This window comes from Nomascus leucogenys, chromosome 18 (assembly GCF_006542625.1).
Source record: "Nomascus leucogenys isolate Asia chromosome 18, Asia_NLE_v1, whole genome shotgun sequence".
NCBI classification, from domain to species: Eukaryota; Metazoa; Chordata; class Mammalia; order Primates; family Hylobatidae; genus Nomascus; species Nomascus leucogenys.
The window spans coordinates 21,358,260-21,428,960 of NC_044398.1; the positions used below are offsets into that span (position 1 = coordinate 21,358,260).

Below are 70,701 nucleotides of genomic sequence, written 5' to 3' on the forward strand. Positions count from 1 at the left end.
TTTCCTGTTCCTTCCCTGATCCCCCACAGCCTCAAACATTCCCTGGGAAGCTGTGTGCCCAACAGTACCTAACTCATCTTGTCCCCAAGCTAGACATTACCACCGCCATCCGCCTAGATCCTGGAGGAGAAGACAAGCCCACATTGGCTGGGAAGCAGCCCCACGGATGCATTAGCAACCTGTTTCCTCCCACAGCTTTCTGCTTTCATGATGGAGGCCATCCCCAGAGCCCCTTCCTGAACTCAGCCCTAGCAACCAACAAATCCCCAAGTGGCTGGCGCCTCCTCCATTTGAGAAAGATCCCAGCCTCAGAGCTCTGGAAGAGGGCTCCTGGCACCTCTGATTCTCTAAGCAGCTGTCCTGAAACTGTCTCACTCGCTCACATACATGCACATTCTCCAAAGATAAAGATAACAATGACTCCTGTTCAGAGTCCTGAACAAACAACTCAGGACTCTGCATGAAGTAAAAGCAATCAAGTGACAAAGCACCGGAGCTTCACAGACATGGGGCATGGTCCCGGGGCTGGACCAGAAATAGCCCTGATCTGCTGCCCTCACTGGATCCTACAGCTTTGTCCCTCATGCTGTCCTGGCTCCCCTCAGCCTCACCTGCCTGCTTGTAACCGGGCATGACAAAAAGAGCCTTGGCTCTGGGTTCTGCCACTCCATCACTGCTAGCTGTGTGCCCTGGGAAGCCACTTTACCTCTTTGAGCCTAGCTTTCCTCATCTGTAAAATGGGGACAACAGTCCCATTTCACTGGGTACTGGGGTGGGGGGGGGATCAAATGAGAGACTGTTCATGAAAATGCTCTGTATATTAGAGGATTTTTTTTCCAATGTAAAGAAGGCTAAAAATAAGGCCTGATGACTAAACTAGCATATAAACTATCACATTTTGAGGGTGGGGAGTGTCTTCCTTGGAAGTGATGGGAATTTGCATTGAGTGCCTGGCATGGATCACCTGACTTAATTCTCCGGATAGTCCTAAGCCGACCCTGGGTTTCAGAGAGGTTTAGTAATTTTACCATTATCCCTCAGCTCGTAAGCCTGGAGCTAAGCCCCTTCCTCTCCTGGGCTGGGGGGCTTTCTGACAAGTTAGAGTGCTAGTCTTCAAACTCGCCTGCTGGTGGAGCTTGTTAAACAGATCCATTCTGAATCCCCAGTCTGCACCCCCTGAATGATGGGTTGTATTAATCCAGGTATTTATTGAACACAAATTATGTGCCCACTATGAGGGAAGAGCAAACAAAGCAGATACAGCACCACACTCAGGGAGTGGGGAGTGGCAGCAACCCTCCTGGGGAGAGGTCCCCAGAATCTGGATGTGTACCCAGAGACTTTTATGATCAGGCCAGTGTTTGGGGAATGGTGGTTATAAAATGAGAGGCTGGGGCAGGGAGTGGGGATGCTCTGAGAACCTGTCCACACACTGACAGCTTCGATGGGCTATGTGGCACCCCTGAGCCCTGGGGTAGCAACTGCAAGAAATTACTATCCATGGTCACAGATCTTCAGGCCCTGTGAAGCGTCCAGATCCCTGCTCTGAATTGGCCAACTGGGCCAGGACTGGGAGTCAGGAAGGTTTCCGCCTTTTTTTTTTTTTTTTTTTTTGAGATGGAGTCTTGCTCTGTCGCCCAGGCTCCAGGCTGGAGTGCAGTGGCACCAACTCGGTTCACTGAAATCTCCACCTCCCGGGTTCAAGAGACTCTCCTCCCTCAGCCTCCCACATAGCTGGGATCACAGGCGAGCGCCACCACGCCCAGCTAATTTTTGTAATTTTAGTAGAGATGGAGTTTCGCCATGTTAACCAGGCTAATCTCGAACTCCTGGCTTCAAGCGATCCACCTGCCTCAGCTTCCCAAAGCGTTAGGATTACAGGCGTGAGCCACCGTGCCTGGCCTGGTTCCCCTGGTTCCCGCTTTCTTTTCTTTTTTTCCTTTTTTTTTTTTGAGACGGAGTTTCGCTCTTGTTGCCCAGGCTGGAGTGCAATGGGGCGATCTCGGCTCCCCGCAACCTCTGCCTCCCGGGTTCCAGCGATTATTCTGCCTTAGGCTCCCGAATAGCTCGGATCACAGGCACGCACCACCATGCCCGGCTAATTTTGTATTTTTAGTAGAGACGGGGTTTCGCCATGTTGGCCAGGCTGGTCTGAAACTCCCGACCTCAGGTGATCCGCCTGCTTCGGCCTCCCAAAGTGCTGAGATTACAGGCGTGAGCCACCGCGCCCAGCCCCCGCTTTCTTAAAGAACACGCAGCAGCTGTGTGTTACACGCTGCGGCTGAGGTCAAGTGTGAGGGCTAGAATTGCTGACTGCCAAGTTCTGGGTCTACTGAAAATAGCTGCCTGGCCTGGGAGGCCCAGATCAGTCCGGGTGTGGGTCTCGCTTCACCTTCAGAGCAGGGGCAGCCGGGAAGGGTAGAAACGGCTTTCGGAGAGGGGTCTCTGCAGCGGTCTGGGGGCAAGATGAGGGATCCTTTGAGTCCTGGGGTGCAGGCTATGGTAGCTAAAGGGGAGGTCTGAGACAGTGGCGTCTGGCTGCAAGGTAAAGAAGGAGCAGCAACCAGGAGGCCTGATGCGCCGCGCACCCATCGCAAGCATGGGCAGTGCGTTTAAGACTGGGCGACTCACTTTTTCTCCTGTAAAACGGGTGCAGGCTGGCCCCAGCCCAGCGCCAGGAGTGGGGTGGGGGGGGGGCGCGCCGTGAGAAGACAAAGGAAAAAGGCGTGTTTGCAAACGGGGAAGCGGCGGCGTGGTGCCGCGAGGGGCGGGGCGGGGCGGGGCCGGGGGAGGAGCCCGCCTGCCGCCTGCCAAGCCCAGTGGTCCTGGCCGTGCGCCGGAGGCAACGGCGGCGCGGCGCAGCGGCGACAGTAAGTGCGGGCCGGCTCGGGCTCTTCCGGCTCCGGTCCCGGCCGCCCCCAGACTCGCGCTCAGTGACCTCCCTCCTGGGCCCTGGGGGCGGCTGCGGGCTGCCAGGGGAGCCGCAGGACCCTGCCCCATCCGTGGTCCCTTCCCCACCGTCCGTCGTCTCCCTCCTTGCTCTCTGCCACCCCTCTTTCTGGGTTTCTATCTTCTTTTCCCCAAATCCTCTCCCCTCCTCCTCCCTGAGACTGGACCTCACCGCCTGTATGGTGGGGGCCTGAAATGGACCCGTCGGCCCGAAGTATCCAGACGGTGGCTGATTCTCTCGGTCCCAGCTGCGGGGCCTGAGGCTGGGGCTGTTTACACCGCAAAGCCGGTTCTGCCGCGGCCAGTGGGCGGTGCCCTGCGCTTCCCAGTGCCCTCCCACAGGTTAGCCCTACCAGCTCCCCACCCCGGTTCACAGCCCAGGAAATCGAGGCACAGAGGGGAAAGCCACCTAGCCAGAGTCAGGAACCTCCTTGGAACCAGCACCCAGGCTTCCCGCCCAGATGAGGTTTTGCCGCGGCCCCAGCAGTGCCTGTCTCCTTGTGCGGGGCTGCCCCTCTGTGCATGGCCGGGCACTTGCAGGTGACCCAGGAGCACGTTCCAGGCCATAGCCAGCCTGTTTTGGGGAAGGCTGGGCACTTCCTTGCCTGCCTTTCTCTTTCTTTTTTAATCCAGAAGCCAGCAGCTAGTTTTTATAAAAACTAATAAGACTCCAGTGCCCTGGCCTGTGACCCTGGTTAGAGAAAATTCCTGGCTCCTTCAGAAGCTCAGTCAAGGCTGAATGGTCCTTGGCAAATAGACGCCAGGAACTGAGAAGGGGGCCCTAGCCAGGTGTGGTCCTGAGTGACAGGGCTGGTGGTCCTTCTAGCCGCCCCCACAGGTAGCTGGAGCCTCTGGAAAGAACCACTTGCCGGTTCTCTCTTGTTCTATGTGGGTGGATCATGATTATTTTTTACATTTTAAACACTAATTTTTAAAATGTAACTAGTGAGCTTGTTACATTTGTACCGTTTTGTGCCAGACAGAATACCATAGACTGGGTGGCTTAAACAAAATTTGTTTCTCATGGATCTGGAGGCTGGGAAGGGCAAGATCAAGGTGCTGGTTGATTTGGTTTCTGATGAGGGCTCACTTCCTGGCTTGCAGACAGCCTCCTTCTTACTGTGCCTTCACATGGCTTTTCCACTATGAGTGGGTGCATGTGGAAAAAGAGATTTTCCACACAGTGAGCTTCCAGACAGTGAGCTTGTTAATGCTGGCCTCCATGCGAATCCAGGCTGGGGAGGGGCTCTGCTAACCAGGGGAGTTTAAAATAGACCTGCTGGCTGGATGCATTGCACTTGGGCATCCAGTGGCCTCCCACCTGCTGGCTCCAGGGTACGTGCTACTCCAGCAGGGGAGAATGTCCTGGTCATGCAGAGTCCGTTCATTCAGCAAACATTGACAAGGGTGCCTGCAGTGTGCCTGGGCCCCTCCCGACTCAACTGGCTTCAAGGCTTGCAGGAAGGATGCCTGTACTTGGAACCAGTAGACACAGATTCCCATTCCCAGCCAGCCCTCCCCCGTGTGCTGAGGAGTCCGGCATGGGCCCCAGTCTGCTTGGCTGTGTAACTTCACTCTTGTCATCTGCTAGTTATGTGACCCTGGGCAAGTTACTCAACCTTTCTGAGCTTCAGACCCCTCATCTGTGAAATGGGTCTTAGAGTAGTACCTAATATATTAGGCTGTTGTCAGCCTCAAGTGTGACCTCTGTTAGGCACAGACCTTGGCATTTGTGATTACTGGACTTAAGTTTAGCTATTGGGAGTTCTTTCTATTTGTGGGACATAGCAAGTGCCCTCCAGACCTCAGTTTATCCATCTGAAAAAAGGGCGCAATGTTTTCTGCCCTGCCTAATTCCAAGGGATGCTCTGAGGTTCTCCTGAAATAGTGGATAAGGTTCTGCACCCATGTGAGGAGGTGTTCCCATCCCACCAAGGAATAAAGGCCCCAGTCTTCTTGGTACGATGCTTTGAGTTAGGCTTAGCCTTCCATAGAAACCAAGATGCATTTATTTATTAGTTTATTGGGTAGGGAAGAGGCTACTGCAGAAGGGACTCTGAAGTGTCCCATCTTCAGCATTTTGGGAGACATTTCTCATTTATCAAGCTGCTGCCACATCCTAGGTGCTATGTAGAGCAAAGAAGCAGGCATGCTACCTTACAGCCAAATTCAGCAGCCAGCCAGCCATGCGACAGGCCCAGGATGCCAGGGAGATGCTGACATTTGTTCAACAGCTGCTTACAGGCCAGGCATTGCCAGCCAGTTGCAGTTGCATAACTATCATAAAAACGGCTTCCTTGGGTTTACATTTGGGGAAATTGAGGCACAGGAATGTGGTAACCTGCCCAAGGCCATGTAAGCAATAGTTGCTGGCAGCTTAGGCTCTTCCATTTGTCTTAGGCGCTACCATAGATTGAAAGTGGCTGGCTCCTTGTAGGGTGTGATGAGCAGAGGTGGGACCCAGGCAGGTGCTGCAAACCCAGGCTTGGCCATTTACCTAGCCTATGGCCTTCAGTTCTTTGGACCTCTCTTTCCTCACAAATGAAATGGGAATGGACTATCAGAGGCCACACACCAGCTTCTGGAGGCAGGCCTGGACACTACCGGTTTTTAAGTAATTATTACTTAATTTGAATGTTTTTATTTTTATTTACACTTTTAATTTTGTTTTTGAACCGGTAATAAACTAGTCAGTTCAAAATTCAAGAGACACAAATAAGAATGCAGGGAAGTCCCCCTCCCCGCCCCCCACCATCCCCGTCTCCCTCCTTAGAGACAGCCACTGTTAGAAACTTCTTAGGTAGCCTTCCAGAGATATTCTGTGCATATACAAATACATATGTGTATGTATATTTTCTCTCCCCACTTTTTTTACACACATAGTAGCATATTCTACACACTATTCTGCTCCTTATTTCTTTCACATAAAATCGAAAAGGGTTTAGAGATCATTCTTTGCCCATTAAGGGTCCTAATTCTTTTTTATGACTGCACAGAACTGTGAATGCCCTTAGACCAGGTTTGCCTTTCTGGGTACATTGCCACAGTCCCCACTATCATGCAGTGTTTTACAAAACCCAGCCTATTCCACAGTTATGTGCTACTGCTACCTCTGTTGCCCTTGAGGACACTTACAGTTCTGACATCCTGCCCTTCTCCAGGTCTGATTTTTGTCTTTCTCCCTGATCCTTAAAATGAAGCTTTCCAACCAGGCTTTGGTGACTTTACAGAGCCCAGGGTGAGGGGGCATGGTCATTTTGTAGGCTGGGTGGGTCCCCAGCTGTCCCCCAGCCTCAGTTTCTACTCACCTACCCTGTCTCTGTTGCCCTCCTTGCTCCAATAGTGGCTGTTGTCTCAGAGGACGACTTTCAGCACTGTTCAAACTCCACCTACAGAACCACAAACAGCAGTCTCCGAGCTGACCAGGAGGCACTGCTTGAGAAGCTGCTGGACCGCCCGCCCCCTGGCCTGCAGAGGCCCGAGGACCGCTTCTGTGGCACATACATCATCTTCTTCAGCCTGGGCATTGGCAGTCTACTGCCATGGAACTTCTTTGTCACTGCCAAGGAGTACTGGATGTTCAAACTCGGCAACTCCTCCAGCCCAGCCACGGGGGAGGTCCCTGAGGGCTCAGACATCCTGGTAAGGGCATGTTTCTCCTGCAGGGCTGGTGGGAGCATACAGAGGCCTCATGCCTCACATGCAGGGGAAGATGGAGATTTCAGACACGTTTCCAGCCTTTAGATCACTTACTGTTTAGCTTGGGAAGAAGATGCAAATTATGGTTCCATGTGGTATGTATGGTAAACCCATAAATCTAGAGTCCATGCCTCCAGGGGTGTGAAGGTGTGGACTGAATAGCGTTATGTTCAGCTGTGAGTTACAGAAAATTCCAAAAGACTAGTAACTAAAATGAGACGGAAGGTCATTTTTCTCCCACGTTCAATTCTGGTGGGAACAGCCCAAGGCTGGTATGATGTTCTATGGTGTTAGGAACCCAGTTGCTTCACCTCTGTGCAGCTTTCATGGCCAAGGCCACCTCATAGTGCAAGACAGCTGTTGTAGGTCCAGCCATTACATCAGTAGGAAGAAGCGAGAGGAGAAGGAGGAAATGCCTGTTGCCTGTAAGAACACTTCCTGGAAGTAACACACATTGCTCTTCTTACATTGCATTTGTCAAAACTTAGGCATGTGACCACATCAGCTTGCAGAGCAGGCTGGGAAATGTAGGCTTTCAGTGTAGCTTTATCTCAGAACCATGTGCCTGCTAAAATGGGAGGTTCTGTTATGGAAGATAGGGAAAATGAATCCGAAGGGATAATTAGTCTGATCACCATGGGAGAGATTGCTGTGACTTGGGAGTTGGTGGGTTTCAAGAAAGGGGAGGAAACGATCCAGGTAGAAGAAAAAGGCTGAGCAACGGCAGAATGGGAGGAAAGTTCAGGTGTGTATGACAAACTATGAAGCTGTGTTTGGGGCACAAGTAAGAGCAAGAGGTCTTGAGATCATTGCCCAGGGCCTTGAATGTCCAGGTGAGGAGTCAGTTTTGTTTAGTTGACAGGGCTGCTCACTTTGCTGGGTGACTTTTCCAGAGAGGTGGGGGCAGTAGGGGAAGAGGATTAAGGAAAAAAATTATACTGACACTTGTTAAAACAGTAAGGAAAGCTTTATTTAAGACTGTTGTAGTAGGGGAGATAAATGGAGCTTAACTCTGAAAAGGAGACGGGGATTTATAGTCAAGGAGCAGCGTGAGGGGCTAGAGGATGGCACATTTCTAAGAGGAGACGTCAAGGCAAGGCCTCTGCTTGCTGAAAGCAGGCCCAGGACTTACATAGTCGACCCTTGAACAACAAGGGTTCACTTTAAATGCAGATTTTTGTTTCAACCAAACGTGGAAAATATTTGTGAGTTGTGAAACCTGCATATACAGAGGGCCGACGTTTCCTGTTCCTGGTTCTGCAAGACCGACTGAGTATGCTTGGGTTTTGGTATATGGGGGGATCCTGGAACCAATCCCTTGAGTATACTGAGTGGGGTGAGGAGCTTGATCAGATGTGAGATAAGGGAATATTCTGGCTCAACTGGCCCAACAGAATTCTTGTTGAAAGCAGGCCTAGGACTTACACAGTCTACTCTTAAACAATATGGGTTTGAATTGCAGGGGTTCATTTATATGTGAAGTTTTTCAAACAAATGCTGATGGAAAATGTACTATTAGTGGAGTTCAAAACCTGATTACAGGGAGAGCCGGGTTCCACAAGGCTGACTGGGGACCTGAGTATGTGTGGATTTGGGTATAGGTGGGAGTCCTGGACCAATGCCCTGAGTACGTGGAGGGACAGCTATACATCAGAGGTGGGGAATGAGGAATTGATCAGATCTCAAAGGTGGGGGGATGCTGGCTAATCTGACTTCGAGGGATTCTTGGCTAAGACTGAGTTGGGCAGGCAGAAGTCAGGAATGGGGAGTGGGGCCAAGGTCAAGGATGGGGCTTGGAGGAGCCTGACGAAAGTTAGGTCAAGGAGAGTCTTGGTCAGGAGCCTCCATTTCCATGGGTGACCCTGTCTGGTGTCTGCTCTCACTTGAGAGCTTGGGGAGGCAAGGGCTCCTCCGATAAATGCCAAGATGAGATGTTGCCAGCTGCCCAGCTGTGCCCATCTTCTCCAGGGGAGCATCAGAAACAAGAAGGGGGTATGCTAGCAGACCCCAGCTGCACCTTCCAGTGGCCCAGGAGGTGGCTCATCACTGCTTCCCAGAAGGAAATCCTTGGCCTCGTCCCGAGGAGCTATCCTCAGTTTTATAGGCATGAATCTGCCATAGCGAGGGAGGCATCCCTGTTGTCCATCTCAAGGACTCACTGCAGCTACACATGTGGGTCACCCAGGCAGCTTCTTAAACAATACCAGTCCAGGGTCCTTTTGTAGTTCATGAGTGTGATGACTGGGTTTCCACGCACATGTGTGAGATGGGCCTCCCTCAAACCTTGTTATGTCATCAGCACATTACCCATCCGATGAAAAGGAATAAAAATACCAATGCGGGCCACGCCCAGGGATTCTGATTGGATTAGCCTGAGCTGGGGTGTGGACATTGATATGTTTACAACTTCACACTTCCACACTCCTGTACTCCACCCCTCAACTCCCACCACGATCTGACACCTTCGAGGGCCTTTTCTGTTAACTGAGGAATTCATGGATGCCTCCCGGGGCCAGAGCAATGGGATATAAACCGTTTCTACAGCTGAGGAAGTGCCACAGGAATGCAGCAGAGTAGTTTACAGCCTCTCCACTCAAGGTGTGGTCCTCGGACCAGCGGCCCCACCTGGGAGCTTGTTAGTAATGCAGTCTCCCACCCACTCGAGGCCAGTTTAGACAGGGCCTGCGAGCTACCAAGCCCCTCGGGTGACTGAAGGGCACAGTAGAGTTTGTGGTGCACTGGACAGGGCTTGGCTCTGTGACCTCTCTGTGCTGCCTCGTATTTCTGGACTATATTAGTACTTTTTTTTTTTTTTTTTGAGACAGGGTCTTGCACTGTCACCCAGGCTGGAGTGCAGTGGTGCGGTCAAGGCTCACTGCAGCCTCGACCTCCCTGGGCTCAAGTGATGCTCTTGCCTCAGCCTCCTGAGGAGCTGAGACTACAGGCGCACGCCACCATGCCTGACCAATTTTTTTGTATTTTTGATAGAGACAGGGTCTCACTATGTTGCCCAGGCTGGTCTCAAACTCCTGGGCTCAAGAGTTCCGCCTGCCTCCGCCTCCCAAAGTGCTGTGGTTACAGGCATGATCCACCACACCCAGCCATCTTTCTGGTATGTTAAAGGAAGATATTATAATACCGCCACCAACTTCTTAGGGCTGTTGTGAGGATTAAGTAAATTAATATGTGTTAAAAAGCACTTAGGACAGGGCCTGGCACCCCATCCGAAGTGCTTCATAAACACTATTATTGTGATGATCATTTGGGGATGGGGCCCATGCTTCTAAGCTGCCTGCAGCCCTGGTGCATTTCCACAGGCACAGGCTTAGCCCGGGTGCTTTGCAATCTGCTTTTATTTACCAGTGACTCCAACGTCCCAGCTTTCTGCCAGCCCCAGTAAATCACCTGGCCTACTGGGCTTCCTCCAGAAGGTCCCTGCCTGTCTCGGCCGGCACAGAGCTAGATTGTGTGTGCACCTGCCCTGCCCCTCCTCTGTCCACTGCCAGGCACCTGGGATCAAGCAGCCTCTGGAGGGAGGGGTGTCCAGGCCTGGCTCTGGGAGCAGCCCTCGCCCCGTGTACTGCTTTCACCGCAAGGCGATCCCTTCCCAGCTGCAGGCACTTGGCATTCTGAGCCCTGCTACGATGCTTTATGGCCTCTCTCCAACTGCTGGCAGGTGCAGATGTAGTACCTTCGGCTGCCCAGAGCTCCTGGCTCTTGGCATTGGAGATGAGAGACCTGTCACCCCTCGATTCATGGGCCGGGATTGGGAAGTGAGCATGCTGGGGCGTTTCTGCATTTTGCGGGCCATTTTTCTTTGCCTCATTCCTCATCCCAGCCACCCACCTCCCCAGCTCTTTCCTCCTCTCTTCCTGATTTCCCTGCGAGAGGCTGCCCGTCTGCCCTGTCACCTGAGGGCCACTTCAGGGGAAGGAGGGGGAGAGTCAAATGGGCCTGTCTCTAGCCACCACCTGCAACTCAATTAGCTGTGGGTCTAGATGTTTATTCTTTCCTGTACTTTCCTTTGAACATTTTCTGGGGATGGATGCCATTTGATGGGGAGCTTGACCCAGGAGGAAGGTTTACCCAGACACCCCCTCCCCCAAATTATGTCACTTTCAAGGTCAGTGGGCTCATTTCCTTCTGCCTGGACAAATGTGGGAATGGCTTAGAAAGTATCCTGCCCACTCTGCCCTCGTGTCTCTATTCTGTGGAATAAGAACCTCCAATAAATCTACCACAGGCCTATTGGCCCAGGGCCAAAAAAATTTAGAGCATAAATGAGGAAGAATTGATAAGAAAAGATGGCACAGGGGCCTGCAACAGCCGCCATTGTCTGAGCCAGACTCTGGGCCCACCATCCTGGCACAGGTATTGCATGTGTTGTTTCTCATTAGCTCTGCAATGCAGGTCTTAGTAACACTTTTCTTAAGACAAAAAGCCAGAGGCTCAGAGAGGCTAGATAACCTGCCTGAGATTACACAGCTAGGAAGGGCTATAGAGAATTTCAAGGGGCATTGAGGTGGACAGATGATTACAGACTCATTCATACTCAGAGAGTGGTATGTAGGGTACTATCCTGGAGATTCCCCACCCCCCACCCCCCACACTTTGACTCCACCAAACACCATCTTCCTTCCTTTGGAGAGCCTGCCCTTGGTCTGGCCTCCTTTTCCAGCCTGAAACCCCAGGTGCCTGGGTTCTACGCCTGGGTCCTGGACCCAGTGTCCCTTGTCCCTTCCCTACCTGACCTGTTTAGCTGGAGGTCCTCCCTGGCTCTGGGGTTGTAAGCCATTCCCTGCCCTATGGGGCCTCCTCGCCCTCCCCCAGGCTCTCCTGCAGGCCTGTATTGGCTGCCCTTGGCCAAGAACAAAACAGTGAGCTGGACAAGCCCCACTTCCTACCCTGGAGAGAAGAGTGTCTGCACCTTCTCCTGGCCATTCCTTGCTGCAAGGCCCCCACAGCCGCTCTCCACACCGTCCTTCCTGTGTACCTTAGTCTGCCCAGGGACTCCTCTCTGAGGGCCTGCAGGACGCAGCCAGGTCACGGGTGGGACCTACAGCCCGACTTAGTGTCAGCAGAGCTGGGACCCGGGCCAGGCACTCTACTGATGCCCCTGTCCATCCTCCCATCTGACCAGGAGGTACCCCAACACTCAGTCCCGGGGGTGAGGCAGGAGACAGAAGCAGCTCATCCCTCGGCACATCCCCTGAAGCCACCTCTCTGAGTTAGGAGCTCCATGTCTGGGTCTTCAGAGCTGCATCATACTTCCCCATCACATTCCTGCCCTACAGCTCATGGAGACCGAGGGCTGGCTGGGTGGGAGCTGCTGCTCTCAGCACTTTGCCTGCCTTATCTCATGCAGCCCTGCAGCACCCATAGGTCAGTAACTGTTATCATCCGCCATGACAGATGAGGAGGCCTCCCCTGCCAGTGAATAAAACTCTCTTACTCTACATCCTGTGCCCCTGGCACACCTGGCATGGTACCCAACACATCATAACACATAAATATTTGTCACATTAGCTATTGTAAGGCTGAGAAGGAAAGCTCCACAACCCAATCCATGATAGTGATGGCTCTGCAAGGGAGCAGAAGAAGATCTGGGAGTTACAGTGGCTACCAGTAAAGGAGTTTTGATCTTTCAGGTGTGTTAGCATAGACATGAAGTGGGGTTCCTGCCATAGGGAAGGTAGCTGGTTCAGCAAGTGGGGGACCTAGGGCATCCCCTCCCCTTATTTCCAGTCCCTTAGTTCTGGTCCAGTCTCTCAGCCCTGCAAAGAAGCAAGATAGCATACCTGGGATCTGCCCTTGAAGGGCTGACCTCCCAATCCAAGGAGGCAGTGTTCAAAGGAAGCAGGATGAGCTTGTGTGGAGAAGAGGAAACTGGAGGACAGGTTATCAGAGGTTACCAAGTCCCTGCCATGCAGCCTGTACCCACCTCCTGCTTGACCTGCCATCTTCTTTTTCCACATGACATCCTGGTGAGTTAGGTACTGCCATCCCAGTTGCCAAATGAAACCAAGGCTCACAGATTTTAGGCCACTGACCCAAGGTCATTTGCTAGCAAGTGATAGAACTGCAGAGCCCATGCTTATAACCAGCATATTCTCCAAGCTATCTGTCTACCTTGGCACGCTCAGCCCTGGCTGCACATCGGGATCACCTGGGAAGCTTTTAGAAAATACCCCACCTGCTTGCGCCTGTAATCCCAGCTACCCGGGAGGCTGAGGCAGGAGAATCGCTGGAACCTGGGAGGCAGAGGCTGCAGTGAGCCGAGATTGTGGCACTGCACTCCAGCCTGGGCAACAGAGCAAGACTCTTGTCTCAAAAAAAAAAAAAAAAAGAAAGAAAGAAAAAAAGAAAAGAAAATACACCACATCCCACGTGTTCCACTGACCCAATTCTAATTCATTGTGAGGGGCCTGGGCACAAGCATTTTAAGTTCTCCAGATAAGGCTAATGTGTAGCCAGATAAGAACCATGATCCAGGCCAGGTGTGGTGGCATGTGCCTGTAGTTCCAGCTACTCAGGAGGCTGAGGTGGGAGAACAGAGCAGTAAGCTTGAGCCTAGGAGTTTGAGACCAGACTTGGCAACATAGTGAAACCCCAGTCTCAAAACAAAAAGGACTATGATTCAAGTAAAATGTTACCACATAGGGGGAAAAAGCAGCTGTCCTCTGCCTCCACTAGAGTACCCATTAACCCATTAAACAGGCAAAGGCTACATCATGAGAGACTTAGGTGAGCCTTCTGGGAGAACTTCTGCCATGCAAGTCAAGTTGTCAAACCTGGCAGTGAAGGGGACAGTTTCCCCCTTGGAGAATTAGGGCCACATCCTGTGGGAAGTCCAAGGAGTTGGCCTAGTCTACCTCAGAGTGTGGGGTTCCTCATGGGACTCCCTACAAATGTAGGTGGTTGGAGGGTTCAGTGCTTGTCTAACAGAAATGCTCTGGGCTTGAGCTGCACCCACGAGCCCACGGTTCCACGCCAGCCATGGCGGCCCCTGGAAGAGCCTTTGTCCTTTCTCTTGGTAATGCTCCCCTTTGCTGGGCCAGGGGGCCAAGGGATGTAGTTAGGAGATGGGGGCTCCACAGCCACCCTCCTCTTCCTTCCAATTTCCCAGGCTCCTGGAAAAGGAGTGATAGGGCCAACTGGGCTCAACATGGGCATCCTACACCTGGGGTGGCACAAAGCAAGAGCGAGTGAAACTGGGAGAGCAGAAGAGAGGCCGTCCTGAGGCCCTGACCCAGCTGGGTAACTTCTCTGTGCTGTGTCAGCGAGTGGAGGCTCCCTGTTCCCAGAGGTTTAAGAGTCACAGGACATCTATTTGGTAAAGGCTCCATAGCTGGGTGAAAGGTGGATTGGTCCTGTCTCATAGGACCACAAAGTAGCTGGGAGGAACCCAGATTTGGCAACAGAGGGACTCTAATCTAGCAGTGCCCTTACCCACTATGTGGGTTGGAGGCAGGCTCTGTGGCCCTTGGGCCTTTTGCCCACAGACCCACCTGGCAGCATTTACATAACGCTGCAGAGACAGGTAGGGTTGGAAAGTCCTTACAGTTATGGCGTGCCTTATAGGTGGTGGCTGCTGCATGAGGACTTCACTAAATCCCAACATTCACTGCCTTTACTAAGCTCTTACCATGTGCCAGGCACTGCTAAGGGCACAGATTCGTTCATTAACTCAGCAATATTTATTAAGCAATCTACTGTGTACTAGAAGCTTTTTTTTTTTTTTCATGATCTTTTGTTGTTTTTTTTTTACAGCCCAAAGACATAGGTTTATTATACCCATTATACAGAGAAGGAAACCAAGGTTGAAAAGTTTAAGTCATTTTCTCCCAGGTACAAAGTGAGTGACGACTGGGACTCAGACCTGGGCCCTGTCAACCCAGGTATCTGTGGTCTTAACCCCAGTGCTTTATATCAGCATTTTCAAAATTTGTTTGAGCATGATGGCTATCTCACCTGGCAAGACATTTGTGTCTGTAATGCAAACAGCAGTTTCATGAAGCTGCATCTGTACTTAAAAAAAGAAAACTCCACTCTGACTGCAGTTTCAAGGAGGAGCAAGTGATGCAACAGTGGCAGTGCTGGTTGTAAGCCATACAGGATGAGGATGGAGAGTTTGCTCTTGAGTTTGACCTTGTGCAGGTTCATGGTGACCTTGGGGAGCAGCATCGTGGAGGATGGGGGGAGAGACAGAGGAGACAGCAAACTCAAGGAATTTTCCTTTAAATGGGAGCAGGACAATGAGGCACAAGCTGCAGGGAACTGTGATTCAGAAGGGGGAGAATTTTCTGTTATTTTATTTTTAATACGAGAGACATAGCAGGCAGTTTGTGTATGGAAGCAAATGATCCAGCAGAGAAGGAAAAACGCGTGATGAAGAAGAGGGAGCATAGCTCAGCGAGGCCCATGAGCAGGCCAGAGGGCTCAGGTGCACAGAGAAGGGTCCCAGAAAAAGATGCAGACAGCTCACTCACCTTTAGTAAGAAAGAAGGCAGCAAAGGATTAAATAGAATAAAATAAAATTCTGGTCGTGACCCATCAAATGAATTTCATATTATTTAATGAGCTGTGCAACCTGTAGTTCGAGAAACCCTGCTCTGCCTGTTTCCCCCTAACTTTGTAGCCATCTATGAGGATGCGTCATGTTCTCATTCTACAGAGGAGGAAAGTAGAGACAGTAAGTAACTCAGTGGTGCCACATAGCTAATAAGACCAGAATGGGGGCGGCAGCCCAGGGTACCTGAATCAGTATCAGATTTCCTGAGACACTTGGCAAATACCCGGATTCCTGGACCCTTCCCTGATGACTTTATCTCCCCAGGTGAGGCCTGGGCACTGTTGCCAGGTGGTCCTGATGCCAGCTGGCCAGGGGAGCAGGTATCCAGGAGTCTTTCCTTTGTGCCAGGTGGTGTTCCTGCAGATCCATTTTAGTGCTACTCAGATCTCTCTCCAAATGGAAACAATATTAGACTCCCTTTGGCAATCCTCTTTTATTCTTTTTTTCTTTTTTCTTCTTTCTTTTTTTTTTTCTGAGACAGAGTCTCACTGTATCGTCCAGGCTGGAGTGCAGTGGTGCGATCTTGGCTCCTGGGTTCACTCTGCTTCCCGAGTTCAAGTGATTCTCCTGCCTCAGCCTCCTGAGCAGCTGGGATTTCAGGCGCCCGCCACCACACCTGGCTAATTTTTGTATTTTTAGTAGAGATAGGGTTTCACCATGTTGGCCAGGTTGGTCTTGAACTCCTGACCTCAAGTGATCCGCCCACCTTGGCCTCTCAAAGTGCTGGGATTACAGGCGTGAACCACCGCACCCTACCAGCAATCCACTTTTTAAGAGCAGAATTCCCAAGAGTGGAGAAGGGCACAACACCCCTCCTCCCCGCATAGAAAGAAGCCTATTAAAGTGGGATTTTGCCTGAGCTTTGTCATCCCAGGAAAGGAGATGGGGAGTTTGAGGTCAGGCAGGATGGGCTTCAGGCTTTCTGCCACTGGGTGTGCGTGAGTGGCTGCCAGTTGCTTCGGCTGGCGTGGATGACTGCTCTAAACCATTTTTAAAAATTAGAACCAAAAGTGAGTCATTTTAAAAAATCCCCTTGTCTACCCTCTGATTCTAACTGCGGGCCCAGCCAGCATGCCATTCCCAATAAATAATACACCTGTGATGGCTTTTTCTTCTGTTTTTAGCTCTTGCTGCGTCCTGCAGATGGGAAAAAAGCCTAGCTTGAAATGCTGTCAGTCATGCCTTTGGTGGCCTCAGCTTCTCTAGTTCTCTTCTTATTTTCTCCCTAAGTGCTCACGACCCTTTTTCCCCACCCGCGCTGTTCTCCCTTGCCCTCCAGGCTATCGACTGCTCCCTTTCTGCCTTCGATTTTATTTCTTCCTGCATATATCCTTAAAATCCAGAGGCGATTTCCTGGACAAATTAGAAGATGGCCCGGAACTTAAGTACTCAAGTGTCTCTTTAACATGATTGATCGTCACAAGTGTCCAGAGAGCGGAACCTAAATTAGAGTCTCCACCGAGGAGCCCAGCGCTTTTGACATGGGCAGGCAGCCTGGGAAGGGTCTGCGGCACTGGGTGCCTGGGGCCTCCTTGCTGGCCTCTTGCCGGTCCTCACTGCCTGGGAGGACTGTGGAACAGCCTTTGCCTGTTTAATGGGTTAATGGGTACTCTAGTGGAGGCAGAGGACAGCTGCTGTTTCTCCCTATGTGCCTGTGTTTCTGTGCATGTCTGTGCCTGTCTGCATGCAGGCACCTGAGGCCTAGAGCAGCCTGTGGTTTTGGCCCACATGCACCTCCAAAGAGAAACAGCCTCCCCAATGCGGGAGCGGTGTGTTGTTGAGGAAGTGCCTGCCAGGGGTTGGCTAAGGACTCCCTCTTCCTGATGGTCCCTAAGGTTTTCTACTACAGAGACAGGCTGGAGCACCCCCAGACCACCTCCTCATTACCACCAGGCCACAGGGCATGACCCTTGTCCCTGGTCATCAGCCTTGTGACACTGATGCACGGGACCCTCTGAGGGATGCAGAAGCCTCCCCCGTCAGGCAAGGGCTGCGTGGGTAGGTGGGGAGTTTTCTTGAAAGGCCTTCTTCCTCTTTTCCTTATCACATGGCAGAAGTCAGGCTGCAGAAGAGGAAAGACTGGCTGGCTTGAGCATCAGCAGTGGCTGAGCCTCTGATCAGCTCATCCTCAGGGAGCTTGGGGTCACTCGTGCATGGATCCGTGAGGTTCCCTGTTTCTCTGACCCCTTGGTTTCTGAGCCCTTACGCTGCCTATTCTGGTTCCAGCCTGAGAGTACATGGGGGGAATAAAGGGGATAAGAATCAAAGCAGTCAGCTTGCCCCTTGCTAGGGGACCTGCTTGGCCGAGGCAGGGTATAAGGGTAGATAGAAATGAGGTTTCCATCTTCCTTGCTCACCCTGCCTGGCAGAAAGACTGGATTCAGGAGAGCTGGCTTCTGTTTCTGACTGTTTCAAACTTGCTGGGTGACTTGAGACCATGTCCTCCCTTGAGAAATGAAGATATCAGACCATAGATTGGGATCCAGAAACTTTTCCCGCAAAGGGCTAGATGGTTCGTATTTTAGGCTTTGTGGCCCCACAATCTCTGTTCGCTACTCAGCCCTGCCCTTGCAGAGTGAAAGCTGCCCTTGACAATATGTAAACAAATGGGCTGACCAAAGGCCGACCGCGTTCCAGTGTTCACACAAAGGAAGAGGGCAGATTTGGCCCGGGGGTAGCCCGCTGCCAACCACCGGACTGGGAACACTCCCTTACGGCTCTTTCCCGGTTCTGTGATCTATTATAGAGGTACCTATCCTGCTGAATTTGTCTTCATATCACTGACCACTGCCTGGCCTATTATCTATTTGTTTATACATTTGCTAGCCATCTCTTTGACTAGATGGGCAGTTCCATAAAGGCAGGAACTTGAGCTGAATCTCCCATGTCTACAACGTCTGGTGAGCTCAGTAAATATTTGCAGAAGGATGAATCCATCTCTGAGTATTTGTGGAGAGGAGACAGGGACGGGAGGAAGAACCGCCATTGCTGGATTGTGTACCGTGGTCCCGCAGTGCACCTCCACCACAGCCTGTACACCCGGACCTGCCTGGGCCCCAGCCTCATCCCCCCTTCCCCCATCCCCATCCATACTCCAGCTCACGCCTGTGGAGGCTTGAACACATCAAGCTCATTCCTGACTCAGGGCCAACCATATGCTGTTCCCGCTGTCCAGGCTCTAGGTTAGCCAATTTTTTTTTTTTTTTTTTTTTTTTTTGAGACGGAGTCTCACTCTTTCGCCCAGGCCGGAGTGCAGTGGCGCTATCTCTGCTCACTGCAAGCTCCGCCTCCCGGGTTCACGCCATTCTCCTGCCTCAGCCTCCCGAGTAGCTGGGACTACAGGCGCCCGCCACTGCACCCGGCTAATTTTTTGTGTTTTTTAGTAGAGACGGGGTTTCACCATGTTAGCCAGGATGGTCTCGATCTCCTGACCTTGTGATCCGCCCACCTCAGCCTCCCAAAGTGCTGGGATTACAGGCATGAGCCACCACGCCCGGCCCCAATTATTTATTTTTTAGTTTTATTGCATTTATCCTAATTTGCAGTCTTTTTCCCCCCACTTGCTGTTGACTCTTTTTTTTTCTTTTTTTTGTGCCTCCCTCACTAGAACAATGGCATCCCCAGTTCCTAGAACACATTGGGCACATACAAGGTGCTTGGCCATCGTTTGTTGAATGAGTCAATGAGCTCTAGAAGGTCAACCACCTTTCACCTTTAGTGAGCAAATAGATGAATGGATAAATTAACCACTGCCACCTGCTTCTTCCCATCTGCTCCCTCCACCCATTTCTGCCCCGTGATTCCCTCTACGCCCAGCACTGCCCCCCATACTGTTTGGCATTGAAAAGCCCCCAGAGCTCCCCAGTACCTTCCAAAACAAAACCCCTCTTTAGGCAGCTGCCTGAGACCACCCCCGAATCGGCTGTCAGCCACGCTCTCCTCCACGTGCCCCATCATTTCTCCAAGTGGAGCCCCCAAGGTTTCCTGCAAAGGAGCCAAGCGAGGGGACAGTGCAGCAAGGTGCAGGAGGGGCCTGGAGGCGAGGCTTCAAGGAGGAGGGGCGTGGCAGTCTCAGGGAGGCTGACTGATAAGGCGCGGAGGCTGAGGGTGGCCAGGCCCATGGAGGAGCTTGAGCAGAGGCGTGGAGGGGATGCCTTGGGGAGAGGCTAGAACCTGAGGGGAGGCTGGGTGGACATGTGAGCCATAGTCAGGCGATGTGGAGACGGGGCCAGTAGATGTGATTGACTGGGGTGAGGGTGAAGGAGAAACCAAGGAAGCTTTGAAGAGGGGCTGAGAAAAGGAGGATGACCATGGGGCCTTCGGAGGGGCTGCTTGGGAGTCTTCTCTTGAAGGCCTTTGGTTTGAGGAGCTCGGGGTTTGGGCTCAGCAGGACCCCCAAGCGTTTGTTCTGGACAAAGAGACGGATGTATGGGTAGAGGTCATGAAGCCAGGGGAGGTGAGCTTCTCCTACCACCACCCCCACCCTTCACAAAAGGAGGGCAGGAAACAAAGGATGGAGCTCAGGGGGCACCTCGGGATGGTGGAGCCACAGGTGGACGGAGATGATGAGGAAGTGTGGTGGAGGTGGGGGCGGGTGTGGCCTTGTGAATTTGGAGGAGAGGAGTGCTGGAAGGACATTGCATTAGTTTCTTGTGGCTGCCTTCACCAAGTACCACAAACTGGGTAGCTGAAAAGCAAGGCTCTAGGGAATAACCTTTCCTTGCTGCTGCTTTGGCATCTTTTGGCTCATGGCAGCATCACTGCAGTCTGTGGCTCTGTCTTCATGCAGCCTCTGCCTGTGTGTCTGTGTGTCCTTCCCTCTTTTACCGTATACTGTGGATTGAGGGGTCATTCCTCCTCCAGTAGGATCTCCTCTTAACTAAGCACATCTGCAAAGACCCTATGTCCAGATAAGTCACATCCTGAGGTACTGGGTGGACATGAATTTTGGGGGCATGAATTCAGCCCCCTATAGAGGGGGTAGCATGCAGTGTCTGGAGTGTAAGGAACAAGACCAGGTCTTGGTTACAGGTGGGCTGCGAGGAGGACGCTGAGGACCCTTAGAGGAAATGTTTCCCCAGGGCAGCCGGGAGGGACACGGCGTTGGCAGTGGCAACGTGGACTACATTTTCAAGGAGTGTGGAGTGAAGGGGAGGAGGGGCCTGGTTCCCGGAGGCAGCAAAGTTAAAGTAGTTTTTTTTTTTTTTTTTTTTTTTTACCCAAAGGGAGACCTAAGAGAGTCTCTTGGCCAGCAGAGAAAGGAACAAGCAGCAGTGAGGGAAAGAGAAAATGCAGGCAAGAAAGGTGGGATTCATGGTGTGAGTCTCCAGGAAGTCATCTTAGGCTGGAGGAAGAGCCCTTTTTGCGGAGCAGAGAGGAGATGTGCTCCAGAAAGCCTTGCACACACTGCGGGGAGGAAGGCGGGGAAGCTCATTCCAGAAGACAGGAACTTTACTCATCTTCTGGCAGGGATTCCCAAGGAGGTGTGAGAAAGGATCGAAGGCTGGGGAGAGCCCCTGGGTGCTCAGAGAGCAAGATTTACAGTGAGCCCAGGCCTGGAGCTGTCCTGAGAGGCCAAAGGAGGGAGGGTTGCATGCAAGGGTCAGATGGGGACCCTCTTCCTTAGGGTGGCCACAGTGGCTTCGTCTGTCTGGCCAGCATTTTCCAGAGCTTACCTGTCTGATTCTGACCCCAGATTTGTCCTTCCCTTGGGCCTCTGGTCTCCCACTTCAGCCTGGCTGCATCTAGCCTCCTGCCTGGCCCCTGGACCAGGCATTGCCCCCCTTCCCTGCCCAGCCAGCCCTCCCAGCTAGTCCCTGCCCTTGGCCACACACTCATTAACTTTCCTGGGCCAGTGCTCCAAACACAGGGCCTTGGAACTCGCAGAAAGGACACCAGCCCCACCCCTTATGGGGACGTCTGCCCTCTGCTCACCTCATTTTGCTCAGGAATGATCTGGGCTGATGCCCAGGGCAAGGGCGCCTCCCCTGCAACATCCCAGGCTGCAGAACTCAGCTGTCCGAAAGTGGCAAGTTTGCAACGGCAAACTATTCTTGGCTCCAACCTGCTCGCTGCTGCTAATTTCATGCCCCTATGATCCAGGTAACGCTCTGCTGCCTTGAGCTGCCACCCCCAGGCTTGAATCGCTTTTCCTCGCCCACCCGGCAGGAGCCCAGCTGCCTCTGCTGCTGCTTTCTGGAGGTGGGGGCTGCACAAAGCTGCTTCGCAGAAGCCACTCAGCAGCACGGACACTGAGTCTGCCGCAGCTCGTGACTAATTTGCTGCACTTATTTCAAAGTGTCTAAATGGCATTCAGGGGAGAGAAAGCTTAACCAGGGTCTGCCAGAGATAAACGGGCTCATTTCAGGGCCTCCCCTGCCCAAAGAAACCTCTTTACCTGGACCCTGAGCCCGGAATTAAATTCTTCCAGAAGAGACGCTTAGCATGGAGCCTCTCAGTGTGGCGGAGGAGAGGAAATGTGCCCCGTCATAAAATGGGCCTCACATCTGGCCAGCTGGCTCTGGTGGGCTTTTAAGTTGTGTTTGAAGAGCGTCTCTCCCCTTTCCTGGTGTTCGCAAACTGGGTCAGAGTGTAGCGAATGAAAATGAGTTTCCTTCTCACCGTGACGAGCAACTCAAGTGCACCCCTGCCCCGGCCAGCAGTGGCTCATCCACATTCACCCACCATATGGGGGTACCTTGGCGCCTGGCACTCCTGGGCCAGGGCCTGTCCACAGTCTGGGTGAGGAACCCCCATGCCCACTATGGGACTCTTTGCAGAGGTTGCAGAGTAAGGCGAGAGCTTGGAAGCCTGCCCCGTGCCGACCACCCATAGGCACTCTTTAACATGGTCTTTGCTTAGCTGCCAACCATGTCTGTCCATTTTGGGTAACTGACAGAGGTGGGGGCTTTTCTTTTAATCTTTTTTTTTTTTTTCTTTTCAACACTACTAAGATCCATAGGCCTCTGGAAATGCTGAGGGGAATGGGCAGTGGGGTTTGAGAGAAAAGATTAGCTAATGCATTCCTTTACTCTTGTCTACCACTGCAAAAAGAGGAGAAAGAAATCAAACCCTGGCCAGGCTCCATGGCTCAGCGCCTGTAATCCCAACACTTTGGGAGGTCAAAGCAGGTGGATCACCTGAGGTCGGGAGTTCGAGACCATCCTGGCTAACATGGTGAAACCCTGTCTCTACTAAAGATACAAAATTAGCTGCATGTGGTAGTGCATGCCTGTAATCCCAGCTACTCGGGAGGCTGAGGTGGGAGAATCACTTGAACACAGGAGGCAGAGGTTGCAGTCAGCCAGGATCATGCCACTGCACTCCAGCCTGAGTGACAGAGCGAGACTCTGTCTCGAAAAAAAAAGAAAAAAAAATCAAACTCTGTCATTTGCTGGCTTGGACAGGTCACCTGCACCTTAGGGCCAGAGAGAAGAAAGACACTGCCCACCCTGAGAGGAACATGTCTCACATTCCTGCTTGCTGCTGGAAGGCATGTGGCTGCCAGGCCCAGCGTCTGAGGCTTCCTGGCAATGCACCGCCACCCCAGTGATAGTGTTTGGGCTTGTGCCTCCAGGAGACAGGCAGCCTCAGCTAGAGCAGCTTATACGTTTGTAGGGGGATGATAAATATGTCTCCACCTGGTCTCTGCCCTGCTCTGCAGCAAAAGATGCTGCCACCAGCACTCCCAATGTGGACCTCTGGGAAATTCCTCTACCTCTGTGAGCCTCAGGCTGCTTATCTGTAAAATGGGAGCAATTCCAGCCCTGCCTCACCCTCACTGGCTGTGGTAAGAGCACATGGGCTGGGGTGTGTGCAGGCCCTCTGGAAGCTGTGCTGCGTGCAGGCCCTCTGGAAGCTGTGCTGCTTGCATGTCAGAGTTCCCTGGCATTCTGCAGAGCTCCCACTTCCCCACCTGGGCTAACTGACTTTGATGCGATTACTCTTAGAGACTGGATGTTGAGTCCCACACCCTGCCTGAGCTCCAGGTCATTGCAGGGCGCGGATAACACTAGGGAGATAGTGGTGCACAATGAGATCAGATCTCACATTCAGGGAGCACAGCTGTCCCTCTGTTCCTCAGAGCTGGGCCTCTCCCACGTGGGTTTGAGAATTCAGAGGTGACTGATGGGCCTCTCTGCCATTAGCACTCTGGGGGTTGAGTGCCTTGGCTGCCTGAGGTTCTGCCAGCCCTCCTGTGGATGGGATGGACAACATAGTGTGGTTTGCTTCAGCTCAGGAGGGGCTGTTGGTGCTGAGGAAGCCTCAGAAGTTGCTTTCAACAGATGAGCTGCGCTGGCATCCTCACTGGTGGGGAAGCAACCCTTCATGCTTTTGTGCCAGCCGTTCCGTCCTGTTGGGAATGGTTCTCTCCCCACTGGCACCCATACCTCCCATATCTGTCTGACATGCTTCCCCCAGTCTTTCCAGCCGCCGTCCAAGATGGCCCTGGTGGAAACCCCCCAGAGCCCCTCCTTCCATGCCCCCCAACACTTTGTATCTGTCGTACTCCAGCTCCAGGCTTGCGCCTACCTCCCTGAGGGCACACAGGTGCCACAGCTCCTCCGTTGTATCCACCCAGCCACCAGCACAGCACTGGCACATGGGCTTGACACCTCTTCAGCAAACAAAGGGACAGGTCAAAACAGGAAGAGGTGCTGACCTGCACAGACAGTGGCTGCCGAGCCAGGGCTGAGCACCGTGAGATTACTAACCAGCCTAAGGGTCTCCTGCCCAGGGCCCTCCTGCTGGGGCAGAGAAACTTGCTTGGGAGGCCTGTCACCTCCTAATGTGTTTGCCCTGCATCCACCTGTGTTCCAGCCCTGCCTTCTTGCTGAGTCATACCCAGCCTTTCACCTCTGGTTCTATAAGGCCCACATTGACCCCCAGGCCTCCAGGCTTTTAGTCGGCTGTGTAAACAGAGCTGCTGTGGCATAATTCTGAGTGGCGCCATTCCTATCACAGCCTACAGGTCTGGTGCCCCTGGAGTTGTGCAAAGTTCAGCCTCCACCATTGTACACAGTGGCCCCACTGCCAGCTCCCTGACGATCTTCTCATCCCCCTACTCCTCCACGGCTGGAGCCAGCCTTTGCTTCCACGTGCTCATCTCTAGAAGTGGAGTTGGTTGTAGGGGTAGAACAAATCAAAACAGACTTTTGAGGGAGCTCTCAGGCATCAGGCCCCAGTGGAGGTGAACTCTGTGAATGATCCCCAAACACTACTGTACATAAAATCCCCCATTGGTTAGATGGATGGATTGCTTTGGGGGCAGTCTTGTTACCATCCTAGTCACAGTGTGTTTGGAGCTGTATTCAGATGTCTTCACATTTTCTTAAGTAAAATGGGAGAAGATAGCCCCAACACCTCTTGGAAGCAAATGAGATGAACCCAGGAGGGACGTGCCAGCTGCCTGGCTACAAAGTAGATAATCAAGAGTGGAACGTAGACCTTCGCCTCTGATTTCTTAGGAAGGCAGTGCTGGTGGGAATACTCCATCGGGGAGTGCGGTCCAGGGAAGTAAGAGGGAGGGAAAGGGAAGTAGGGCTGGGACACAGAGAGCAAACACAAGGGGCGATGGTATTTCGGAGCAGCCACAGCTTTGCAGCAGCACACACGGAACACCTTGGAAAAGTCTTGTGGAGCCACCACGTTCAGAGCAGCCAGTCTGGGGAGAGGAGAGGTGGGCGAACAATCCTCGGGCTCCTTCCAGTTCCTGCCTCTCATTGGTTAAAGTGGGTCTCACGGGGCTTGACTGCCCCATCCTCGGGGGAGCGTCCCCCGCCCCTCTCACAGCCATTGGTGCAGCCTAGCAGGGCATGAGGTCTCTCTGTGGGGGTCAGCTCCTCCTTTGGTGGCAGTGGTGGCAGCAGTGGCAGTGATTTTATGACCATGGGACCAATGGTTCTGGACAGGGGACCAAGGTGAGTAACCTGAGGGGCAGGCAGGGTAAGTCCGTCTGGAGCAACATCCACTAAGTCCAGTTTCTTGAAATCAGCACATGCCACCTGCAAAAACCCTAATTTCAGCCGAGGGTTTGGTGGGGAAGGGCTGCAGGGACTGGTGTGCTCAGCCTCCGTGCCCCTCATGGGTGAACACACTGCTCTTCCTGTCTCTTGGGGGGTCAAAGAAAGGAGGATGATCAACTGTCCTGGTTTTCTTCAAGGAACTGAATTTAAATTGAAACAGGAAAGTTGAAATATTCAGGAAAACCCTGATTAGTAGGAACCCAGCTATCGGAAACCCTCATGAATTAGGAACCTATTGCTGCCTAGCAAAATACTACAAATGAGTGGCTTAAAACAACCTGCATATATAATTACAGGGTTTCTGTGGGCCAGGAGTCCAGGCACAGCTTAGCTGGGTCTCCTGCCTGAATTCGTACAAGGCTGCAGTCAGTCAGCCAGAGCTCCGGTCTCCTCTGAGGCTTAGCTGGAGAAGGGTCACTTCCAAGCCCAATCCAGTTGTTGGCAGAATTCAGTTCCTAGTGGTTGTAGGCCTGAGAGCTTCAGTTTCCTGCGGGGAGAGGGCTGCAGACCACCCTCAGTGACTTGGGGTTCCATGCCAGGTAGGGTTCCCCAACATAGCCACTTGCCTCCCCAAATCTGGCAAGGGAAGAAAAGAGTCCAGCAAGGTGGGTGCTATAGTCCTATGTAACACCTCATGTTTGCTCTACTCCCTTGGTTGGAAGCAGCCACAGATCTCATCCACACTCAGGGGAGGGCATTGCATAGGTGTGAGCACCAGGAGGCAGGGATCACGGGCCACCTTAGAGTCTGCCACCATACCTCATTTTATAACTTTTCCTATAGGCAAAAGCAGGAAATAATTGAATAAAACCCACCACATGATTCTATGAGGAATTAAGTGGTTTGTTTTTGTAAGTTCTGTGGGATGTGCTGAGTCAATTCCTGTCACCATGTGCATCTCCATCGCCTGATCTGTGCTCATGGAATGATGGCCTGGCCTCAAGTCTGTTCTCTGAGTTCTTTGTAAGGCAGAGAAATGGGCCCAGACAACAGAAAGAGATTCAGAGTCTTATCCAGTGGTCAATATCCAAAAAGCTTTCCAACATTAAATGATACATTTTTCTGCTTAAATATCAACAAATAGGCACATTCAGTTACCTGGAAAATTCTCATTCAGGGAACCTGAGCCTGGTCAAAGAAATAAAATCATCAGAGATTCTGCATTACACAGATCGAGCAGCCACTGGAGGAAGGGGCCTCACCAGGGGCTTGGGCTGGGGGCAGTCGCAGCCCCATCTGCATCCCTCTCCTCCTAAGGGCCTCTCTCCTTCATTCCACCCAGTGCCCTCCCAGCCTCAGAGGCCCAGCCACTGTGTCAAGATGTAATTGACTGAGTGCCCCAGACCAGTCCAGGCTCTACTGAGCCCATCAGGGCAGGAACAATGAGGTGCAGCTCAAAGGCTATTTCTCAGGCTCATGGTTGATGGACCTCACTAGCTGCGATTATCATTTTAATTGCAAAGGCCACCACAGCCTTATATTCAGGGTACAGATTTCAAAGACCACAAAGCACTCTGCAGGCTTCAAAGGGAACTATGGAAGGCTTGTGCTTCAGACTCAAAGGGGCCCATGATGACATCTTTCTTTTATTTTTTAGAGATGGGGTCTCACTCTGTTGCCCAGGCTGAAGTGCAGTGGTGTACTTATTGCAGCCTCGAACTCCTGGGCTCCAGCAATCCCCCTGCCTCAGCCTTCTGCATAGCTGGGACTTAAGGTGCACACCACCATGCCCGACTAATTTTTTTATTTTTTGTAGAGACAGAGTCTCACTATGCCCAGGGTGGTCTCCTGGGTTCAAGCCATCCTCCCACCTTGGCCTCCCAAAATGCTGGGATTACAAGTATGAGTCACCATGCCCAGCCTTGTTTTGTTTTTAAAGATAGGTATATTAAGAGATAATGCACACACTGTACAGTCCATCCTAATGAGTGGACATTCTTTGAGTTTTCACAGACACATACAACTGCCACACAGCTGCTTTAGCTGTGAGTTCCAGCACATCATAATCAGGCAATTCATCTGTCTGTGTTTGCACAGTTCTTTGTCACACCCCTGAGCTGCTGCCGGAAAATGCCCTTTTTCCTCATTCTGTGCAATCTAGGAGCTACTTCCCCAAATGGCTTTAACCTTCTGTAGCTGCTCTATCAAGAGAGCAAATCCAGAGTGAGAACAGAGTTTCCCTGTAGGGAGCAGGGCCTGGTGTATTTCTAAGAGGTCTCACTTGGTGGCAAGAAAGCGAGAATGTGGTTGGGTCACAAGAAAACCCAAGCAAGTGGTGCCTCATACCTGTAATCCCAGCACTTTGTGGGGCCGAGGCAAGAGGATCACTTGAGGTCAGGAGTTTGAGACCAGCCTGGGCAACATAGCAAGACCTCGTCTCTACTAGAAACTTAAAAACAAAAACATGGATAGTCTTGCATTTTGTTGATGGGCCAAGAAGGCTGATAGGGCAAACTTTTCTTTTCAGACCTACATTGAGTTCTGTCCCCATGGCCTCAGTCCATGGGCAGAAGTGTGGGCTGCACAGCACCAAGGGCCTCACTGGGGACAGGCATGACATCTTATCCTTCCTATGCCTCTAGTACTTAGTACAGCTGACATTGGCAGCTATTTGTTGAGTGGCTGAGTGAGCGGTCTTAGGCTGGAGATGGAGTGGGGCCTTGTTTGGAGGTGGGCTCACCCACGGCTCCTGGGTGTCTGAAGACAGTGGGGAGAAGCCCCACGGAGAGGGGCCCTGTCTCTGCTCGGGTGGGACTGCTCACCTCCATCCCTGAGTGACCGCAGCACCTCCTCACTTGTGTGCTTGCAGAACTACTTTGAGAGCTACCTTGCCGTTGCCTCCACCGTGCCCTCCATGCTGTGCCTGGTGGCCAACTTCCTGCTTGTCAACAGGTAGGTGGCTCTCCTCCCTCTCTCAGGCCTCCGCCTTGGCCTCCTGCCTCCTCTACTCCCCTCTTGCCTGCAGCTGCTTTTTTTCTGCCTACTTAAGTGGTGGTCACCAAAGTAGGAGGCAGCAGCTCAGATTTGTGCATGACCAGTGAGAAGGCAGATCAGGTCCCTGGTGATGCCCCCAGGGAGCTGGGCTTTCACTCTCCAGCCACATGCTGTGACATCGCTGTGACATCGTGGCAGTAGCCAGTGGGAAGTGTGTGGGAATGCAGGGGTTTTCCTCCCTTCTCTTCTCAGGGATCCTGTCTGTCAGTCTGCAAGTCCTGTGGCCCAGAATGGGTCACCTGACTGTTCATTGCTAAGCTGGTAATGCCAGCTCATGTGTCAACCACTCCCAAGAAGGCTCACCAGGGAAGTTCTGACATTGCAATGGTAAGGGCCACGAGAGGCTCCATCTGGATGTGCCTGGGAAGGAGTTATTCAGGAGCTAGCTGGACAAATTAGCATGTCCATAGACCCCCCGTGGGTGACTTGCTGGCTCAAATTCTCAATTTGAGTTTACAAAGACAATAGCCCTAGCTACTTTGCCTGCTTTCTAAGCTGCCGCTAAATGATATCGATGGCTACATTATGGTCCAGAAACCTGGGCTCCTGTTCGCCATGGCCAACTAAAACCTGAGGTCACTGATGGCAAATCTGTTTTGCCCACTTCTAATCAATTTGTAGTGACTGCCAGATCTCTAGCTGAACAAGATTCTAAGGCAGGTCTGGCTTCAGGGAGGGTGCTGGGATTGATTCGTGATGTCTGCTCTGGGTGCAGGAGGAGAGAGGGCACCACGAGTGTCTTTTACATGCTGAGCCGGAATAGATCAGTCTTTCCAAACATATTATGCCATGGGGATATTGCAGTTATCTGTTACATAATATGATCCCAAAGTGGCTTAAAACAATAGCAGTCGTGAGTACTTCTCATGTTCTGGGGGTTATCAAGGCCCAGCTGTGGTACTGTCTCCTGCAGTTGCAGTCAGATGGAAGCTGGAGCTGGAGCCATTCATATCCCCTCTCTCTCTGTCTCTTCTCTCTTTGTAGTCTCACATGTCGGCCTCAGGGTAATAGGATGGCTTACCCAGTGGCTGAGAACAAGGGAGAGGCTGCGTGGTTTTTACAACCTGGTCTCTCGGAAGTCATGTGCTGTCACTTTTGCCACACTTGACTGGTTTGGGCAGTCACAAAGCCCCCTTCTTTTCAAGGGGACATAGATCTCACCTCCCAGTGGAATTTGCATCTTTCTCCAAACCAAAGTGCAGTCTGGAAGAATGAGAAGGAGAGGGGCGTTGCAGCCCCTCTCACCAGCCAGCTGGCCTTCACGAGCCTCACTCCTGCCTTCCTAGGGCCATATTCAGTGTCCTAGCTGAGGGGGTGCAGGCTGCGGAGACCCCTACCCCAGGAGGAGAGTAGAGGATGGCAGAGCAGGGGTCCTGGCTGCGCCTCGCAGGAGAGAGGGTGTGTTGAGAGCCAGTGCAGGCAGGAGCAGGAGGCGAGGAAGAGGGGAGACAGCTGTGGTGGGGGGAACCCTTGGCTCACTCATGGTTTTCTCTGTCTACTCACTCAGCCAGCCCTGAGGATGGGGCTAGTTGTCCAGCCCAGATAGCCTAGAGAGAGCTCCCAGCTCCTTCCAGTTCCAGAACCAGCATCTGAACTATAGCAAGAGTGTAATGCCTCAATCACCCCTTGTCATGTCCCTTAGGCTGCACTGCAACCCAGGAGGGAGGCCGTGACATTGCCTCATTTTCCAGGTGGAAGTCAGGAGACCACAGGGGCACCACGGGACAGCTGAGCCTGCCTGTTGCCTCTTCAGTGGTCCGGAGGTCCTGCAGGCTGAAAGCACTCCCGGGCCATGGGTCAGGAGTGGCAGGGAAGGTCCAGCCTCTGGGCTGTGAGAGAATGCTATCCAATAACAGTAGCACTTCTGAGCATTATACCCTGCAGATGCATTATCTCTTTTAACCCTCACAGCAGCCTAAGAGTGGGAAACTGCTGTGACCCTGCTTTGAGATGGGAAAACAGGCTCATGGAGGTGACTGGCCCAAGGGACTGGCCATTAAGGATGGAGCCAGGTGGAGTGCAGTGGCTGAAACCTGTAATCTCAGCACTTTGGGAGGCCAAACCAGGGGGATTGCTTGAACCCAGGAGTTTGAGAGCACGCTGGGCACTATAGCAAGATGCTGTTTCTACAAAAATAAATTTAAAAAAATTAGCCTGGCATGGTGACACATGCGTGTAGTCCCAGCTACTCAGTAGTCTGAGGCAGGAGGATCGCTCGAGCCAAGGAGTTCAAGTCTTCAGTGAGCTATGGTCACGTCACTGCACTCCAGCCTCGGCTAGAATGAAAGGGAGGAGTCAGGATTTGAACTGGGACCTTCTCACCCTACATCTGTGCTTGGAACCCCTGAGCCACCTACATCCTAGTTCCCCAGCTTTGCACCCACCCCTGCCCCTGCAGCCACAGCCACTCCCAAGATCCTTCTAGTGAGAGCCCTGTCTCTCCAGGATTCAGGCTGCTGGGATGGAAGGGGGTGGTTAAGAAGGGCTGGGTCTGTCTCCAGTGAGATGTGGGCCCCCAGGCCAGCTGCCCTCCAAGACTGGGTCCCAGCAGATGGCTCAGCAGTTACAGGACATTCTCAGAGGGAATTAGCCCACCCCTGGCCTGCCCTTGCTCCTCCTGGGCTCTTGGAGAGGGGCAAGGGCAATGCAGGAACATGCTCTGAGGCCTCCATCTGTTTCCAGGCTGTGGGAAGATGGTCTGGGGCTAAGCTGTTTTTTATTTAATGTGCGAGATTGAAAAGTCTTCTTTTCTCCCCTCCTGGAGAACCCTGGCTTTCCCGACTGGCTTATCCAAAATTGCCAAGTGTTTTATTATGTTAAATCTGCAGCATCATAAATACTTATGAGGAGGATTTACATCTTGGAGACTTATGAAGAAATCAGTCCCCTGGGGTCCTGAGCCCTCACGAGTCAGGGAGTGGGGGGACTGGCAACCTGGGTACTGGAGGCAGCCTCTCCAAGAGTCTTCACAGGACTGAGACCTGCCCCAGGGTCTTGGTCTTGAAGCTGTCCTCTTGGTCATGCCCTGTCTCCAAGTAGAACCCCAGATGTTAGAGCAACTGAAAGTCAGGACTTTCCTAAGACCCTAAGAGCACCACTGTCCCCTGGGCCACTCTCCCTTCCTGGGTGGAAGCAGCAGAGAGGGAAGCCAGTGTTCTCCGTTCATGCCTGTGGACCAGGCTTGCACCTGGCACCTTTCATGAAGCTTGATGAATGTTGAAAATAGCCCTAGAGCCCAGGGATGGAGGCTCTGGGCAAGAGTGGTTTATGCGGCAGATAATTAGCAGGCGGGAAGGAGACCTTTGCGGGTGAAGGGCCGTGTAGGGGGACAGAGCAGGGGACAGAGCAGCGTTCCACACTGCATTGTTTCTGGAATGCATTTGGTATTGGCCTCCTCCTCTCTGATTCCTCCCCAACTTTCCTGCCCTGGGGGTGCCTGAGTAAGCAGTCCCTCAGCTCTCTGCAAAACAACCTTCCTGTTCAAGGAACTTACTACCTTGTAGCAACAGCCACACAGGAGGGCTCCCATGATGCTGCACCATTCCTGCTGGACTTTTTCCTGGCCGTGTCTGTGAGGAGGCGGTTAGAGGCAGAAGCCATTCCCGAGGCTGGCGGATGTTTCCAGCTGGATTTCCTGCCATGCTGAGGCAGCAGGGATCAAGAAGCAGACAGCCGCTGGGAGGTTCAGACCAGCATGAAACCTCCCCACCACCGGGTGCTACTGATCTCCCTTGCTTGTCAATTTGTACATCCAGCAAATATTTACCCAGTGCCTGCCAGGCCCTGTGCCTGTGCTGGGGGAGAACAAGGCAGGGCTCTGCCTTTGCAGCGCGCCTTGTCTTTCCAGCCTGGCCTTTGCCTCCTTCTTGCCCCAAGGAACTGGTTCAAACTTCTTGGCATTTGTTCCCAACCTCTCTTTCCACTTGAATTTTTTCAGATTTAGAATCATTAGCTGTTAGGGACCTTAATATCATCGGGTCTAGCTTCTTCTTTTTAGAGATGAGGGGACTGAGGCCCAGAGAGGTTGAATATTTGTCGGGGGTTACACAGCGAGCGGATGACAGGGCTGGACAGGGCTCCGGTCTCCTGATTCAGGCTCCATGCCCTGCTGGCCCTTATCTTGGGAGTGGGTAGGACAGCTCCAGCTGCTAAGAGAGGGTGGGGACACTGTGTGACAGGGCTGAGTGTGTAGGACCACCTCGAGCATCAGGGGTAAGTCTTGACTGCTGGCCTCCAGGGCCCCTGCTGTACTCTTACAATAGACGCTCTGGGCCGCCAAGGGTCCAGGTGCCCACCTGGCTGCCCACCAGCTCCTGTCCGGACCAAAGCCCCTGCAGACCTTGAGAAGATGTGTGTTAGTGTGAGGTCTTCATGGGCATCTTAATGCAAGGTTCCCCATAAGCAGGCCCTGAAACAAGGATTCAAATGCGAGTAGTTTATCTGGGAGGTGAAGGTGGGAGAGTACGGAATGGGGACAGGAAAGGGAAGGCAGTCAGCAGAGGATGCCTTATCAAGTCAGCTCCTTCAGAAGGGACAAGAACACAGTCCTGCTGGGGATCTTAGAGAGCCAGTGTGGAGCACGGCTGAGCAGGAGGGAGCTGGGGTATTTATGTACCAACTTCCCTAGTCGTTGGTTGAAGGCTGCTCTTAGGAGGTGTTCCTTACCTGTCACTCCCAGGTAAGTAACATCACTCCTGGAGTTGTAAAAGGGAGGGCACATGGGCAGGACACCAGCAGCATTGCTGTAGCTTCTGACCATGTCATTCCCAGCTTGAAACCCTGATGTACCTCTTTATGTTAGTGGGTACTTTTAGTAGCAACAACAGAGACACAAAAAAGGATGTCCTCTTTCTTTAAGTGAAAATTAAAGGCAGGTCCACCTTTAGGCATCATTGGATCTAGGGGATCTCCTCTGCACCACCCCTGGGCTCCGCGTGTCTCTGCATGGCTTTTCCTCCGTGTCTAGCCTCGCCCTACACAACTGGCTAGATGGCAGCCAGCAGCCCCAGACACGGTCTCAGCAGCGAGCTTCTCTCCATGGCTTCCATGTAGCAGTCCCAGGGAAGACTTAATGACCCTATGTGGGTCACATGCTAATTCCTAACTCAACCCCAGGGTCCAGGAGCAGGGAACACTCTGATTGCCCCAGGCTGCGTCACATGCCTGTTGTTTGTGGCTGTGTGGGTGTGGGTATGGGCAACCTGGCTGACCACTTCCCCAGGATGACTAGGCGAAGGAATGTTCTCCCAGGGGGTGGTGCTGGCAGACAAAGGCCCCACACCCCGCCCTCCTTCAGGACATGAGTCCATGCCTCTCCCCAGCATCACCTCTGTGCTCTTCTGCTCACATCTTGACTACAGCCAGAGTCCATTTGCAGCTCCCTGAACATGCCTCGCTCTCTCTCCCAAGACACGTGCACTTACATCCTCCCATTCGTCGTTACCATCCAGCATAGACATTGCCTCCAAATGGCCTTCCACGATGCCCAGGGTGGGTTTTGTGCCCCTCAGATGTGCTGCATGATGCCCTGGGGCCTCCTGATGGAGCACCTACCACAGTGGGATGACATATCTGTTGCTGGTCTGTCCCATGTCCTGGACACCCAGCACAGAACTGGACACACAGTAGTTGCTCAATGCACATTTGCAGAATGACCACACCACTGAGTACACACGTTAACAGACTGAGTGATGGGCTGGGGCTCAGCACACCTGGGTTCTCATCCCAGCTCCCTACAGACTCACTTCACAACCTTGAACTGTCCCTTCACTTCCTTGGGCTTCCTCACACCCCTTAGAAAGCAGTGACAGCGTCTGCTCTCCCATTAGCTGAGTACCAGAGGGAAACTCAAATTAGCCTGGGGCCACAAAAGCACTTTGAAAAAATTCCTTTCTTGCTTTTCATGCTCATCATTTCACACCTACTTGTGTGTGTGTGTGTGTGTGTGTGTGTGTGTATTTTTTTTCTACCTTTCAAGTTTTTCTTTTTTTAATAAAAAAAAAGTATGTAATCTGGCTTTTCTCCCAGCCCCCTCCCACTGGTTAGCAGGAAAATTAACTACACATCCAATCCGGTTTAAAGCTTAGTCTAATCTGATTATTTAAGCAGCCCCTTGAGATGATATTCTTGCTCCCTAGAATAAAAATGTGCAGCTTCTCAGATAGACTCCTTCCCTGCTTTTCTCCTCAGGCCACTATGGGGGCTGGGAAGAGTGCATGGCTCATGTGCAGGCATGGTGCTGGGGAGTGTGGGGGTTCCCTTGGCCCCAGGCAGCACTAACTTGGCATCACCTGCTCCCCATGATGACTGAGGCCATCACAGGAGGATGCCCCTGCCCTGGCCACCGCTTCTGTGCCATCCATATTTCCTCACTCCAGGGGAGGCAGTAGAGCATCATTCTGAGAACTGACCAGAGCCAGACCTCCTGGAGTTCATTGCTGAGTGACTTTGAGCTAGTTCCTCAACCTCTCTGACCTCAGCTTCCTTATCTGTATACATGGGATAGGTAGGAATACCTGTCTTACAGAACCGGTGTAAGAATCAAACACACTGGCATACAGAAAATGCCTAGAAGAGTGCTAGAAAAGTATGCATTAAACACTGTTTGAGTGTTTGCTATGACGATGATGATAATGATGATGATGACGATGATTTTCTTCCCTTCTTCCCTTTCTCCCCAAACCTCCTGCTAAGTTTTGGGGAAAGGAAGCTCAGTGGGTGGCTGCTCTGTTTAAACACTAGACAAAGCCAGCAGGAGCTCAGCCCTGTGGCAGGAAGAGCAGGGGTTTGCCTTGAACATCCTGGTGTCCTCGTGTCCTTGAACCTCACAGCAAGGTGAAAAGCAGCAGTACCCACTGAGCACTGGCCCTGAGCCAGGCACTGCCGCTTGCACCCCACACTGCTCACCTCTTCAGCCTCACCCCCACATGAGTTGCATCAACTCTCCCCATTGTACAAGTTCAAAAGCTGAAACCAGAGCAACTGAGTCCCTTACCCAAGGCCACACAGCTAGGGAGCTGGGAAGGCAGGATTCGAGTGCAGGCCTCTTGACTGCAGAGTGAACAGTCCTAACCGCTAAGTTCGCCTGCTTCCCTTAAGGTGGCTCACCAGCCCCAGCCCACACAGGAGCCCCGAAGGGGGTGTCTAACTGCTTCTGGCATCCTCGCCCCAGGGTTGCAGTCCACATCCGTGTTCTGGCGTCACTGACGGTCATCCTGGCCATCTTCATGGTGATAACCGCACTGGTGAAGGTGGACACCTCCTCCTGGACCTGTGGCTTTTTTGCGGTCACCATTGTCTGCATGGTGATCCTCAGCGGCGCTTCCACTGTCTTCAGCAGCAGCATCTACGGCATGACCGGCTCCTTTCCTATGAGGAACTCCCAGGCGCTGATATCAGGTGAGAGCCGGGGTCGGGGCAGCTGACCAGGTTCATCCACCCAGGAGTCATGGGAGGGAGCCAGAGATGATCATGTGGTGGCCTTTTCTGAAAAGGAAATGGCGTGGGTGCTGATTGTGTTTCAGTCATCTAGTGTTGTAGAACAAGCTACCCCAAAACTTAGTGGCTTAGAACAACAACAGTCATTTCTACTACTCACAAATTTGCAGCTTGGACAGGAGTTTGCAGGTGTAGCTCTTCTCCCCATGGCATCAGACAGCATAGCTTGACAGGGAGCCAGAGGATCCAGTTCCAGGTGGCACGCCCTCCTGGCTGGCGTGTTGATAGTGGCTGCTGGCTGGAAGCTTAGCCAGGGCTGGGCTGGGGCCAGGGACTGCCATTCCTCTCTATGTGGACCTCAAATGGCAACTTTGACTTCCTCATGGCATGGTGTCTGGGTTGCAAAAGCCGGCATTTCAGGAGATCCAGGCAGAAGCTTTATTTCTGATTTAGCAAAAGAAGCCACATAGGGTCAGTTCTACCATAGCCATAAGCTCACCCAGACTCAAGACAGATGGACCCACCTCTGGGAGAGTATGAAAGTCTCCCACCATGACCGTGAGAAGGTAGGCAGGAGGAGAGACGGAGTTGCAGCTATTTTTGGATAACATGGTCTGCCTACAAAATGCAATTCCTGAAACCAGCCTTCCTCCCTTTCCTTCCCTCCTTCTCCTATTCCTCTTCTATTTTTCCTTTTCCTTATCTTTTTTCCCCTTCTTGTCTCCTTTCCTTCCTTCTATCTTTTCTTCCTTTCTGATTTTATAGAGGACCTGCTATGTCCTGGGGATGCAAAGATGAACAAGCACCGGTCCCTTCGGAGCTGATGGCTCAGTGAATAAACTCTCACCCCCAGCACCCCCATGCTTTGGTATCCCGTGGGTATGCCTGTGCACGACGTGGGCCAACCCCTCTAGCTGATGTTTGATGCTGATGTTGATGAGCCTGTTCCAGAGGCCTTGGCACTTTTGTTCTCTAAGCTGGAGACACACACGTCTCTCACCCAGATGACCCAGCCAGGTAAAAAGGAGCGGGTCAGGAACCATTGGTGCTTTGCCAGGAGGCCACAGTCCCTGGGAGCAAGACTGGAGGCTCTGCTGCTGTGTCTGCCCCTCCACATGCCCCTGTTGTGCAGAGGAGAGCCCTAAACATTTGCCCACTGACAGCAGTTTCACAAGGAACCTGCGCTGTGCCCCTTAGTTAGTAACGCCAGGAAGCATGTGGCCAGAATGACAATACTTTGACAAGGGTATGTCCCTTCCCCACTCGGGCCAGTGCCAGACATCACTGGTGGATCTCTATCTTTCATCCTGAGCTTCTAAATCCTTCTCAGCACAGCACTTGAGGCAGTTACTCTCAGCAGATCAGAGTCTAGATGTGAGCTTCAATCTGTTTGCCATTTCTGAGAGCAGATTAGGCTTCTGGCTGTATCCTGGGAAACACTTGGGCCTAAGATAAAATAAAAATGGACTTGTGGCTAAGTTTCCTGGGTGCAGGCAACATGCACCAGCAATGCTTTCAAACGGGCATTTCTGGACTGAAGGCAGTGGCCACTGGACATGGGATTTAATCCCTTCTGTCACCACCATCTCAGAAGGAGGCTCTTATTTCCTTAGTTCCTTCCATCCTTGCTGGCAGCCTCTCCAGGAGCCAGTGACCAAACTCACCATTTACATTGGCAAGCGGTCCTCGGGTTCATCTGTCCACCTGTGATCTTCTAGGGATGGGGAGTCTCCTGTGGATTTTTCAGAAAGTCTGTTTAGAAAAGTGGGGAAGTTTAGTACTTCTATGCCAGTATTAATGACCCTGAGTCTAAACCATAGTCACCACTGTATTGGGCCCTTGTGGGTGCCCAACACCCTGGAAAATCAAGGTGTCCCAGTCTTCCAGAGGCCGCAAGACCACCTCGCCAGCCCCACTTGCTTTTTTCCAGCACAGCCCGTCTGTGAATTCCGCACGCGTTGGCATCTGAGGAACAATACATTTGTTTTGTGCTGGTGTTTTTTTAAACCCCTCATTTGCATGTATTTCCATAACTGATGAGATAAAAGTAGAGAGTCATGAAGGATGAGCTCCCGGAGGCCTGGTTTGTTGCTGATGATAATATTGTAAATTCTCTACAAGTTGGAAAGAGAGAGAGGAAAATCAGTAGGCAGTGATGTTAAGATCTCTTCCTTGGGGCGGCTAGGGAGTGTCTTACTGAGTTTAACCCCAGTTCTTACAAAATGTCTAGGCGGGGATTACAGCTTCTCAGAAGTGGGCATCCTCTTGGCAAAGGGTTTACCCATTGTTGCTGCTTTGATGTGGGAAGGACAGAAATAGCCAAGCACCTAACTGAGAATCAGAAAGGATTTGTGTGGTATTTGGCACTTCTCTGTGCCAGGCAGGCTTCTGAGTGCTTCACATGTAATAATCTTTTTAATCTTCATCACAGCCCTACGAGGTGGGTATTATTAACATCCCCATTGTATAGATGAGGATACAGAGGCACGGTGAGGTTAAGGGACTTGCTGAAGGTCACACAACTAGAAGTAGTAGAGCCAGGTTTGGACTCGGATGTTTTGATTCTAGAGTCTGCATTCCTAATTACGGTGCTAATTTTTATACCTTTGCCCTCCCTCAAGTACTACCCAGGCTAATAGAACTTATGGTGGAGAGGCTGGGGAAAGGATCCTCCATCGGGCCAAAGGCTATTCTCTGTAGAGCCACAGAGGCCACAGGCAGAGCATGGGAAGCCGTGATGGCATGCCACGGTGGATGGGGCCTGACTGTCCTTCTTCCCCTCTGCTTCATGCAATAGTGGGCAGGAAAGTGGTGCTGCATGAGAGCTGCCTGATGGAGACAGAGCAGGCCATGCCCACACGGACCCAGCCTTCTTCCCGCCTCTTCAGGAATGGACATTCTGATCCTCCGAAGTGGGCAGGTTCATCCCGCCAGTCAACCTGGCTCATACACCAGGCCCTTCCCGCATTGATGGTGATGGTCTTGGCCTTGTTGTCAGTGCTTTTCCATTCATCATCCTGTTTCCACCTCACTACGGTCACCTGTGATGAACAGGGCAAGTATTAGCCCCACTTTCCAGGCAAATAAACACAGGCAGGGAAGAAAGTAAATGATCTGCCCACGCTGGTGCCAGCATTCCCAAGCAATGCTGCACACAGACCTTCTGACTCGTGGCCAGCACAGGAAGACGACCCATGGCTGTGAGGGTTCGAAGGAACAGAAAGACATGTCTGCTGCCTCCCAGAAGCAATGGTGTAGTCGTGGCAAGGCAGAGCATAGCGTTTGTTGAAGTCTGCTGAGTGCCAGGCCCTTTCTGAACATCATCTCAGTCAGTCCTCAAAGCAACCACACAGGGTGGGGGTTGTTATTTCCATTCTACAAGCGAGCAAACTGTAAAGTCAGAGAAGCCACGTTACCCCTAGGGTCCCAGCTAGCAAGTAGCAGAGTCCAGGTGACACGTCTTCTGCCTGACTCCTAGGCCCGTTGGCACCCAAGTAGGTCGTGTGGCCTCCTCTGTTAGGTAGCAGTGAAAGGTCTGGCAGCCACACCATCTCACGGGTAATGTGTGTCAAAGCCATTGACAAGGAGAACATTCCATGTGGTGGGGTGGTTGTGTGCTTGTGTGTGCGTGTAGGTGTGTGACTGTGTGTGTGGGAGTGTTGTATGTGTTACACATGCGTTCACATGTGCATGGTGCCACAGCCGCCTTGGGGTACACAGTAGGTTCCGTGAGCTCATGAGTGGGCGATGGTGGGGGTTTATAGCCAGTGAGGACACCCCCAGAAAGGGTGGCCTCTGGGCAGCAGGGGACCCTATGTGAGGACAGTCCCTGAGCCTCCTTCCCAGTTTGGTTGGTGGGTACTTTGGGCCAGGGGCAGAGAAGAGGAAATCCAGAGGTCTCTGGCACTTTGTGCCCCTAAATCTAAAATTTCATCCCCCACTAGAAGGGCAATAAAGAGAGATGGAAGTTGAGGGTCAGAGGTGAAACAGGAAAGGCAGTGGTCCCCTGAAGGCCACATGCCACCTCAGGCAGCAGCCTCTTACAAGTCCAGCAGAGAGAGGGGAAAATGACCCCCTTAGAAACTCAGGAAATGCTGGAAATGCTTGGCTGCTGGGCCCTCCCTGTCTCTGAGGCTTCAGGACACTGAGGGAGCTTTGGCATTTTTCGCACTGAGGAATTTTTATTTTGGTTTGTGAAACCCAAGCGGGGGGGCCCGCAGCCACTCCTCCTCCTCCTCCTCCTCGCCCACCCCTCACCATCTCTGCGTGGCCTCTGTTCTCCGCAGGAGGAGCCATGGGCGGGACGGTCAGTGCCGTGGCCTCACTGGTGGACTTGGCTGCATCCAGTGACGTGAGGGACAGCGCCCTGGCCTTCTTCCTGACGGCCACCATCTTCCTCGTGCTCTGCATGGGACTCTACCTGCTGCTGTCCAGGCTGGAGTATGCCAGGTGAAGGTGCCACTCACTGTCCATGCCTCCTTCCTGTGTGTCCAGTTACAGCCCTGCTTCTTTTTCTCAGCAGATTCTATGCTGGCTTCTTTGTCTAGGTGCTATGGCTCAAAGCAGTTGCTCAACAAACTGGCCTGGCTGGTGGATGTGAGAGGCTGACTCTGTGCCACACCCAAGCAGTTGGAGCCTCAAGTTTAATCATGGTGAATAATAGTTACCATTGGTGAAACACAGCCCCTTACTCCAGCACTGTGTTCCTGCTAGCTTGATGTGTCCTACCTCATTCAATGCTCACACCTCTATCCAGGCGCCGTGGAGCACACCTGTAATCGCAGCACTTTGGGAGGCCAAGGCAGTAGATCGCTTGAGCCCAGGAGTTCAAGACCCATTCTGGGCAACACAGTGAGACTCTGTCTCTACAAAAAACAAAAAATTAGCTGGGCATGGCAGCATGTGCCTCTAGTCCCAGCTACTCAGGAGGCTGAAGTGGGAGGACTGCTCGAGCCCAGGAGTTGGAGGCTGCAGTGAGCTGATTGCACTACTGCAATTCCAGCCTGGGTGACAGCAAGACCCTCTCTCTCTAAAAACAAACAAACAAACAAAAAACAAACACACTCCCCTGTTCCTCTTAGAGTACAGTACTATTATTATTTATTATTATTCCCATGCACAGATTAGAAGACCAGGGTTCAGAGAGATTAAATTGCTGTTGTTTTAGTAGAGGCAGGGTTTCACTCTGCAGGCCAGGCTGGAGTGCAGTGATGTGATCGTGGCTTGCTGCAGCCTTGACCTCCTGGGCTCAAGCTGTCCTTCCACCTCAGCCTCCCAAATAGCTGGGACTCCAGATGTGCCACCACACCCAGCTATTTTTTTTAAAGTTTTTGTAGGCCGGGCGTGGTGGCTCACGCCCGTAATCCCAGCACTTTGGGAGGCCCAGGCAGGTTGGATCACCAGGTCAGGAGATCAAGACCATCCTGGCTAACACGGTGAAACCCCATCTCTACTAAAAATACAAAAAATTAGCTGGGCATGGTGGCGGGCGCCTGTAGTCCCAGCTACCCGAGGGGCTGAGGCAAGAGAATGGTGTGAACCTGGGAGGCAGAGCTTGCAGTGAGCCGAGATCGTGCCCCTGCACTCCAGCCTGGGTGACAGAGCAAGACTCCATCTCAAAAAAAAAAAAAAAAAGTTTTTATAGAGACAGAGTCTCACTATGTTGCCCAGGCTGGTCTTGAACTCCTATGCTCAAGTGATCCTCCTGCCTCAGCCTCCCAAAGTGCTAGGATTCCAGGCGTGAGCCACCGTGCCTGGCACAAAGAGGTTAAATTATTACTTGCCTGAATCTCAGAGCCAGTAGGTAGTAGAGCCAGGCAGGATTTTAAGATGACTCCAAACTTGTGCCTGGATAACTTGCTGCCTTATGGGGCTTCTTTCCACCTCTATGACCTGTTTTCTCGCCTCGAGTCTTACTCCTGCTTTCTGTCTCCAGTTCCTCCTTTTGCTTTCTTGCTGCCTGCTGCTTTTTACAAAAACAACCCTTGTCTTTCTCTTGTGTTTTATTCTTTTCAAAGCATTTTCCTATCCACTATCTTATTTGATGTAGGAAAGGCAGGAGTTATCCCCATTTAACAGGTGAGGAAACTGAGACCAAGAGAAGGCTAAGTGATGTGCCAGGTGCGAGAGCGGGGGAGAGATCTGCCCCTGATGCGGCCCTGTTCCACAGGAAGCTATTTTTTGCAGTGGCACAAAGCTAAGCAGTTTATGTGTATATTTTTGTTTATGATATATGACAATCTGTGCAGTTGTGATTGTATTTTCTCACTTGAGAGCTGGGGAAACTGAGGCTTAGGAGAGTTCACAAGCATGCCCCAGGTCACTCACCTGGTGAGTCACAGGCAGGACTGGAGCTGTTTCTGGAGTAGCCTCTCCCCACCGGATCATGCTACATCCCTGGCTTGCGACTGCAAGGGCCTTATCTCATCATTCATTCTCCCTGTCCTCATGAGGAGAGTCACTTTGTTAACCCCTAGAACCCCCAGCCTTTCAGCAGAACAGCGATTCCCCCTGGGCTGAGAGTGAGCCACTTTCCCCAGCTATAGGATTCTTCACCACTTCAGCAGTCCTCAGGGTTCTGAGGATAGGAGGGGGCTGATCTGCTTGAGCTATGCAGTATCCCAGGCACCTACAGACCCCTGGGCTGCCCAGCACTCCCCGCCCCTTCAGGGCTGTCATCAGAAATTGCCTAGCTGTGGCTCCAGGCTGATGTCCCTGTGCTTCCTGTGGCCTGGCTGGCTCTCCATCCCCCAGCATCCTGTACACTGCCTGGCACCTCAGCATTGTGCATTAAGTGATTCTCCAGCCACTGAATGAACAGAGGAACAGGAGGGTCGCCCCACTCCTTGTGCTGTTTCCTCGTGTCCTGTTTCTGGTGCTTTGGGTGGGTCTGTTTCCAGCAGGGTAGCCAACCTTCCTTGCTTGCCTAGAGCCAAAGGAGCTCCCAGGACAAGGGACTGTAAGTATTAAAACCAGGACAATTTCAGGCAAACCAGGATGGTTGGTCACCCTAGTTCCTAGTCTCATTTGGGCAGGCCAGAGTCCCTTCCAGCTGAGCATGTGAGACAGAGAACACCCAGGACCATGCTATCCTGAAGACGCTTCTATTACTTTTTTTTTTCTTTTTTTTTTGAGACAGAGTCTCACTCTGTTGCCCAGGTTGGAATGCAGTAGCGCAATCACGGCTCACTGCAGCCCTGATCTCCAGGGCTCAAGTGATCCTCAAGTTAGCCTCCCGAGCAGCTGGGACAACAGGCATGGGCCACCACCCCCAGCTAATTTTTGTATTTTTTTGTAGAGACAGAGTTTCACCATGTTGGCCAGGCTGGTCTCAAACTTCTGACCTCAAGTGATCCACCCACCTCAGCCTCCCAAAGCGCTGGGATTGATTACAGGCACGAGCCACTGTGCCTGGACAGAAGCTTCTGTTTCTTTGCTGATTAAAACTAGGGTCAGGATCTGTGGGCTCATAGACACTTCTCTAAGGATGGGGCTCATGGAGAGAGCTGTGCTTCCAGGTCTGCTTGGACTAAATCTTCCTGAAAAGGCAAGCTCGCCCGTCCTACATTTGGGAGAGTGAGATGACGCAGGAAATTTTGGAATAACTTAGGAGGAAGAGCTGTGACCAGAGGAACTTGGTGGGGAATTTCCTGAGAGCAGACTTAAGGCAAGGACCTGACGACGCTGAATAGAGGGGAAGTAAGAATATTCCTTTCCCTAGATAGCGATTGTGAAACCAGACAGGGTTCTTGGCTGAAGCACCCCGTTCACCATCACTCAAGAGTGATTCTGGATTCTGGGGAGGGGCCCTCCCACACACCCACTCACCCACATGCGTGTTATCTGCAGGTCCTCAGGGTGGGAGGACTGACTGGGGCTTCAAAACTTCTTGGCTGTTTGAAACCTCCATTTTACAGAGGAGGAAGCAGGCCCAGAAAGGGGTGTGCCTGGCCCAAGATCACACAGGGAGGCAGAGACAAGGCTGAAACCAGAACCAAGTTAGTGCTTACACACACACCCCTACACCAACTCCCTCTGTTTGAGCTGCATTAATACAGTCAGGCTGTGTCTCCTGGTTTTCAGATACCTGGGACCCAGAGAGGTTGAGTGGCTCAGGCAAGGTCACACAGTAAGGGAAGGTGATCTAAGCTTTCTTATTGGTCAGAGTAGCAGAAGTTGGAAAGATTGATGATATTCAGTGTTGAAGATATGGAAGACACTTCTATAGGCTACTTCTCAGTTCTTTCAACAGTTATGTGTTGAAGGGCTACTCCGTGCCTGAAGATTTAGCTGGAAACAGTCAAATGTGGTCCTTGCTCCAGGAACCTGTCTTCTTCTTCTTCTTTTTTTTTTTTTTTTTTTTTTGAGATGGAATCTTACTGTGTCACCTAGGCTGGAGTGCAGTGACGTGATCTTGGCTCACTGCAATGTCCACCTCCCGGGTTCAGGCGATTTTCCTGCCTCAGCCTCCTGAGTAGCTGGGGCTACAGTCGCAAACCACCATGCCTGGCTAATTTTTGTATTTTTAGTAGAGGTGGGGTTTCACCATTGGGTCAGGCTGGTCTTGAACTCCTAACCTCAAGTGACCCGCCCGCCTTGGCCTCCCAAAGTGCTGGGATTACAGGCGTGACAAGAACCTGTCTTCTACCGAAGGAGACACATGATAAACAAGTAAACCAATGCAATTACTATAGATTGTAGTCAGTTCTTTTGAAGGAACTGAACAGGTGCTCTGGTAGAGATGAACAGGGCAAGTTACTTCAGTTAGGGTGGGTAAATGGTGCTGGGCAGAGTTGAACTGGTAGTACCTATTAGGAGAGCAGTTTATCAGTAGCTATCAAAACGTTAAAGGTATAAACCTTTTAATCCAGCAATTTCCTCTTCTAGAAATCTGTCCTACCAAAATACTAGTATACATGTGCAAGGATTTATGTGTAGGGATATTCATTGCAACATTGTCTGTAGTAATGAAAAGTCGAGGCAACCTAAGTGTCCATCAGTAGGGGAGCAGTTAAATTGTACATCCATCTGGTGAACCATCGTAGAGTAACATAAGGGAGATATAGGCCACATGTTCCTGTGTAGAAGGATGGCCACAAGATACTGTTCTTTATGCAATTTTATGTATTCATTTATGTTTCACAGTTATGCATGATTTAGGCAGTTAGTATAAGGCATTTATATATATTATTTACATATATTGTATTTAGGCATTACACTGTTGCAGAAAGTTTTACAATATGTATGGCTTGACCCCACTCTTGCTTAAGAAATGTAACTGTGTGAGTGTTGTTTGTGTGTGCATGGAACAGTATGTACCAGATTGGTTTTTCTGTTTTGTTTTGTTTTGTTGAGACAGGGTCTCACTCTGTTATCCAGGCTGGAGTGTGGTAGTGTGATCATAGCTCACTATATTGAACAACTGGGCTCAAGCAATCCTCCTGCCTCAGCCTCCCCAGTAGCTGGGACTACGGGCATATACCACCACGCCTGGCTAATTTATTTTATTTTAAAATTATTATTATTATCATCATTTTTGTAGAGACAGGGTTTCACTTGGTTGTGCAGGCTGATGTTGAACTCCTGGGCTCAAGCAATCCTTCTGCCTCTATCTCCCAAAGTATTGGGATTATAGGTGTGAGCCATCATGCCCGGCCTAGAATGTTAATGGCCAGTACCACTAAGGAGTGAAATCAGAAGTGGGAAGAGGTCAGAGTCCCCTTTCTATTAATACTATATCATTTATTTTCTGTATTATTTGGGTTTGTTGTATCAAGCGTGTATTCCTTTTATCATTTTAGAAATTTGCATTTTTAATACTATTTTACCTCTACTCTCCTAAAATATAACAAAAACAGGTAAGCCAGGACAGGGGCCCAGACTCACCATGCAGTGGTCAGTCCTGATTTCCTCTGTCCCTGCTCATGGCATGGCCACTGTGCTGGCAAGCAGGCCAGGGATGGTGCAGGCCTTCCCCTGGCCACCCCGCGACAGCATCCATCATCTCAGGGAACGCTGGAGCTGTGGGCCTACAGGGCTTGGGCTCTCCATGCTGGGCCGGAAGGTTCTGTTCTGAGTGCCCACCCCTGGCTGTGCTGACTCAGATCCCAAGCAACCTGCTTGATGGTGGCCCTGTCTCCTCCCCGCAGGTACTACATGAGGCCTGTTCTTGCGGCCCATGTGTTTTCTGGTGAAGAGGAGCTTCCTCAGGACTCCCGCAGTGCCCCTTTGGTGGCCTCCAGATTCAGTGATTCCCACACGCCCCCTCTCCGCCCCATCCTGAAGAAGACGGCCAGCCTGGGCTTCTGTGTCACCTACATCTTCTTCATCACCAGCCTCATCTACCCCGCTATCTGCACCAACATCGAGTCCCTCAACAAGGGCTCAGGCTCACTGTGGACCACCAAGTTCTTCATCCCCCTCACTACCTTCCTCCTGTACAACTTTGCTGACCTGTGTGGCCGGCAGCTTACCGCCTGGATCCAGGTGCCAGGGCCCAACAGCAAGGCGCTCCCGGGGTTTGTGCTCCTCCGGACCTGCTTCATCCCCCTCTTCGTGCTCTGTAACTACCAGCCCCGCGTCCACCTGAAGACTGTGGTCTTCCAGTCCGATGTGTACCCCGCACTCCTCAGCTCCCTGCTGGGACTCAGCAACGGCTACCTCAGCACCCTGGCCCTCCTCTATGGGCCTAAGATTGTGCCCAGGGAGCTGGCTGAGGCCACGGGAGTGGTAATGTCCTTTTATGTGTGCTTGGGCTTAACACTGGGCTCAGCCTGCTCTACCCTCCTGGTGCACCTTATCTAGGAGGGAGGACATGAGGACATTGGTGCTTTAGAGCCTTTGAAGATGAGGAGAGAATGCAGGAGGGCTGGGGGCCATGGAGGAAAGGCCTAGAGTTTCGCTTGGGGACAGAGAGCAGAGCACACTCAGGCCTCATCCCTCCCAAGATGCCAGTGAGCCATGTCCATGCCCATTCCGTGCAAGGCAGATATTCCAGACACATTAACAGAACACTCCTGAGACAATTGAAGAAATAGTACAAAGCAGGGGTACTCCCTTCACAGCTGACGGTTAACATTCCACCTTCTTTCTAGCCTTCAAAGATGCTGCCAGTGTTTGCCCTAGAGTTATTACAAAGCCAGTGCCAAAACCCAGCCATGCAAAGCTCTCTGCATCCTCCCAGCTGTGCTCATTCCAGCTCACAGCGAGATGCAAGCAAATGCTCAGCCCTCCTTACCCTGAAGGGGTCTCCCTGGAATGGAAGTCCCCCTGGCATGGTCAGTCCTCAGGCCCAAGACTCAAGTGTGCACAGACCCCTGTGTTCTGTGGGTGAACAACTGCCCACTGACCAGACTGGAAAACCCAGAAAGACAGGCCTTCCATGAATGCTTCATTCCAGAGGGACCAGAGGGCCTCCCTGTGCAAGGGATCAAACGTGTCTGGCCTGGGTTTTCAAAGAGGGATCCTCATGACCTGGTGGTCTATGGCCTGGGTCAAGATGAGGGTCTTTTAGTGTTCCTGTTTAAAACATGTCAAAGCCATTGGTTCAAGGGCATAATAAATACTTGAGTATTCAATGTAAGCCTCATTGATGTCTCTGTTAGTCAGTCTTAACAAGCAATGGCATACTCAGTTTAGGCAATTTGAGGATTTTTTAAATTGATTATTGAGACAAGATATTGCTCTGTCACCCAGGCTGGAGTGCAGTGGCTCAATCATAGCTCACTGCAGCCTTGAACTCCTAGGCTCAAGCGATCTTCCAGCCTCAGCCTCCTGAGTAGCTGGGATTACAGGTGCACACCACCATGCCTCACTAATTTCTGTATTTTTAAAATTTTTCGTAGAGATGGGGTATTACTATGTTGCTCAGCCTGGTCTCGAATTCCTGAGCTCAAGTGATCCTCCCACCTCAGCTTCCCAAAGTGCTGGGATCACAGGTGTGAGCCACTGTGCCCAGCCTAATTTGAGGATTTTCTTTTTTTTATTTTTTTTTTTTTTTTTTTTTTTTGAGAGAGTTTTCTCTGTCCCCCGCTCCCCCCCCCCCCCCCCCCCCCCCCCCCCCCCCCCCCCCCCCCCCTTTTTTTATTTTTGAGATTTGGAATGTTTTGCTTGTGTCACCCAGTCTGGTTTTTTTTTTTTTTTTTTTTTTTTTTTTTTTTTTTCTGTCACCCAGGCTGGAGTGCAATGGCTCAATCTTGGCTCACTGCAACCTTGAGGATATTTTAAGAGCTGGTGTAGGAACCCCAGGGGGTTGTGCATTCTATCTAAAAACTAGTAATAGGCCATTCCAGCTCAAGCCTGATGTGGGGAGGGGAGGGAGTCCTAGAACCTAGGGAGTGACTTTGTCTGGGGATGGGATGGCCAGCCTGCTGTAACCCTGCAGGAGGAAGCTGAAGGAATAAATTCCCTCCATTCTTCCTCCAATTTCCATGCCCCTTGGACTAAAGCCCAGCCAGCAGCAGGGGGAAAGGGTAGAGAGTGGCCTGGAGAAGCAGGAAGGTGTCTGGCCCAGGGTCTCATGCATTGCAGGACCAGCTAGCACCTTGGCTTTCACAGGTTTATTTTTTGTGAACATCGCTGAAGCTCTGAAGCTTTGAGCAGCATAATTAGGTGTTGCTTTGTTCTGGTTTGTTGCGAACAGTTGTGTATGTTGAAGCTGTTGTTTCAAAAGACGACCCCCAGTTTCCATTGCTCTATCTGCAGGGGGCTGTGGCCCCTCACATTGGGGATCTCCTGACATGAAGAGTAATTTATATTTTTTTCAGGTGTCTAGAAGGCTCCCAAAAGCCTGTTCCTTGGAAAACAGCATGGCTCAGGAATCAGAGAGAGAAAGGAACCAGATCAGACCAGGAGCTCTCTCTCAAGAGTCCTGCAGAAAGAACAGAACTTGCCCCCAAGATGTGGCAATGCTTAGAGCCGTGAATCAGCCCTCTGCTTCTCTGCAGAAGCGCACTGGCTCATTGGTGCCCTGCAGAAGCTGATGAAACAGAAGCAGTCAGTAATCTAGCCGGTGGCAGCAGTTCATGTTCCCTACCATCTCAGCCTAGTACACATTCCCTCTCCTTGGCTGGAGAATTAAAGAGGACACCTTGAAAGGGTTTCTGAACTCGATACCTACCAAAAAGAAAAAATTCTCCCTTCCCTTTGCAGGAGGCTGAAATCTCCCCCTTGGTTTTTTCATTGACTTTAACACTGTGGATGATTTGGGGTGTTGGTCTAGCTGGTGACTCATCTCAACCACAAGAGTTTTGGAAATGAGCAGCATGGGCAGGCACGGTGGTTCATGCCTGTAATCCCAGCACTTTGGGAGGCCAAGGCAGGACACCTGAGGTCAGGAGTTCGAGACCAGCCTGACCAACATGTCGAAATCCTGTCTCTACTGAAAATACAAAAATTAGCCGGGCGTGGTGGTGGGCACGCCTGTAATCCCAGCTACTTGGGAGGCTAAGTCAGGAGAATCACTTGAACCTGGGAGGTGGATGTTGCAGTGAGCTGAGACGATGCCATTGCACTCCAGCCTGGGCAAAAAGAGCAAAACTCCATCTCAAAAAAAAAGAAAAAGAAAAAGAAATGGGCACCATGCCTGCCTTAAAGTAAACCAGCAGTCTCTGAACTCAGAGATGGGGACCATCTTGGAGCGATCACCTTGCAGCTACTGGGGAAGGAGTAGTGGGGGTCTCTCATGCTCTGTTGTAGGGGAATGGCTTTCAAAGAAGTGGAGGTGGCATCTCCATTAGAGAGATGATATGCAGTTAGTGTGGAACACAGGGGGAGTTGGGGGGCCAGCCCTGGTGATGGCAGGGCATGGAGATGATAGACTAAGTTGCATCCACTTTGCCAGGGGAGGAGAGGCTGCTCTGTTGGAAGGGGCTGGCAGCTTGGCTGTTGGGGATCATCCAGGCTTTCACTCACTCTGCTTGGTTACTCACCGTAGTGGGCACTTCACAGAGGGTCATTTCCTCCCAGGGAGGGAGGAAGGAAAATAAAAATCCATCTCCAGGCAGAAGGGTGGATGGGGGAGTTCAGACATGCTTGTTCTCCCTCCGCTGTGAGAAGCAGCTCGTGGGCTTCGGCTGCTCTGGATCTCAAGTCTTGTGGGAACCCAGCAGGCTTGGAACCAACTCGTATATTTGGAGGGGTGAACAAAACTCACCAAAAAGGAGGGGAGTTTTCAATGAGGGAGGTAGAGGGGGTGCCTTGAGAGGTTGTCTTTGTCTAAGAGTTCTCTGATTTAATTCCAAATGGCAGTTTTTAGGGCACCATACACATGTTCATTTTCCTCCTTTTTAATTTTTAATTCTTTGGTTTCTTTGGGACAAGGTCTCAGTTTGTCACCCAGGCTGGAGTGCAGTGGCATGATCACAGCTCACTGCAGCCTCGATCTCCTGGGCTCAAGCAATCCTCACACCTCAGCCTCCCTAGGAGCTAGGACCACAGGTGCCTGCCACCACACCTAGCTAATTTTTAAAAAAAATTTTATAGAGGCAGAGTCTCACCATGTTGCCTAGGCTGGTCTCTAACCATTCAAGCAAACACTGTGTTTGTGTTCTAGTGTTTTGTGAAAGGTAGAACTTGAGAGTGATGAAATCAGATGTGTAGCTGAGGACATTTCTATGCAATGTATTGAAAGTGTGGCTTGGCTCCTCCTGACTGCTTATCATAAAATGTGAGAGAGAAATGACTTAAATATGGAATGGTGAAGCAAAAAGGTGGGAGGACTCAAGCAATTCTCCCACCTCGGCCTCCCAAAGTGCTGGGATTACAGGCATGAGCCACCGTGCCCAACCATTTTTCTCCTTTATTCAATTAACAAAGCTACATGAATGTACTCTTCAACCAGTGGGTGACAGGGATTTCTGAGAACATGCTTATTCCTACATGCATAGGAGCTGGGGGGAACTTCAACCAGGGGTGGTATTATAAGCAAAGACCCCTCATTCAGCTGCCTTCCACTCAGTGCTCCAGGGAGAAGACTTCAGCCTCCTCATCAGCTCGGAGGTGATGTGGGAGCTTAACTTCTGAGCCAGTGTCACGCTTTTATAGAGAACTCCATGTAGAAGAGGGGGCAAAGCCTGTTGGCATATTTATAGTATATTCCAGTCGAATGTGAACTGAGAGCCCAGGCATGTCTCCACTTGGTGGGCTTTCCGAGTGGGAGTACCTCGTGCCTATTCTACCATCGTCACTTCCTTGGTGGCAGCATTGTCAGTGCCAGTATGCCTCTGGGCCTGAGTCACTGTTGCTCTTCACCCACTCGCTGAGGCTGCCTGGTTCCCGGTCCAGCTTTGACTCCAGCAGGATCCTAGAAAGAATTTCTGCCCCACCATCAGGTGGAAGCTAGGACTAGTCATGTAGCCATAGAGCTGGCTACTGGGGAAGGAGTAGTGGGGGTCTCTCATGCTCTGTTGTAGGGGAATGGCTTTCAAAGAAGTGGAGGAGGCATCTCTGTTAGAGAGATGATTTGCAGTTAGTGTGGAGCACAAAGGGAGGTAGGGGCCAGCCGTGGTGACGGTAGGGCCTGGAGATGATAGACTAAATTGCACCCACTTCACCAGCCCCTGCTGCTGAGGTGACCCCTGCATGGCTCGCTGCTGATAAACCTGTCTTGGAACATCAGGGTTGTGGGACATAAGACAGAGCTTTAGGGGTCAGGAAGTCTTGCTCCCAGCCCCACAAGGCACCATCTGTGTGAGTCAACCTTCCTGAGTCTCATTTCCTCATCTGTAAAATAGGGATAATAGTAAGTCCCAGAGCTGTGACCATCTGCTGTGCCACTAAGCCGGCCTTTCACCCCAGTCACACCCACTCCCCAGCCCACATAGACAAGAGCTGCACCAGGGGTCACAGCCTTTACAGCAGGCAACTCAGGGCACAGTGCACACCCCCTGCTGCCACCAGGTTTCTGCCACTCAGGAAGTCCAGGGCAGCCTCAGCCTGAAATGGCGAACTCAACTTCAGGCTTCCCTGGGCTTGACCCTGAAGGAGAGTGACAAAGATAGCCATTCTCTCTGCCCCTACAAGGTCCAGCCAGCTGACCCATTGGCCCTGTGCTCCCTGCTAAGAACAGTTCCGGCCCTTGACTGGAAGTTAGACGAGCTCCAGGGCCATAGCATAGTGCCAAGGAATTAACAGTCACAGGATTCAGACACCCAGACTGAGGTTGGAATGCTGTTTCTGCCACCTCCTAGCTGGGTCACTTTAGCCACGTCCTGCTGGTGCCCTTTTCTGATGTCTAAAATAAGCCGGCCAGGCATGGTGGCTCACACCTATAATCCCAGCACTTTGGGAGGCTGAGGCAGGAGAATCACTTGAGGCCAGGAGTTCAAGACCAGCCTGGGCAACATAGTAAGACCCTGTCACTACAAAAAAAAAACAAAAGTTAGCCAGGCCTAGTGGTGCATGCCTATAGTCCCAGCTACTCAAGAGGCTGAGGCAGGAGGATTGCTTGATCCCAGGAGGTGGAGGTTACAGTGAGCTAGAATTGCACCACTGCACCCCAGCCTGGGCAACAAAGTGACACTATGTCTCTAAAAAAATAAAAATTAAAATGAGAAGCCTCTCAGGGCTGTAGAAAGGATTAAATAAGCCCTAATGTTGTATGTAAAGTATCTGGCATATGATAGATCCTCAACAAACTTGGTTTTCTTCCACTTTTTGCTGCTGCCTGTACAACTTGTTGCAATGCCAGCTGCTTCCCTGTGGCAGGCTGTACCCTGTACCCAGTGCTCAATGGACTCGCCAGGCCCCTCACCTGGCCCCCAGGCCTAGAACCTGACACTTGTTTGATGCTCAGGCCCCCCGCCTGGATCTGCCTGCCCAGACATGCCTGACCTGGGGGCAGGACACACTGGGCACAAAGCTGGAAATCCAAGACCCCAGACCACTCACTTTGTCCTTTGGACAGGCTGCTTCATTTTTTTTCTATGCCTCAGCTGGAAAATTGGGCACCCCAGTACCCATTCTATCACTATCATGAATGCACAGCCATGAACAAAGATGCCCTTTAGAAACCAGTGTAGTTCCAGTGGGGTTATGAGAGCCTGGGCTCTGGAGCCATTCTGCCTAGGTTTGAGTCCTTATTACTTCCTGGCTGTGTGACTGAAGGTAAGTCCAATCCTCTCCTCTGTTTTCTCATCTGAACACTAGGGGCAATTGTATTATTGCTGTCATATCTGGTTATGATGATATACTGGCAACACACATAAAACATTTGGAATGGAGCCGGGTGCTACAGATGAATGTTTGTGTCCTCCCCAAATTCACATGTTCCAATCCTAACCCCCAACTTGCTGTTATTAGGAGGTTGGATGTTTAGGAGGTGATTAGATCATGAGAGTAGAACCCTCATGAATGTGATTAGTAATGCTATAAAAGAGGCTTAAGAGAGCTCCCTCCCCCCTGTGCCATGTGAGAACACAGTGCGAAGATGGCCTTCTGTGAACCAGGAAGCAGACCCTCAGCACACACCAAATCTGCTGCAACCTTGACCTCGGACCTCCCAGCCTCTAGAACTGTGAAGAATAAATTTATGTTGTATATAAGCCACCCAGGCTACAATATTTTTGTTATAGTAGCATGAACAGACTAAGACAAATGTCAAGGAGCTTGGCTGAACTGTGTTTGTGTTCTAGTGTTTTATGGCAGGTAGAACTTGAGAGTGATGAAACAAGATGTTTAGCTGAGGACATTTCTATGCAATGTATTGAAAGTGTGGCTTGGCTCCTCCTAATAACATGTGAGAAAAGAGAAATGACTTAAATATGGAATGGTGAAGCAAAAAGGAAGCAGAACTTAAATATTTGGAAAATCCTCAGCCTATTCATATTGCAAAAAATGATAACGCTACAGGTGTAGCCAAATGACTGTTTGCTAAGGAGATCAGAGTGGATCAACAATCCAAACTGGGCTCTGCAGTCCACTGCTGGCCATGAGCTTGGGAGCAGGCCCTGCTTCTGCAGCAGGATAAGTGTGGTCTACATCAAAGTAAAGGGAGGCGCTGATCATTGAGCAGCTACTATGGTCAGGCTGTGCCTAAGTACAGTATCCCTGCCAGGTGGGGTGGGTCATCCCCATTTTACAGATGAGGAAACTGAGACTCAGAAAGATTAAGTCAATAAGAGACCATGTTAGAATTCAGACCAGAGCTAGGAGGCTCCAAAGCCTGTCTTTCCTCTTCACCCTGCTGCCATAAAAGATTGAGAAGGGCACTTCCAGTTTAAATGGTTTGTGGATCTGAGGACGCCCAGAGCACATGCTGGGTAGACAGGGTAAGGAGGGGGAGAAGCAGAGTCAGGATGAACTTGTCCAGTGTAAGGGACAGGGGCCACCTAGCCTGCCCTCAGTGCTTCTATGGTGGCACTGATGGGTCACTGGTCATCAATCCCCAAGGCTGCAGATGTTATAGGCACTTGAAACATAAGGTTCATGAAGGCAAGAGCAAGATTTACAGAGCATGTGATATAGGCAGAGAGCTTCACCATCTGGATGTCATGTGCCACATGCCTCATGCCTGTCCTCTCCAACGTGCCAAGGAACCGTGGGTGGGTCCACCTTCCCAGACACGGAGAAGAGTAAAGTATGAAGTCCTAGGATAACCATGCCTTCTGTTCCCAACTTAAAACATATGCCTAGAGCTGGTGGGGCCCTGAGGCCACCAAGTCCAACCTCTGCCTCTCAGCAAGACCATACTTGGGCTACTGTAAACCAGCGGGCACCAGGCCTGTGCTGACCAGCAGTTTCTAACAGATTAAGTTCTGGAGGCCCAAGGAGATTGAACGTCCTCAGTGCTGTTCTTCTTATTTGTTTATTTATTTATTATATATATTTTAAGAGATGGAGTCTTGCTATGTTGCTGAGGTTGGAGTGCAGTGGCTGTTCAGAGGTGCAATCATAGCTCACTGCAACCTCCAACTCCTAGGCTCAAGTGATCCTCCCACCTCAGCCTCCCAAGTAGCTGGGACCACAGGCATGTGACACTGTGCCCAGCTTTTTAAAAAAATGAAATATAACTATATTTTCCAAAACAAAATATTGGTGAGAAAAGTGCCATTGTTTTACAGTTTTAACGTAATTTTTTATTGATACATAATAGAGGTATATATTTTCGGGGTACATATGATAATTTAATCACTGATATCATTTGTAAAGATCAAATCAGGGCAATTGGGATAGCCATCACCTTAAATATTTGTCTTTTCTTTATACTAGAAACATCTAAATTATTTTATTATTTATTTTTTAATTTTTAATAGAGACAGGGTCTCTCTATGTTGCCCAGGCTGGTCTCGAACTCCTGAGCTCAAACGATCTACTCACCTCGGCCTCCCAAAGTGATGGGATTACAGGCGTGAGTCATTGCGCTTGGCCTGAATGATTCTTTTCTAGCTATTTTGAAATATATGATAGATTATTGTAAAGTGTAGTGAATACTGATCCATCAAGCACTAGGTCTTACTGATGCTGTTCTGATTCTGGAAAAAGCCCCCACTTTCCTAGCCCATTTCCCATGCACTCACTCCAGGGTGAAGTATGTGAGGTTCTCTTCCCAGCACTTTCACCCGACAGCCTCCATCACTGCTGCACTGGCCCGCCCCACTCCTTGGAGTTTAACCAGGGCAGAATGTTCTAATGACTCTAGACTTCTTATGTCCTTGCTGCTTCCTTCTAAGAGTCTTATGTGGGTCTTAATCTGGGGCCCCTGGGTGGAAAGAGGGATTCATGGAACCCCCGAGATCATATGCAGGTTTGTGTGCTTTGGGGAAGGGGCTACAGCTTACATCAGATAGTCAAACAGGTCTGCATTCCAAGAAGGTTTCTGAGCCCCTGGTGCCAAGCTACAGTGACCCATCCTGTTTAACGGTGTTCCTGGACAGAGCAATGGACAGAGCACAGCGCTTAAGAGCAGGGACTTAGAGGCCAGACTGCCTGATTTTGAACCCCGACTCTATGTCTTATTAGTCAGTGATCTTGGACAGGTTTCTTAACCTCTCTGTGTCTCTGTTTCCTTATCTGTAAAAGGGATTGACAGTGTGTCTATCCTCATGGGATTGTTGTGAAGATTAAATGAGTTAATCTGTATAAAGCTCTCCATCCAGGCTAAATGATTACTTCTCCTCCCATCGCCCTTGGAGGTTGGCAGGGCAAAGGTTATCCTGAACATTTTTTCAATGAGGAAGAATGACAGAAATAATAGCCCAGTTCCAGAGCTCTGCCTGCAAGTGCAGCAGGTCCTGCTGTTTCATGAAATCATTGCAAAGAGGAAGTCTGCACACTGCTCTCAGAGGCGGGAGGATTCCTTTTAGAGAGCTGGAGAATAAACCAGATCTATCAACAATTTCAGTCCTGGTCAAGTAGTGAGAACCAGTCATAGGTCACAGGATGCAGGAGGTGGCTTTAGGCGTGAGTCAGGAGCCGCACACCTGAACTGGCCTGTTAGCATCTTCACGGTGACCTTCTTGAAGTCCCTCTGTCTAATCAGATTTCCAGAGAAAGAGAGGAACTACTGCTTATTGAGCAGTATGAACCAGGCAAGGGAATGCATAATCTTACTTAATCCATTCAGTCACTAGGTGGAAGGATTATTATCCCCATTTTATATGTGCCAAAACTAAGACTCACATAGCTGCTAAGTGGCAGAACTGAGATTCAAACCCAGGTCTGCCCGACTCTAAGACTCAAGTGCCTGATGGTCACAATAGCAACAGTCCTCATTAGAATCACCTGGAGCACTTGGTAAATGCAGATTGCTGTATCCGCTCCCAGAGTCCCTGATTCCATAGGTCTGGTGTGGGACCTGAGAATTTGTATTTCCAACAAGTTCCCAGGTGGTGCTGATGCTGCTGGTCTGAGAACCCCACGAGGAAAACCACTGTGCTAAACCAGAGTGATGAGGGGTTGTCATCAGCTCACACCTGGCCCGGGGAGAGAAAGTGAGGGCTTCATTTGCTGCTTTCCAGTTGAAGGCTCAGGAACTGGAAAGTCTTTAATGAAGCTAATGCATTGTGGACACTCACTCAACCTCCCTTCAAAATGATCACAGATTCAGGGCAGAGCCTTTGCATTTTAAGTGCCAAGATCATCTTCTTCACCACGTCCCAAGGTTGGCGCCTGGTGGCTTTACTCCTCACTTGTGTCTTTCCCACCTGCTCCCTTCAGCTGAGGCCCAACATCATCAATATTCAGGAGGGAGGAGAGAGAGGGGCGGGGGCGAGACAGTGAGGCTGAGGGGCAAGTCTCAAGGCGTGCGTGCGCAATGACAGGCTGGAAGGCGCTGTGATCTCACCCCCTCGCAGGCATTCCTGTAACTAGGGAGCAGTGGGTGGGGGGTGTGGGGCTGCCTCCTCCCAGGGCGTAGTCACACCTCCTACCTGTTCTCTGGAACTCATTAGCTGCTGAGGTGATGTTAACTGTTTTTCATTTTCTGAGTCTTTGCTGAGACTCAAAAAGGGGAAATGAGCCATTACCAACCAGCAACACTTTTTGAAACAGAAACTGAATTGACTGCATTTTCTAATAATGTTGTGTGAACTACGAATGCAGAACTCTGGCCTTGTCTTTCAGACAGATGTCTGTGGCTTGCTTTCTGCTTATAAAGCTCTGGGAGAAAGGAATAGGACGGGTCAAATGTCAAAGTGTGCTGGCCCTGGCCTGTTGTGAGGATGTCGGGAAATTTCCCTTTCCTTGCTTTCTGCTGCTCAAGAACCTCAGACTCTGCCCTCTTGGGTAAGGAACAGCCACCTTGATTCTTGAAATAGGGGAGTCAGGACACAGGGCTTGGAATCAGAGAACTCCGCACCTCAGTATCCTCATCCGTAAAATGGAGATATTAATCCTGCATGCCTCGACATTCTGATCGAGTCAGAGTGCCTTGTGAACTGCAAAAAGCATATCAGATATGAAAGAGGCTGGGCAAGGATCAGACTACACCGGTCTCAGTCAAGAGATCTTTACTGGAGGTATCGAGCAGAGAAGGAAGAGAAGAGAGGAGAAGAGAGAGAGCTGCTGGTGTGCTGGGTTTTATATCCCTTGGGCCTACGTGGGGCGGGCCCAAGGGAAGGCGGGAGATGCTTCTTTCTGATTGGCCCTCCTTTGGCAGGTTCAGACAGTGCCCAGTCAAGGAGGGGAGAAGAACCCGGAACCAGCGCCATTAAGGTACCCCTGTTACCTAACAAGATATTAGCTCTCATTATTATCCTGCCCTTAGATCCATTTGCACCCCATCCTATGGGACAAGGAGTCTGTAGGACCAAGGGGACATGATAACCGGGAGCTCACAGCCCGCTCCCCTTCTGCCATGCTCTGGGTATGTGGGACACTTGAATCCCTTGCCTAAATGGGCTTGAACCTATAAGGAGGGGCTGGGAAGGCCTTTTCCTAGACCCGTGGCCCCAAGGGCAGACTACTAAGGGCACTCCTGGGTGCAAGGAATGGCTGCTTGCAAGGGGTGCAGAGTTGGGACTTATAGGTTGGGATATCTACATTTGTTCACAGGAGACCCTTCTAGATGTGGGACTGAGCAGAATTCTGAGAAGTCAGAGAATTCTAGATTCCAACCTGACCTTCCAGGTTGTTATAAAGGTATATATGTGTCAAGGTAGAAGGGAGAACATATTTTAAATTTAGTAATTGATGTATAACTTACATATGAAAACACCTGGTATAGGGCCTCCATTTGTATTATTTTCCTGGGCCCATTTTCACTACTAGAAGTTTGAATTCACTTCCTTTGAGCCAGGCAGACCTCTTGCTTTCCTCGCTATTTGTACCTCTCTTCCTATTTTCCTCTCCTCTGTCTTCCTAAATATGCATAGCTGAGCCTTATTAGGATATACAGCCAGGATTGGTAGAGATTTAGGGTGCTCCCTTTCCTCTCTCCCTTAAACCACTTCCCACCCCCTCAGGACATGCGGGACAGATGATAGGCAGGGGCCAAGAGTCCTATCTGGTCAATGGTTGGCCACCTTTTTACTTCTTAAGAGGTTTCAAGATAGTGGTATCTGTGTAACTTCATGGTAAGAAGATAGAGCTCCATTCTGCTCCCACCACGGTAACCCTAAGGTAAGCCAAGAGGCTCCATCTTGGGGTGTGTGTGTGTGTGTGTTGTGGGGAGCAGGCCTGAGAAGCCTAGATTTTTCGGCAGAGAACTGCAAGAAGAGTAATGTTGCCTGCCCCTGTCCCCATCTCAATCCTGGAAGGGCACAGGTCCTCAGCTGGCAGCGGGAGAAAGGCAGCTGGTGAAAGGCAGCAGCCAGCGACCTAGCCACTTTGAGTTGGGCCCCTTCTGGTGTAGAACCTGGATCTCCTAACCTCCTTGGCTTGCCGCTAAGGTGTCATTATCCCCGTTTTGCTCCATGTAAAACCCTCTTCCAACATCCCCTTCCTACTCAGACACTGCTTGACAGTGCAGAGACTGGTCCAGAAATGGGGTCGCTTGCCTCTGTGAGTCAAGCCTCTCCTGCTCCAGAAAGTAAGATGAGAATAGCTGCTTCCCGCTTGCTTCTTGGGGTCCTGGGAGGATGCAGCAGGAGTAGAACAGCTTTTGGTACATATCAAATCCTGCTGAACAGCTCATCTTACCTATGCCTGAGATGGCGATAATGCAGAGGAGGAAAAGTGCAGGTGGGAGTACAGAGGTAGCAGGCTTGTGAGAGAGCTTTGTGAACTGCAAAACCCCTATCAGATATTAGCTCTTGTTATTATCCTGCTCTTAGATCCATTTGCATCCCATCCCACCTGCCCCACCGACCCTAAGAGAATCAGAGCAAATGCTTGTTATTAGACATGAGCACTGAAGGCTCCAAGGACTACTGTGGCCACCGTTTCTCCACATGTGGAAAGACAGTGAAGTGCTGGTACTGTGCTGGGTGACTTTAGGTGCTACCAAGCAGAGCATTAAACACAGAACCGCAGCACGTCCAAGTTCTCCCCTTTTCAATACTTTCAATCCTGATTACCCACAGGAGAAATTTGCAGTTTAGTGCTTGAATTCTTCAACACCTCACTAAAAACTCAACAGTCTCCCTTTTTTAACAAAGAGATCAAGGTTTTGCCCACTAGAATTGAAAACAATATTTTAATTTTCATCTCTTTATGTGATTGCTTACTTTTCTATTTATGGCAGGTGATAGTGGTTTTCCATTAAAGTAATGACATACAGATTTTAAAAGTAAATATAAGTAAATCAACTAAAAAACCAATTTAAGAAGCACTTAAAAAAAATACAGGTGGTAGTTGGATGTGACTAATATTATTTGCTTTATAGGCAAGAAAATGGACAATCAGGCAGGAGTCCCCAAACCCCAGAGTGGTATAAGCTGACATTTCAGAAGAACACAGACAGCTGTCTCCCCTGAAAGCCAAACAGATACTCATGGGCCAGGTAAGTTCTCCCTTTCACGTTTAGGACCCCCAATAACAAGAGTCTGTCTTCTGTGGTTGGTGTGTTCACCATTTTCATTTTAGCCAAGAAAAATAAGAACTTCTGGGGCTACTGATTGATCCCTTTAAATTGAGGGCAGAAAGCTGGCCATTTTTCAGAAGCGAAGGGCATCAGTGGTGGTGTTAGATATGACTAGAAGAGGGGGAAGAAGGGGCAAAAATAGAGGTGAAGTGTAAACAGGAAATAGAAGACACAAAGCCAAACCAGCTTGAGCATTTTTAAGGACTTGAAACTCCAGGGAGTGGTGGAAACAAACTCCAGATTGTTTCTGTCCTAAGTAAACACAGCAATGTGTCTCTTACAAAACTCTGACCATAGCCACTCTTTGATACTGATAGAAATATTGCTTATTAAAACTACTATGATGATCTGCCCACTAACCTCCACTGGGCCCTCAGTAGCTGCCAGACACCTGGCTAAGACTGAACATCTTCTTGTGAATCCTCACAGGAAGTCTTGAAGTGAAAATTGCAGGCTCTGGACTTGACTAGCCTAGGTTGGAAATGTGACCCTGTAGAACTGTGTGTCAGAGCAAATCAAATTCTTCCCTGAGCCTATTTCCTCATTCATTATACCCATTATACTAAATGGGTGTAATAACTATTATACCTCTTAGACTTCAACATTAGACCATTTATCAGGGGTAGGAAGTAAGCAACCAATAACAATGTCACTTATTATTCACTGTTGGTATTATCGGTACCAGAAGGGCAAAGAAGCTTCTGAAGTGTGTCAACCTTAAATAATAAAATATAGAAAATATGACTAACTATAGAGTTTATTCAAGCCCAAAGCTTGAGGATGGCCACCCAGGAGCATAGATTCAAGTTTCCCTGAATGTACATGCTGAGTAGCAGCAATTAGAAGTGGGTTTTTGTTTGTGTGTTTTTTTGTTTTGTTTTGTTTTGAGAAGGAGTCTCCCTTCGTTGCCCAGGCTGGAATGCAGTGGTGTGATCTCAGCTCATTGCAAACTCCACCTCCTGGATTCAGGAGATTCTCCTGCCTCTGCCTCAGCCTCCCGAGTAGCTGGGATTACAGGTACCTGCTACCACGCCCGGCTGATTTTTATATTTTTAGTAGAGTTGGGGTTTCACCACGTTGCCCAGGCTGGTCTCGAACTGCTGACCTCAAGACCTCACCCTTCCAAAGTGCTGGGATAACAGGCGTGAGCCACTGCGCCTGGCCCTGTCTTTTCTCAAGGTCACTTGGCCCAATGTCACAGAGCTGAACCAAGATGGTTAGGTTGAGGGATAGGTCCCGGAGTGCTCAGATCTCCGGGCCTCAAGGCCTAGGCTGGGGTGGCACGGCAGGGGCTGATGGGGAGGTGCCCAGGCCGCCGGCAGATGCTCCGGGAAGATGCTCTGAGCTGCCGCTCCGGGTCTCCCCTGGGCTCAGGCTACCTGGAGACTCCCACGGCGGTGACACACCGCGGGGTGTGGCGAATCGTCAGGTCCGCAAAGCCACCCCGTTCAGCAACTCATGGCTATGCCGAGCCCGCCGCGCTCAGCTCGGCCAGAAACAGCTCCTAGAGCCAGGGACTGGACCGCCCCTGCTGGCCTCTGGCAGGCGAACAGCCACCGGCCACGAAACAGATGGTTGCGAGAGGCTTCCGGGAGCCGCGAGGCAGGCCGGGAGCCTGGCCGCCCAGCCAATGCCCGCGCGGGGGCCGTCGGTAGTTACCCGGCAACGAGGTGGACGCCCAGTCGAGGGGGCGGAGCCAGTAGGGCTGGAAGAGCGGGCAAGAAAGGTCTAGGGAGAGGCGACCTGCCAATTCTGGAAGCGGCTTTTTGTTTTGTCCCCAGATCACTCATTCCTACCTGGTCTTGGAGGAAGATCGTCAAGGCAAATGATAAAAAACAGAGATAAACCAGGGGAACAAATAATGATAAAAAAGATACTCATATTTGTTGAGCACTTACTGTCGGCCTGGCTCTTTGCAAGGATTATTTAATTTGATCATCTGATTTTGTAGGGAAAGTATGGTTACTGTCCCAGTTTGTAAATGAGAAAACAGGAGTTTAGACAGATTAAGCATCTTGGCCAAACTACCTCAAACTAGGGAGTGGCAGAGCTGGAATTTGAACTTGGGTGGGCATGAACTCAGGTGACTTGTGTTCTTAATGAGTCAAACCGTGGACACTCATTTCAATTCAGCAAACCTAAATCTGTATTCCTACTAGGCCATGCAGGGCCAATCCAGGTTTTATGAGGTCTGAAGCTTGAACAATTTGGGGGGCCCTCTTTTGGAAAAAAGAAGAAAAAATTGCAAATATAAAATTAGGTACAAAATGAACTTAGAATGTAAAAAGAAATCATAACAAAATATTTTTGCTAATTTTACAAAAATATACGAGCGTATGAATGCATAGCTAGGGACTCAACGAAGCCATCTTTGACCCTTAGCTTCCCTTGAAATCCTTCAATCAGATGTCAAACTACCTTGCAAGCTTCTCTGCAGTTCTCCTCCCACCCTGTCTCCCAGCCGAAGGACCTTAAGACCCTAGCAACAGGCTTAATAGGGCTTTTCTGGCCATAGGAGCAAGTTTGGCCTGAGTCAACTTGAGTGCCAGAGGGTGAATGCCCTCAGAAGCAGCCCCCAAATACTGATGAACAGGGAGTTGGTGGATAAATTCCCTAGCTTCCTCACCCCTCAAGTGAGATCACGCTGAGACACTTAGTGGTTCTTAGGGTGTAGTCCCAAACCAGCAGCAATCTGTACCACTTGAGAACTTGTTAGAAATGCAAATTCTTAGCCTACTGTACCTACTGAATCTAAAACTCTAAGGGCTGGGGCCCAGTCATTGGTGTTTTAACAAGCCCTCCTAGTGAGTCTGTGCTGAAGTTTGAGTACGACTGTTCTGCTAGGCTGTTCCCCAGAGCTCCCTTATGGGCTTGAGCTCCCGTTATCTACAATAGTAACCTGCTTGATAACATGTCTTTTTTTGGTCTCCCTCCCTTTCTTGTCTCACTTCCTCATTCTTCACCTGGAGCTTCCTGAAGTCACTTCTAATAAATGACTTGCACTTAAATCCTTGTCTGGGATCAGCTTCTAGAGAAACACCACCTTAGATGGGAACAACTAGGGGAGGTGTCATTGCCCAATGAGGAGGAGGACGATGGTGGGCTTCAGGGAGGACCAAATGCTCGGCTAAATGCTTTGCTCTCATTGTCTGCTTCACCCTCACAATGCCTCAGTTGAGAGGGAGATGTTGCCCCCCAACGGGGAAACTAGGATTTGGAGGATTTAAATGGCTTGCCCAAGGATTTGAATCCAGGTCTGAGTCCAAAAGATGAGCTCCTTACCAGTGAGGGCAGAGGGCCAGCCCATGTTTTGCTCTCTTGTCATTCCTGCTCTTCTCTGAGCAGGCAAGTGTTAAAGGAAAATTGCAGGAGGCCATTGTTTTGGACTAAGTTTCTGAATTAGGTCCCAGCAGACCAGGCTAAAAATCCAAAGGGAGTCACCCATGCTAAAGTTCCATGTCACTAAACCCAAACTAAGTAGTTACCTGAAAAGAGGTAATAGCCAATTTCCCAAACAGGCCAGTTCAAATCTCAATGGGCAAGACAGTGAATCCCCTCTGCTTTATTCCTTATATGAAAGAAGTAGCATTGAGTAACCTGATGCTAATGAATCAGTTGTTTTTCTATCATTCTGTCTCCCTGTCCCCATCTCATGAGGGAAGTGGCTCTGAAGCAACTAATAGGCTCTTTGTTCTTTGCTTCTGTTTCCTTCAGCCCTCTCTGTCTATAAAACCAACTCCCTCTGCTCAGCTTATCAGAACACTTATTCTATTTTATGGAATGAAGTGTTGCCAGATTCTATAATTGCAATAAAGCCATCTGAGATCTTTAAGCTAAATTTCTTGTCATCTTGTCTTTTGATACAGGGATCCAGTTTTGTTGTGAGGAGTGCTATAGGCTAGACACTTTGGAAAAATCCAGAGTGCACTTTGTGGACACTGCTGGCCTGAAATAGTAGGGCGCACTGGCCTGAGAGCTCCCTGGCTCCCAGTGCCTAAGGTCCTTCACCCCATGCTCCCTCAAGGTCCATCCCTATACCCTCCAGCCCACAGCATGTGACCAAGCATGTGCCCCTTAACCTGGAGGTGGAACGCTTCCTTTCACAGATACCTGGAAATTGAGCCAGATCTGCATCCGAGGGACACTAGAAGGAATGGGGAGGAGCACTTACCCCTGAACTCTGTTCTGTCTCATGTTTGGAGGCCCAAGGTCATTTGGTTCTTCAGATTTCCAGCAAACTATAGCTCTCACTCCCTTCCCGCATGCCCTCACCCCAAGGCTTTTACACTTAAGAGGAATGGCCCTACCTTCTCTGGGCCCACAGCTCCTGTGGCTTGAGGTTCCAGCCATCTTATTAACAATTTTTCTCCCTGTGATGTAGGAATGATGGCTATGTTAACAGGTTGGGGGGCAGCCGGGGAGACACTAACAAGGTGACAAACCTTGGTCTTTGGCTCTGCTGCTGACTTTGAGTGAGTCCTTTTTTACCTCTCAGAGCCTCATTTTTCTCATCTGTCAAGTGGGGAGTCCTGCTCCCCTCCCCTGAGGTTGTTCTAATGAGGCCGTGCTCATAGTAGGCAAATAATGTACACACACAACATGGGCATGCACAGCGATGGGTGCAGGTTGCAATTAGGACTTCCCTCTGTTCCCACCATCACAATTGATGAGGGACTTTGGGGCTGATCTTGACTTCTCCAGGACCCTGGTCTCCCACTAGGTTGCTAGTGATGCTCAAAAGGTAGGGGTCTCTCCCCAGGACACTGCCAGCCTGCCCTTCTGGGAGGAAGGGAGGAAGGAGACAGAAAGGGTTACTTCGGCAATCACTAGGCTTAAGGATGCCCCAATGCTTCACCCTGTCCCAAACCGACTCCCCACTCTCACCCCCAAGTCTAAAGTGGGTCCCTCTACAATAATCTCTCATCATGCCATTCATTCTTCCTTTGTGGCACTTATTATAAATGCTAATTATTTATCAATATTTGTTTTTCTAAACAAAACTTTATTATGAAAAGTTTCCAACATTTACCAGAAAAACCCAAAACAGAACAGTATCATAGACTCCATTATACCTATCACCCAGCTTCAACAATGATCAACTCGAGGTCAATCTTGTTTTATCTCTACCCCTACTCACTCCTGCCTCCTAGTATTAATTTGAGGCAACACATTTGTAAATGTTTTGGTAGGTATTGCTAAAAATAAGGGCTCTTGTATAAAACACAACCACAAATACATGTCATTATACATTTATCCAAACCCACAGAATGTACAACACCAAGAGTGAACCCTAATGTGAGCTATGGACTTGGGGTGATGATGATGTGTCATTGCAGGCTCACTACTGTATCAAATGCTCTGCTCTGCTGGGGGATGTTGATGCCGTGGCAGGCTGTGCACAACGTGGGGGCAGTCTCTGTACCTTCTTCTCAATTTTCCTGTGAACTTAAAACTACTCTAAAAAAAGTTAAGTCTTAAAAAATAAAATCCAAAGAGCAAAGCTCCTGTTATTAAATCTAAAAAATAAACAATAATTCTTTGGTATGTGATTATTGTTAAATGTGTATCTCCCTCCACTGGGTTGGGAGCCTCATGAGAGCTTGCGTGAGGCCTACTAGGTCCTCGGGGAGTAATTGTTGGATGGATGGATGGATGGGTGGATGAATGGATGGATGGATGGAGAAAAGGCGAAGGGAGCTGGGAGCCCACTTTGCTTTCCATGGATGCTGTCTGATCCCTTCAACACTGGGGTGTGATCACTGCCTTGCAGGTCCACAGACTGTCTCATCCTCTCGGATGTGAGCACCACCACGGAGCTGAAAACCTTTCTCAGTTTTTTTCACTCCTAACCTGCCTTCCACAGAATCAGGCAACAAGTCACTAATCCTCTCCTCTTGGCTGCAGCCTGCTCCCACTGTGCAGCTAATTCCACCTTCCAACTTAATTATCATGCTTAGCACTTTCAATAAGGGCTTTTCAACTTCAGAGCACTGCTCAGCCATTAGCTGATTACTGTAATCTGTCCAACTCCCAAGACATCAACCAGCATGGCAACGGGAGGCTTCCCTTATTCTCTTGGAGACTCAGTTTCCTCATGTGTAAAACTGGGTTAATATACCTAACTGGCATGGTCGGTGTAGGGATTCAGTAAAATGAAGTCCAGAAAGTGTCTGACACTGTCCTTTGACACCTAACAAGCCCTCAGTAATTGTTTATTATCTGTTCCCTGTATAGTGCAGAGGTTAACTCTCATTGGAGAGCCCAGAAAAATCTGGATTTGAATCCAGCTTCCTCCACTTAAAGTTACATTTCCTGAGCCTCAGTTTTCTCATCTCTAAAATGGAGGTGATGGCACCTGCCTCGGTTGGCTGAAAGATCAAGTGATGTGACATATATGTGTGATGTGCTGGGCACAATGTGAGGCACCTAGGAAGTCCTTCCTGGAAGGAAATGGAGGCAGGAAAGGAGAAGGAGGATGTAGTGCTCCTTGGGAAGGTGCCAGATACTCCTTTTCTCCCTTGTCCCTCAAGATGTTTGAGGGGAAGAAAGATGCCTATTGTACTCACCATTACAACCCCAGCCAACTACCCCCTTGCCCAGCTGTGTGCTCAAAACAATAAGTAAAGGAATTCGGTGTGCCATGGGTGGAACTACATCTCAACAGGACTGGACAGTTTATAGAAGACTTTCAGATTTTTCTTTATCTCACAACCAGAGAAAGTAAACAGGCCAGGGATTATCCTCACATATTACAGACGAGGAAACTGAGGCTCAGAGAGAATAAAAACAAGGCCTGCAAACGTCAAAAGCTAGAGCCACCCCATCCCAATTTGGATGCATCAGGAGACGTGTCTAAGCTTTGCCCTCCAGAGGAGCTGGGCCTCTGTCTCAGCTGGAGTTACAGGTCTTCTTAAGACCTTCTAAAGCTACAAGGATTCTGCCTGCTAGCCCTTCCTCTCACCCTACCTGGTATGGGGCTGTATCCCAGTGCGCCTGTTTTTAGTTACTGAGAATTTCAACATCAGGGCAGCCATGAACAGCTGCTGTGGTTGTAACTGTGCAACTCTAGCAGAGGGATCTCATTCATCATAACAGCAATGAATCAGCAAAGAAGTTAAGTTCTCACCATAAAGTTGGGGGTGACTCTAGGAGGTGATAGAGGGCCCTCTCTATACACTGACTGGGCCTGGGTTTGGAGCCCTGTTCCAGGAACCAGGGCTCCTGGCATTCCCTGAATAGGCAGGGTCCAGCATCAGAGTGGCAGCACCAGGAGGCTGATCTCCACCCTTCCTAGGGAGAAGCGTAGGGAGGACCTGGGAACTGAACCCTAAGTTTCAAAATGTGAGCAAGTTGAGGAAAGGGAGCAAGACTCTGAGCTGGGTACTTCGCATGCATTATTACATATACTGTATCATATGTAAGCAATAACTTAATCTGATAATAAGACTCTTTGGGGCCGGTGCGGTGGCTCACGCCTGTAATCCCAGCATTTTGGAAGGCTGAGGTGAGTGAATCATTTGAGGTCAGGAGTTCAAGGCCAGCCTGGCCAAAGTGGTAAAACCCCGTCTCTACTAAAAATACAAAAATTAGCCAGGCAGTACTGGTGCACGCCTGTAATCCCAGCTACTCAGGAGGCTGAGGCAGGAGAATCACGAGCCTGTGAGGTGGAGGTTGCAGTGAGCTGAGATCATGCCACTGGACTCCAGTCTAGGCGACAGAGTGAGATGCTGTCTCAAAAAAAAAAGAAAAAAAAAGACTCTTCGGATAGGCACCATCAACCCATTTTACAGATGAATTAACTGGGGCATACAAAAGTTAATTAAGTTTCCCAAAGGGTCACACAGCAAGGAAGTGGCACAGGTGGGATTCAAATTCAAGCCTACCTGACTCCAGGCCCCACAATGTTGCCTCTAGTTGTTAACTGCATTTTATAAGGAAGGCAGCCGAGGCCCAGAGATGGGCAGTGATTTTCCCAGAGTCACATAGCCAGCTAGTGGCTGGGCACAGACTGAAACCAAGAGTCCAGACTTCCAGTTCCAAAATGAGCCCATAAAAGTACCTGGCCCATAGGAGATCTTCAAGTCATATTTGTTTTTTCATTTGTTTTTCATTTTTGTTTTAGAGACAGGATCTCACTCTGTTGCCCAGACTGAAGTGCAGCCACACAAACATGGCTTACTGCAGCCTTGACCTCCTGGGTCAAGTGATCCTCCTGCCTTGGCCTCCCAAAATGCTGGGACTACAGGCATGAGCCACTGCACCCGGCCATCCATTAATATTTGTTATAGAAACAAGGCTAGGGAGAATCCCTGGATGGCTGAGGATAGGGGAGCAGCGGGGAGGAGCAGACGGTAAAGAACAGGCCTTGCTGGAGACCACCAACCTGCTGCTTTTTTTCTAGGAGTTGCCCTTTAGCCTTCCCTCCAAAGTAGGGCTTGGGGAGGTGACCCAGAGCTAGGAGGGGTGAGAGGTGTCGTGCAGCACTCGGCCTGCAGGTGGCGCCCCGCACTGCAGTTCTGGACTCCCCTAGGGAATGGGAGCCTGCAGGGGATTTTCCCGTGGCTGGGCGGGGTGGGGCCAGGGCAGTGGGTCTCTCATTAGCGTTTTCAGGATGCCCCTAGACAACAGCTCCCCTCTCACCCTGGCCGCCTATGCCTGGCTGTGGCTGTGGCAGCAGAGGGCTGACAGGGCCCAGATGGGAACTCACACCTCAACTCCTTCCTCCCTGGTCATGCCCTCTGCAGGGCCCTGGGTGAGAAACCTCAGAAGGACTTGAGGTTATCCAGCTGCTTGACCTTGGCCAGTTTACTAAGCCTCTTGGATGCCTAATTTCCTCATCTGTAGAGCAGAAGTGGGTTTTATTTCCAGGGTACTGAGAGGATCAGATGGAACATTTATAAAATGCCTGGCCCAGGCCGGGCATGGTGGCTCACACCTGTAATCCCAGCACTTTGGGAGGCTGAGGCGGGCGGATCACGAGGTCAGGAGTTCGAGACCAGCCTGGCCAACACGGTGAAACTCTGTCTCTACTAAAAATACAAAAATTAGGGCGGGGTGCGGTGGCTCACGCCTTTAATCCTAGCACTTTGGGAGGCCGAGGTGGGCGGATCACCTGAGGTCGGGAGTTCGAGATCAGCGTGGCCAACATGTAGAAACCCGTCTCCACTAAAAATACAAAAATTAGCTGGGCATGGTGGCACATGCCTGTAATCCCAGCTACTAGGGAGGCCAAGGCAGGAGAATCGCTTGAACCCGAGAGGCGGAGGTTGCAATGAGCCAAGATCACGCCATTGCACTCCAGCCTGGGCAACAAGAGCAAAACTCCATCTCAAAAAGAAAAAAAAAAATGCCTGGCCCATTGCAGGCACTCAGCAGACGGGAACTGTCAGGATTATTCCCATGGACAGTGGCTGCCTGTCCTGATGTCACATCTGCCTGGCAGCTATCTCTTCTTAGTCTTTCCCACCTCACAATGGCAATCCATCACACCACGCCTTACCAGTCACTGCCAAGCTCTGTTATCCATGCCCTATGGACCTGGTACTGCCTGGAAGACAATATAGAAAAGCAGTTAAGTGGAATGCCCCAGTTCTCACCGTCTGTGTGCAAAACTTGCCTCTACGCCTTCCTGTGTGGCCTCAGTCAAGCGGTTCCCATGTTGCAGATTCTTAGTGCTCAACATACATGGCACAGGCTCCTGGAAGCTAGGTTAGAGCCATGTGACTCACTAGCTCTGGCCAGGGAAATGGGGGAACAGGAGTCACGTGGGCATGTGTCACTCTAGGCCAAGGCAGGTAAGAGACTGTGGATTCCTCTACCCTTTCTTGCCCTGCCACAGTGACCTGTGTGTGGCCAAAGGGCCTTGTGTTTCCATGGTAAAGCTCTAAGATGGAAGCACCCTAGATCCCCCAAGCCACTCTCAGAGGAAAGCCACCCCACCAGCATTGTGTTATAGATGAGCAAGAAGTAAACTTTTATTGCCACTGAGGCTTCACGGTTTGTTTATACCACAGTGTAACCTAGGTTAATTTTACGGATGCAGCCTCCCTGTGCCTCAATTTCCTCATCAGTGAAGATGGGGATAATAACAGCACTACTGTCACAGAGTTGTTGTGCAGGTTAAATGAGATTGTGGATGCAACCCTCTTAAGATGTAAAAATCTTAGTTTTTATCATTCTATGGGAAGATACAGAACAGTATGAAATGATACTACATGCTTAGAGCAAGAGGGGCCCTGGGAACTTGAACTCACATTTCATGTTTAGATGAGGACACCAAGACTTGGGGCAGAGGAGGGGATGCCTTGTTCAAGGTCATGCAGGCAAATGGTGGGAGAGTCAGGGCTGAATTCTGACTTTCTGAGCCCTGTCCAATGTATCTTCAGACACATTTTGGTCCCTGCCTTCTGGGAGCTCATGATCTAATTGGAAGCAAGACAGACATACTATGGAAAGATCATTCAAGATTCCATGCTATACCCAGATGTGAGGGTCATCCAGACAGTGAGGGTTCTGAGGGCCAGAGGAGGACAAGGACCTGGGGGGTCTGGGAAGTGGGCAGAAAAGGC

General features: G+C 50.6%; 1 protein-coding gene and 1 non-coding gene across 2 annotated transcripts; both read left to right on the forward strand.

The window, feature by feature from the left end:
- The first annotated feature begins 2,818 nt into the window (after positions 1 to 2,818).
- On the forward strand, positions 2,819 to 47,252 carry SLC29A3 (solute carrier family 29 member 3). Its single transcript, XM_030798633.1, has 6 exons — positions 2,819 to 2,870; positions 6,293 to 6,591; positions 28,055 to 28,137; positions 35,411 to 35,637; positions 39,963 to 40,125; positions 45,825 to 47,252. Coding segments are annotated over exons 1-6 (1,428 nt in total). The 5' UTR covers positions 2,819 to 2,869; the 3' UTR covers positions 46,480 to 47,252.
- On the forward strand, positions 8,862 to 8,965 carry LOC115831372. The gene has a single exon (XR_004026886.1). It is a non-coding gene; the product is annotated as a small nucleolar RNA U13 (small nucleolar RNA).
- Positions 47,253 to 70,701: the final 23,449 nt, after the last annotated feature.

Bases quoted from the DNA above. Each gene is read 5' to 3' on its own strand.
- SLC29A3 (XM_030798633.1), top strand. The intron at 35,638-39,962 runs GTGAGAGCCGGG...TGTTCTCCGCAG, and splicing joins CTCCCAGGCGCTGATATCAG to GAGGAGCCATGGGCGGGACG. The intron at 40,126-45,824 runs GTGAAGGTGCCA...TCCTCCCCGCAG, and splicing joins TCCAGGCTGGAGTATGCCAG to GTACTACATGAGGCCTGTTC.